At 34.8% G+C, this 72,089-nt stretch overlaps 4 protein-coding genes and 1 long non-coding RNA gene across 27 annotated transcripts in view; all 5 read right to left on the bottom strand.

Moving 5' to 3' along the window:
* LOC141669970 (uncharacterized) overlaps window positions 1-3,888 on the bottom strand; it is a 7,786-nt gene extending 3,898 nt beyond the window's left edge. Inside the window, exon 1 of the long non-coding RNA XR_012554227.1 lies at window positions 3,271-3,888. This is a non-coding gene — a long non-coding RNA (uncharacterized LOC141669970). The remainder of the gene's footprint in view (window positions 1-3,270) is intronic.
* A 14,408-nt stretch (window positions 3,889-18,296) lies between these two features.
* On the bottom strand, window positions 18,297-45,444 carry LOC141669824 (uncharacterized). Of its 20 annotated transcripts, XR_012554212.1 has the most exons (9): window positions 44,779-44,908; window positions 43,383-44,108; window positions 42,962-43,107; window positions 33,446-33,547; window positions 31,177-31,430; window positions 25,703-25,841; window positions 24,884-25,173; window positions 24,675-24,734; window positions 24,345-24,559 (listed from the first exon to the last, which is right to left on the bottom strand). XR_012554212.1 is itself a non-coding variant. In XM_074476126.1 (7 exons), the coding sequence occupies exons 3-7, from the start codon at window positions 25,751-25,753 to the stop codon at window positions 18,488-18,490; spliced, it is 333 nt and encodes a 110-aa protein (XP_074332227.1). In that variant the 5' UTR covers window positions 25,754-25,841; window positions 31,177-31,430; window positions 44,779-45,440; the 3' UTR covers window positions 18,332-18,487. The 20 variants fall into 20 exon arrangements, 8 of the variants coding, with proteins under 8 accessions (XP_074332227.1, XP_074332229.1, XP_074332230.1 ...); XR_012554189.1 differs by lacking the exons at window positions 42,962-43,107; window positions 43,383-44,108 and adding an exon at window positions 38,731-38,832 and having other exon boundaries at window positions 44,779-45,444; XR_012554145.1 differs by lacking the exon at window positions 43,383-44,108 and having other exon boundaries at window positions 44,779-44,917.
* A 1,283-nt stretch (window positions 45,445-46,727) lies between these two features.
* Window positions 46,728-52,228, bottom strand: LOC141669796 (uncharacterized). Of its 2 annotated transcripts, none has more exons than XM_074476124.1 (6): window positions 52,076-52,228; window positions 48,717-48,797; window positions 48,115-48,187; window positions 47,921-47,969; window positions 47,321-47,444; window positions 46,728-47,005 (listed from the first exon to the last, which is right to left on the bottom strand). In XM_074476124.1, the coding sequence occupies exons 2-6, from the start codon at window positions 48,717-48,719 to the stop codon at window positions 46,907-46,909; spliced, it is 348 nt and encodes a 115-aa protein (XP_074332225.1). In that variant the 5' UTR covers window positions 48,720-48,797; window positions 52,076-52,228; the 3' UTR covers window positions 46,728-46,906. The 2 variants fall into 2 exon arrangements, with proteins under 2 accessions (XP_074332225.1, XP_074332226.1); XM_074476125.1 differs by having other exon boundaries at window positions 48,717-48,807; window positions 52,076-52,210.
* Window positions 52,229-53,293: 1,065 nt separating this feature from the next.
* LOC141669770 (SWR1 complex subunit 2) lies at window positions 53,294-61,045 on the bottom strand. Of its 2 annotated transcripts, none has more exons than XM_074476123.1 (12): window positions 60,905-61,045; window positions 60,661-60,757; window positions 57,410-57,479; window positions 56,768-56,839; window positions 56,587-56,630; window positions 56,258-56,513; window positions 55,565-55,640; window positions 55,302-55,421; window positions 54,894-54,962; window positions 54,751-54,793; window positions 54,250-54,315; window positions 53,294-53,621 (listed from the first exon to the last, which is right to left on the bottom strand). In XM_074476123.1, the coding sequence occupies exons 2-12, from the start codon at window positions 60,726-60,728 to the stop codon at window positions 53,432-53,434; spliced, it is 1,074 nt and encodes a 357-aa protein (XP_074332224.1). In that variant the 5' UTR covers window positions 60,729-60,757; window positions 60,905-61,045; the 3' UTR covers window positions 53,294-53,431. The 2 variants fall into 2 exon arrangements, with proteins under 2 accessions (XP_074332224.1, XP_074332223.1); XM_074476122.1 differs by having other exon boundaries at window positions 60,661-60,754.
* Window positions 61,046-62,399: 1,354 nt separating this feature from the next.
* On the bottom strand, window positions 62,400-68,168 carry LOC141669744 (uncharacterized). Of its 2 annotated transcripts, XM_074476121.1 has the most exons (4): window positions 66,982-67,113; window positions 64,447-66,493; window positions 64,078-64,245; window positions 62,400-63,379 (listed from the first exon to the last, which is right to left on the bottom strand). In XM_074476121.1, exons 2-4 carry the CDS (start codon window positions 64,885-64,887, stop codon window positions 62,555-62,557), a joined length of 1,434 nt encoding a protein of 477 aa, XP_074332222.1. In that variant the 5' UTR covers window positions 64,888-66,493; window positions 66,982-67,113; the 3' UTR covers window positions 62,400-62,554. The 2 variants fall into 2 exon arrangements, with proteins under 2 accessions (XP_074332222.1, XP_074332221.1); XM_074476120.1 differs by lacking the exon at window positions 64,447-66,493 and having other exon boundaries at window positions 66,982-68,168.
* Window positions 68,169-72,089: the final 3,921 nt, after the last annotated feature.

The raw sequence follows: 72,089 nt of genomic DNA, 5'->3' as shown, positions 1-72,089 counted from the left end.
CTGACTCTAGTTCCCACGTTGACTCTTCAACCCTGGGATTCTTCCAAAGTACTCTTACCAACTTGACCAACTTATTTCTAAGACTCTTCTCTTTCCAGTCGAGTATTTTGACAGGTTGTTCCACAAATGACAGGTCTGCCTGAATCTCTATAGGTTCATATTCTATCACATGGTTGACATCAGGATTGTACTTCTTAAGCAATGACACATGAAACACATTATGCACATGCTGATACTGGGGTGGCAAAGCTAATTCATAGGCCACCTTTCCCACTTGACTCAAAATTTCAAAAGGACCAATATATCTAGGCGCTAACTTCTCATTCTTGCCAAATCTAGAAAATCCTTTCCTCGGTGATACCTTCAGCAATACGGCTTCACCTACTTGGAATCTAATATCTTTACGTGCTGGGTCCACATACTCTCTTTTCCTATCTTGAGCAGCAAATAATCTCTTCTGAATCAATTTGACTGTCTCATGTATTTGTTGTACCAATTTCGAGCCTAAAATCTTTCCTTCTCCCACTTCTGTTGCGCCCTCCAAACCTGGGTCAGAAGTTTGGGATCCACAACACATACTCAATATATAAGCCTGTATATAAAATATTATTGGCAATGACCCTGCTTTGCATAACCACGGATCGCAACAAGTTAAAGTATGAAAACAAGCCACAACCTTAACTCTTATTACAACGCACCAAATCCCAACTAATTTAATTTACAACTGATATGAAATTATTCTTACAACCTTACTACCTCACTACTGCAATAAGCTCCTGCTAGCTCGATCAATCATAATCTGGAATCCTAGCTCGAACATTGAACTAGGAAACCTCGCTATCAACCGTATCCTTCTTAACTGTAGAATACATAAAAAGATTTGCAAGAGTGAGCTAACTAGCTCAGCAAGTCATATTATCAATATCTGAGGTTAAACAATAATAAACGAGATGATTCAAAGGAATCAAGTTTCTTGTTAAACAACCAATAGAATTGGATATTCAATTTAAGTTTTTAAAACCAAGGTTAGGCTGCTGATCAGTCACGCACTAACCCCGAGCAGAGCACACAGCACTGCTCTAACTACTGGATCCAAGGCACACATTGGCCTAACTTGACCATCGATATGGTCTGACCACGAATCTGGTCCATACAAGAAAACTATCCAATTCTAAAGCATTTCAATATGATAAACAAGAGAGTTCAATAAACCGGATCATAATCAATAACAATGAAACATTTGTATAAGAGCATAATAAAAATTCATGGTTACCGAAAGGGTATGTCAAAGTACATAAAAGAATTGGCCTCCAGCCGGTAGGATAATCGGGTATTAGATGAATAGTGTTTTTACAAAGTTTTAGTGCTTTGATATCACCAGGTATGGTTAAGTATAAAAGTTTCTGTATATATAAACAATTTTGTTCTAGTGTTTGGTATATGATGGATATCTATTTGTGGAGTAGTATCGTATTTGTGTGGTTTAATATCTGGTAAATCCACAAGAAATGGTTCACAAAGAATAAGGCTTACGGCTCAAAGATCAAATGATGTGGCTTAGGTTCAAGGCTGGAGGATTTAAAGTATTTCCAATATAAAACAGAGCTATTTTGAATATTAACAATAGGTCACAAGAGAATTTAGAAATATTCGCAATAAGTCTTGAGAAAGGTTTAGAAGTACTTGCCTTATCATAATCGATTCCAACTTTACTTGTACTTGTCTAGGACTCTATTCAACCACCATTCATCTGTTTCTCCTATGCCTCGCTTCTAATCTCTGATCACTTGCTATATTTTCTACATGTCAATTCTATTTCTGATCACCTGCTTCCCTTTCTTATGCCTTGCTTACTCTGCTAGGCATTATAAATATCTATCAATATTTAACTCATGCGATTCTATTCGACATACACTTCTATCTACCCTTCGTTTTACCCAAATCCGATTAACGGATTGAAAGTTACGCTACAAACAAGTAATCACCGAACATATAGACCGACAGTCAACCAACAAGTCACATATAACACATAACACGTCAAATAATCAATAACATCTCATTTATAAAGAAGTCTCGGGTCATAAACAGGCTTTCGGGTATTTAAAATGATTTTTAAAACATTTTTTTCGGAATTAAAACGGGTCGTTGGATCAATTTCAGAGTAATGAACAAGGTTCGGTTGGCCAATTTTGGCTTCGAACCAATTTTATAATAATTATCGAGCCTTGGAAATAATTTAAAACAATATTTTAAAGCTCGAAACTATTTTTCGGAATTTTTAAATCATTTATAAATAATTAAATCTAATTAAATTATCAATTAAAATTAATTAATAAATAATTAAACTAATTAATCAATTAATATCTAAATTAATTGATCAATTAATCAATTAAATATTAATTAAAATTAATTAATTACGTAATTTAGATTTAGTTTTAAATTAAAAATAAATTTTAGAATTAAAATAAATGATTTTCGGAATTTTTTTAAAAATAAAAATCAATTTTATAAATGATTTTATAAAAGAAATCCAGTTTTTAAAAGATTTTAAAACAGAAATCTGGTTTCTGAAAGTTTCAGAAACTTCCAGGTACTAATCTGCAAATCTGCCAAAAACATTTTTGATTTAAGAACTTTTTAGATCAAAACCGGGTCAAAATATAAACAAAACGGGTCAACAATCGGGTTGCCAAGAACAACCCAGACCTGCCGGAAATTTTGCAGAATCCGGCGAGGTCGGGAAGCTCCGGAGACCCCGATTAATGTTCAAATCGATACGTTTTGGTCTGGTTTTTTGCTTGGAATTCATTTACAGCCTTCCCAGAAACACTAATCAAGTAACAATCATCACAAACCATGTCTGGAACACAACCTCCGACCAAAATCGATATAAACTCCGGAGAAATCTTTAAAAGACAACTCCGTACTTTTCAGGAATCGTTTGTAAGATATAAATACATGGTTCGATTGCAAATTTGATAAGGAACACAAAGAACCCATCCAGATCAACTGAGAACCCCTAACAAAGATTTCCCCAAATCGAATTGAAAACATTCAAAGTAATATAAACCCTAATTTCTAAATTCCGAGAATCAAACCCAAAATTAAACATGTTATTGAACTCCAAATTTGAAGTATAATATATCGAAATGATCAGGAAAACAAGTTCTACAACATACAATCATCAAATCATTCAAACAACCATCCGTACAAAAATTCATAATTTAAATACCAAGAAATTCGAATATAAATAATTAAATAGAAAATCACCTGATGTTTCTGGGTTGAAATTGATGGAAGATTTGGATTCTAGATTTCAGTAGCTTCGTTTTGAATATATGTACGCCAAAATCGGATATCAATAAGGCCTTCGAATTTGTGTTTGATTACGAAGAACAAAATATAATTATAGTATTTTCTCTGTAAAAACTCTGTAAATACTGTTTGCAATTGATTTCCGGTACAAAATAAAATACGGTAGAGGCTATTTATAATTACGGAAAATTAGTATCCCGTTGGATCATTCCAGATATAAAACAGTACGTTTATATATAAAAACTGATCCAAACGGTATCGGTTTTCGTGATAATTATCCAAATAAGTACAATTTGTACTGCGGTCTTGGTCTCAGCGCCTGGTTACACGTATTACGAAGTGATAATTGTAATAGTTTTAATAAAAAGCTCCCGTTTATCAAAAATACGAGTTTTATTGATTTACCGAAATGAATATTGTATCGAAAATGTTGCGCCGGGACCCGCGCAAGACAAACCGTACGCCGGATCGAAAAAGTCAAAACACGGAATATGCTCAGAATATTACAATTAGGTTAGGAAGGAGTTCTCGGAAGAGTTTCGGGTTCTAAAAACGTAACAACGGATGACGTCGGTTGGTTCCCGTTTTTATAAAATAGGTTTTAAATACCCGGAAAAAGATTTTATAAATTTCATATGATTCCTATAAATTCATAAATCAACATAAAAATAATTAGGAAGATATGACAATTATCTATATTTTATTTGGGACATAGAGAAATTGAAATACTCAATTAATTTTATTTTTAAACATCCAAACACCTTTAACACTTAACAAATAATTCACAGAATAGATACTGAACACATATAATAATTATTTATTAGCAAAATAATTACACGATATATCCCGGATATTACATCCTTCCCCCTTAAAAGGATTCTGTCCTCAGAATCTCCTAAGAAAACAAATGAGGGTACTTTTCTCTTATATCACTTTCTAACTCCCAGGTTGACTCTTCAACCTTTGGGTTTTCCACAATACTCTTACTAATTTTATTACTTTATTCCTCAATACTTTCTCTCTTTCCTCTAGAATCTCTATTGGACTCTTTACATATGACAAATCTGCTTGAAGCTCTATTGGCTCCTATTCTATTGCATGCTTGGAGTCTGGATTATATTTCCTAATCATCGATACATGAAAAATATTATGAATGTGCTCCATGTGCGGAGGTAACACTAACTCGAAAGCTATTTTGCCAATGTACTTTAAAATTTCAAAAGGTCCGACCTATCTTGGGCTCGGTTTTCCTTTCTTTCCAAACCTCGTTAATCCCTTCCATGGTGATACTTTTAACAATACCAAATTCCCTTCTTCGAATTCCATATCTTCCTTGATTGATCTGTTTATTTTCCCTTGGACGGTCTGGTACGGCTATCAATCTCTTCTGGATAACTTCAACAACTTACTTTGTCTGCGGTACTAATTCAGTGTTCAAGTATTTTGTGCTTTACTGCTCCGTCTTAATACACTGGAGATCTATATTTGTGTCCATAAAGGGCTTCTTAGGGTGACATCCCGTTACTAACGTGATAACTATTGTTGCAAGTAAATTCTACCAGAGGTAAATGCTCGCCACAACTTCCTTTGAAATCAATAGCACAAACATGTAACATGTCTTCTATTGTCTGGATTATTCTTTCACTTTGGCCATCCGTCTGTGGGTGATAATCTGTACTCATATTCAATCTTGTTCCTAAACATTCTTGAAAACTCTCCCAAAATCTCGAATTAAATCTTGGATCTCGATCAGATACGATAGACACAGGAATTCCACAACGAAATACAATTTCTTTTAAGTACATATAAACTGACTTGTCCAGTGAAAATCTTTCATGTATAGACAGAAAATGAGCTGCTTTAGTAAATCTATCCATTATAATCCAAATGGTATCATGATTAGCTTTTGTGCTTAGTAACCCAACTATGAAATCCATGGCAATATGCTCCCACTTCCACTCTGGAACCTCCAATGGCTGTAGCAATCCACTTGATCTCGGATGCTCTACTTTAACTCTTTGACGTATGTAACATCTGCTAATCCATTCCACAATTTCCCTCTCCATATCTGGCCACCAATAATTTTTCTTTAAATCTCTATACATCTTGGTACTCCCTGAATGGATTGAATACCTTGAATTATGAGCTTTCTGTAAAATTTCATCCTTCAGTTCCATCACTGGTGGAATCCAAATTCTAGAAGAAAACCTAAGAATACCTTGATCATCCTTTTTGTGTGCACAATTCTTCACTTACTAAATGATTTATATCCTGATTCATTACCTCTTCTTGACACTTCTTTATCTTTCTTAACAATTCCGATTGAAAAGTTATACTTATACATTCTTACTCCTTTTTGGATCATGAACTCTGACTTCCAATTCCAACTCCTAGAATTCCATAACTAATTCTTCTAGTACAATCTCTATGTTCATTCTCTCTTTTTCTTACTCATCTCTTGCCACTACATTTGCTTATCCTCGGGAGTTCATACTTCAAACTATTATGGTCCGTATATATCTCACATCCTTCTTATAATATTTCCCAATCTTTCAAAATAAATATTATTGTTGCTTTTGAATTCCCAGTTATGAGTAGGGTACTTCTGCTCATAAGGTTTCGGTTGTCTGGATGCATATGCAATAACTTTATTGCTTTGCGTTAACACACATCCTACTCCCTTTCGAGAAGTATCACTATAAACTACCAAATCTCTCTAATACTTTCAAAGTGATAAAATAGGTGTTGTAATCATTTTTTTTCTTTTTTTTCATTTAACTTCGCAAAACTTTCTTCACCATTTTTCATTTCATATAACCTTCTTGCTTTTCCTGGTTAGCTTCATCCAAAATATTGCAACTTTCAAGAAATCTTACACAAATTTCCGATAGTAACTGGCCCATGATAAAACTTCTTACTTTTGTTGGTGCATCTGGTCTTTCTTCATTCATACTATCTTTAAATTTTTCTGCTAAATCCCCTTTTTGTCTCTTCCTTACTGACTGTCTATACTAAGAATTATACTTCCTGCCATTAAAGTTTTTGCCTGGTAAACTTTTTATACCGCTTCTTTCTTCGTTGACTCCTCAGCTATCATTGTATAGGTTGCATGGTTCTTCTTAATTAACATAAGTATATCTTATCCAAATTCTTCCTTCAAGATTCTACTCACCAAATTTAAATATCACTGGTATCTCAGTTCGTCCAACTAACATTTCTAGGATTTTATAACAACAATATTGAGTTCTGAAAATTATTTTTGATATGTCCATAAGTTCAATCTTTACTTGGTAATATACCCAGTCTTAAATCAATCTTATAAAAATACCTTGCTTTGTTCATTTAATTAAACAAGTCATTGGTTCGAGGTAACAGATATCTGCTCTTGAGAGTAAACTTGTTGAGCTTTTGCTAACACATAATCTCACCCTTCCATCTTTCTTATTAACACATCATGCTGGTGCACTTTAGGGGTACGCTAGGTCCAGTTGCTTTTTCTTCTAATTATCTCCTGCGTTTGCTCTGGTAACTCCTTTATTTTATCTGGTGCCATTATATGCGGGGTTTTGAACATTGGCTTCATTTCAGGTGCTAACTCAATCATAAACGCATTTTCTTTATCGAAAGGAAATATTGGTAACTCATCTGAAAACATATCTTGAGACTGTAAAATATTCAAGTTCGGGTTGCTCCTGACTCTTATTTATAATCGCCATAGCACTTATATTTTGGTCACTATAATCTTAAATCATTCTTAACAAGTTCTTTACCTTCCTCTGTCCCTTCAAGTTCTTCATGTTCTCATTTGGCGTCTTCAGAACTATCTTCCATCATGACGGTCTACCTGGGTATCATACTTGAATAGTTAATCCACTCCTTAGAATAATGTCAAATCCTCTTATCTCAAATGATATCAATTCTTCACAACTTATTTCCAGAAGTATCGATTCCGCCATTGGTACTTACTTATTCAATAACTGCACATTCTTAGCTTGCAAGCCCTTTAGTCATAAACTTATTGATTCGACAGGATAATTCATTTGATCAATAAAACCTTGAGAGATATACGATCAAGTTGTTCCCATATCTTTCAATACTTTAACACATAAGGTATCCGCAATAATCTTTCACATTATCACATCCACATTCTAAATAACATATTACTCAGGAAAATCGCAAATTCTCATTCTCGGAGATGTATCCCTTATTGAAGTAGATTCCCTTGACTATTAATGCATCCCTGGCTAGGGCCAGTGATTTGCAATTCTTACCATATGGCCTTGTTTCCTTTCCATGCATGAGAGGTAGATGAGACTTTGCCCGCTGGGTGTATAATACGTTGACTTTTATTTAAATGCTCTCGTAAAGAGCAACAGTACAATGAAACTACTAGAAGGATTCACAATTTTAATAAACTTAGAGTTAAAAAGAAAAAAGAAGTAATGATTTGAATATGAATGAGACAATCACATTGGTACTTAAGATGGCCAGTCTTTCATACCGTATGGCATACAACACATGGTTATGTGGCGTCCCACCCGACTCTTTGTCATTCCGACAAAGTGTCTTATCGTAACACTGTTTGTCCCAATCAGAAAGCAAAACTTGAGGGGAATAATTAAATCTGAAAGGAATGCGAAATCTTCCATTTTGATATCATCAAAAAGAATTTATTAAGAAAAGGAGTTCATACGCCTTTAGGAATTAAAAGGAATATACGCTGTAATGTTGAGGACAAGAATGATACCATTGATCACCGTCCACATTTCACTTATATTCATTTTTTGAGTTTGATCGATCATATCCCAATTGAATCATATAATAACTTTAAAAGTATGCTAAAATGCCTTCGTAACTAAGCATTATGGTAAATTCTTACTTGTTAAATCTTGTGTCTGTAACGTCGCACCTACACGTATAATACTTTAACAATTCAATCATAATGGCGTTCTTATCAGATAACCTTGAGTTTCCTCTTTTTTTATTTGGAATAACCATGAATTATTCACCATAGTGATCTAATAACATTCTTCTTTTAGAAAAGTCTAAAAATCTTCCCAATCTTCTTCGGTCATACTAAGGCTTCCGTTAAATCAATGAATTCTTTGAACTCTGATAATCCCAGTAATTGGATGAATAGTTACTCCATACGCTGGTTCTGTTGTTAATCCTATCAGACAATACTTGCACCCACTTCTTCGTAATCGCAGGTTACGTCATTCTCCGAATTAACAAAGATGAGTCTGAAACAACCTCCTTCGAGGTAATCTGGGTCTTTTAACAAACAAGAAACTCAAGTAATAACTTGACAACCAAGGTTTAAAACTTATTTTATTTCAAAAAGGCTTTTAAAAATTTTGTAAGGAAAATCTTTTTCGAAAACTTGTTAAAAATTTTGAAAATTTTGAAAATCACACCTCTGGTTGTCCTCACTATATGAGTTGGTTGTTGTCCTTCTTATGACCAAATACCAAGTTAAAGAACGATCACTCAAAGGTCCATTCACTTCCATTTATCTCCTCTCCTTCATTAGGGTCTATTTCTTTCTGTAATCAATGAACACTTCCGCTGTCGTTGCACGTTATCTTATTCATAGCTTTACATTAAGGCTCCCATACTGGTAGTACTCCCGTTAACCACTTTGTAATCATTAAGTAGAACAGACTATCTAATAGTCAACAAGTCAGCTAATGTCGCATCATCTTGTTAGAATATATATCACATCATTACAACACCATTAATTCCAAGAAATCTTCAGATCCCTAATCTCCTCTAACTTTCTCTCTTCAACACTTATCCACTCTATTTCACAAGCTAGTCATGAGTGGCCTAATTACTAATAGCTTCTTGTAACCTGATAACAGCCATCCTCCAGAATACTTGAATCTTCTTTCTAAACTCCTTATCACCTTAATTTGTATCTCAATACTCACCATTTACTACAGCTATTGTGTCCCTTCTCGCAATTACTGTTGTTTCATTGATAGAATATGGTGTATAGTAAACAGAAAAGATACATTCATAGTTGAATGTTCAAAGGAACAAGAATAAGCAAATGAAGGTGTTTAAATAGGTAGTCTCATATCAAGAGATGATAGAATAGCGTTAAATAACTTTAAGAGGCGCAAATGTCGTGATAGAAGGTAATACCATTAATACTGATGGAAGAACAAGGCGCAAATCGAATCTGGAAGAGGATGACGATCCTTAAACGGAAAGCTCCAAACGATCAGTTGATGCAGATAAATCAGGATCTGCCATTGCCATTGCCTGGATATCACGTTGCAAGTTAAGAATCCCGAATCGCAATACGAACCGTGCCGGAGACCTACTATACAGTCGCACTCAACCTCACAATGACCTATCTTTCTATTTCCTATTCCTAATCCTAACCCTCTACCCGATCTCGATAATCTAGGCTTGTTTCAGTAATTTATAACCTGTAGCTCTGATACCAACCTGTTGCGCCCTCCAAACCCGGGTCAGAAGTCTGGGGTCCACAACACATACTCAATATATAAGCCTGTATATAAAATATTATTGGCAATGACCCTGCTTTGCATAACCACGGATCGCAACAGGTTAAAGTATTAAAACAAGCCACAACCTTAACTCTTATTACAACGCACCAAATCCCAACTAATTTAATTTACAACTGATATGAAGTTATTCTTACAACCTTACTACCTCACTACTGCAATAAGCTCCTGCTAGCTCGATTAATCATAATCTGGAATCCTAGCTCGAACATTGAACTGGGAAACCTCGCTATCAACCGTATCCTTCTTAACTGTAGAATACATAAAAAGATTTGCAAGAGTGAGCTAACTAGCTCAGCAAGTCATATTATCAATATCTGATGTTAAACAATAATAAACGAGATGATTCAAAGGAATCAAGTTTCTTGTTAAATAACCAATAGAATTGGATATTCAATTTAAGTTTTTAAAACCAAGGTTAGGCTGCTGATCAGTCACGCACTAACCCCGAGCAGAGCACACAGCACTTCTCTAACTACTGGATCCAAGGCACACACTGGCCTAACTTGACCATCGATATGGTCTGACCACGAATCTGGTCCATACAAGAAAACTATCCAATTCTAAAGCATTTCAATATGATAAACAAGAGAGTTCAATAAACCGGATCATAATCAATAACAATGAAACATTTGTATAAGAGTATAATAAAAATTCATGGTTACCGAAAGGGTATGTCAAAGTACATAAAAGAATTGGCCTCCAGCCGGTAGGATAATCGGGTATTAGATGAATAGTGTTTTTACAAAGTTTTAGTGCTTTCATATCACCAGGTATGGTTAAATATAAAAGTTTCTGTATATATAAACAATTTTGTTCCAGTGTTTGGTATATGATGGATATCTATTTGTGGAGTAGTATCGTATTTGTGTGGTTTAATATCTGGTAAATCCACAAGAAATGGTTCACAAAGAATAAGGCTTACGGCTCAAAGATCAAATGATGTGGCTTAGGTTCAAGGCTGGAGGATTTAAAGTATTTCCAATATAAAACAGAGGTATTTTGAATATTAATAATAGGTCACAAGAGAATTTAGAAATATTCGCAATAAGTCTTGAGAAAGGTTTAGAAGTACTTGCCTTATCATAATCGATTCCAACTTCACTTGTACTTGTCTACGACTCTATTCAACCACCATTCATCTCTTTCTCCTATGCCTCGCTTCTAATCTCTGATCACTTGCTATATTTTCTACATGTCAATTCTATTTCTGATCACCTGCTTCCCTTTCTTACGCCTTGCTTACTCTGCTCGGCATTATAAATATCTATCAATATTTAACTCATGCGATTCTATTCGACATACACTTCTATCTACCCTTCGTTTTACCCAAATCCGATTAACGGATTGAAAATTACGCTATAAACAAGTAATCACCGAACATATAGACCGACAGTCAACCAACAAGTCACATATAACACATAACACGTCAAATAATCAATAACATCTCATTTATAAAGAAGTCTCGGGTCATAAACAGGCTTTCGGGTATTTAAAATGATTTTTAAAACATTTTTTTCGGAATTAAAACGGGTCGTTGGATCAATTTCAGAGTAATAAACAAGGTTCGGTTGGCCAATTTTGGCTTCGAAACAATTTTTTAATAATTATCGAGCCTTGGAAATAATTTAAAATAATATTTTAAAGCTCGAAACTATTTTTCGGAATTTTTAAATCATTTATAAATAATTAAATCCAATTAAATTATCAATTAAAATTAATTAATAAATAATTAAACTAATTAATCAATTAATATCTAAATTAATTGATCAATTACTCAATTAAATATTAATTAAAATTAATTAATTAAGTAATTTAGATTTATTTTTAAATTAAAAATAAATTTTAGAATTAAAATAAATGATTTACGGAATTTTTTTGAAAATAAAAATCAATTTTATAAATGATTTTATAAAAGAAATCCAGTTTTTAAAAGATTTTAAAACAGAAATCTGGTTTCTGAAAGTTTCAGAAACTTCCAGGTACTAATCTGCAAATCTGCCAAAAACATTTTTGATTTAAGAACTTTTTAGATCAAAACCGGGTCAAAATATAAACAAAACGGGTCAACAATCGGGTTGCCAAGAACAACCCAGACCCGCCGGAAATTTTACAGAATCCGGCGAGGTCGGGAAGCTCCGGCGACCCCGATTAATGTTCAAATCGATACGTTTTGGTCTGGTTTTTTGCTTGGAATTCATTTACAGCCTTCCCAGAAACACTAATCAAGTAACAATCATCACAAACCATGTCTGGAACACAACCTCCGACCAAAATCGATATAAACTCCGGCGAAATCTTTAAAAGACACCTCCGTACTTTTCAGGAATCGTGTGTAAGATATAAATACATGGTTCGATTGCAAATTTGATAAGGAACACATAGAACCCATCCAGATCAACTGAGAACCCCTGACAAAGATTTCCCCAAATCGAATTGAAAACATTCAAAGTAATATAAACCCTAATTTCTAAATTCCGAGAATCAAACCCAAAATTAAACATGTTATTGAACTCTAAATTTGAAGTATAATATATCAAAATGATCAGGAAAACAAGTTCTACAACATACAATCATCAAATCATTCAAACAACCATCCGTACAAAAATTCATAATTTAAATACCAAGAAATTCGAATATAAATAATTAAATAGAAAATCACCTGATGTTTCTGGGTTGAAATTGATGGAAGATTTGGATTCTAGATTTCAGTAGCTTCGTTTTGAATATATGTACGCCAAAATCGGATATCAATAACGCCTTCGAATTTGTGTTTGATTACGAAGAACAAAATATAATTATAGTATTTTCTCTGTAAAAACTCTGTAAATACTGTTTACAATTGATTTCCGGTACAAAATAAAATACGATAGAGGCTATTTATAATTACGGAAAATTAGTATCCCGTTGGATCATTCCAGATATAAAACAATACATTTATATATAAAAATTGATCCAAACGGTATCGGTTTTCGTGATAATTATCCAAATCAGTACAATTTGTACTGCGGTCTTGGTCTCAGCGCCTGGTTACACGTATTACGAAGTTATAATTGTAATAGTTTTAATAAAAAGCTCTCGTTTATCAAAAATACGAGTTTTATTGATTTACCGAAACAAATATTGTATCAAAAATGTTGCGCCGGGACCCGCGCAGGACAAACTGTACGCCGGATCGAAAAAGTCAAAACACGGAATATGCTCAGAATATTACAATTAGGTTAGGAAGGAGTTCTCGGAAGAGTTTCGGGTTCTAAAAACATAACAACGGATGACGTCGGTTGGTTCCCGTTTTTATAAAATAGGTTTTAAATACCCGGAAAAAGATTTTATAAATTTCATATGATTCCTATAAATTCATAAATCAACATAAAAATAATTAGGAAGATATGACAATTATCTATATTTTATTTGGGACATATAGAAATTGAAATACTCAATTAATTTTATTTTTAAACATCCAAACACCTTTAACACTTAACAAATAATTCACAGAATAGATACTGAACACATATAATAATTATTTATTAGCAAAATAATTACACGATATATCCGGGATATTACAACTTCATCCCAACTAATTGGTGATCTGCAATTCCGTCCGTATATGGCTTCGTATGGTGGCATGCCAATACTGGAGTGATAGCTGTTGTTATGGGAGAATTCTACCAATGGCAGGTGGTCGTCCCAACTTCCCGTAAAATCAATCGCACAACTGCGCAGCATGTCTTTAATTGTTTGAATTGTCCTTTCGCTTTGACCATCAGTCTGCGGATGATACGCCGTAATCATGTTTAACTTTGTGCCAAGACTTTCTTGAAATTGCTTCCAGAATCTCGAGTTAAATCGGGGATCTCTTTTGGAAACTATCGATACATGCACGCCATGTCGTAATACGATTTCACGCACATACAAATGGACCAATCTGTCCAATAAAGACTTCTCATTAATTTAAAGAAAATCGCCGACTTAGTAAGGCGATCAACTATAACCCATATAGTGTGATGTCCGAATTTCGTTCGTGGTAATCCTACTATAAAGTCCATGGCAATGTTTTTCCACTTCCATTCTGGAATCTTTAAGGGCTGAATTAATACGCTTGGTCTTTGATGTTCTGCCTTCACTTTCTGACAAGTATAACACTTCGCAACCCATTCTACTACTTCTCGTTTCATATTCGGCCACCAAAAGTTCTGCTTCAAGTCCTGTTACATCTTGGTGCTTCCCGAATGGATTGAAAATCTTGAATTGTGAGCTTCTTACAATATCTCATTCTTCAATTCAGTCATATGAGGAATCCAAATTCTTGAGGAAAACCTTAGTATACCTTGTTCATCCCTTTGAGTACAAATCTCTTCCCCAGTTAGTTGATTATTCCCCTGTTTCATCACTTCTTCCTGACATTTCTTTATCTTTTCCAACAATATTGGTTGAAAGGTCATAGTATGAAAAATCTCTTCAACTTTTCCGTAATCATAAAGTTCTAATTCAAATCTCTTAATTTCTTTAGATAATTCCTTTGGTATTGCTATCATATTCAGCCCCTCCTTCCTACTCAAAGCATCATCTACCACGTTCACCTTTCCCGGATGATAATTTATTGAGCAGTCATAGTCCTTAATCAATTCCAACCATCTCCTTTGCCTCATGTTGAGCTCCTTCTGAGTGAAAATATACTTTAAACTCTTACGATCCGTGTAGATCTCGCATTTTTCTCCGTAAAGGTAATGTCTCCAAATCTTAAGTGCAAATACTATAGCTGCTAATTCCATGTCATGTGTAGGATACTTCAATTCATGTGGTTTTAGTTGTCTTGACGCATACGCAATCACCTTGTTGTGTTGCATTAGCACACAACCCAGACCTTTATGCGAAGCATCACTGAAAATCACAAAGTCTCCTTGATTATCTGGTAATACTAACACCGGAGTTGTAACCAACCTCTGTTTCAATTCTTGAAAACTATCTTCACATTCTGCATTCCATTCAAATTTTTGATTCTTCCTAGTCAACTTAGTCAATGGCATGGCGATTTTTTGAGAAATCTGTAACAAATCTTCTATAATATCCCGCCAATCCTAGAAAACTTCACACTTCCGTAGGTGTCTTTGGTCTCTCCCAACTCATAATTGCCTCAATCTTTGCCGGATCTACTTTAACTCCTTCACTTCCAATAACATGTCCCAATAATTGAACCTTCCTTTTTTACCATAACTCACATTTAGAAAACTTGGCATACAACTTCTCTTGTCGGAGTATCTCCATTGCTATCCATAGATACTGCATCTGTTCTTCTTCTGACTTTGAATAGATAAGAATATCATCAATGAATACCACTACAAACTGGTCCAAATACTTTTTAAATACCCGGTTCATCAGATCCATAAATGCGGCAGAAGCATTAGTCAACCCAACAGGCATCACTAAGAATTCAAAATATTCGTATCTTGTCCTGAATGTTGTCTTCGGGATGTCGTCTTCTTTGATCTTCAGTTGATGGTATCCTGATCTTAAATCAATCTTGGAAAAGCACTTAGCTCCTTTCAGCTGATCAAATAAATCATCTATCCTTGGTAGCGGGTAACGGTTCTTAATCGTCATCTTATTCAACTCCCGATAGTCTATACATAACCTCAGGCTTCCATCTTTCTTCTTTACAAACAGAACAGGTGCTCCCCATAGCGACGTACTTGGCCGTATCACTCCTTTGTCCAACAATTCTTGTAGCTGGCTCGCCAACTCTTTCATTTCTGCTGGTGCCATTCTATAAGGTGCCTTTGAAACTGGTTTCGTGACTGGAGCAAGGTTGATCTCAAACTCAATTTGTCGATCCGGCGGTAAACCTGATATTTCATCTGGAAACACATCTGGAAATTCGTTGACTACGGGAATATCTTCTATGTTGAGGTTGTCCCTTTTTGAATCTACTACATAGGCCGGGAACGATTCGCAACCTTTCTTAAGCATGTTCTTAGCTTGGACGATTGTAAAAAATAGTCGCTCTTGTCTCTGTCCCTTAAATACCACTTTCTCTCCACTCTCCGTCTTTAAATGCACCTCCTTAGATTTACAATTTATCTTAGCGTTATTCTCTCCTAACCAATCCATGCCTAAGATTATATCAATCTCCCTTAACTTGAAAAGTATCAAGTCGGCTGAAAATTTATGTCCCGAGATATCAATCTCATACTTTGGACATAATTGACTCACATGAATCTTCTCTTGATTCACAATTACCACATCTATTACCTCGTTCAAGGTCATTTTATCGCATTTAAGTTTATCAACAAAAGTTTCTGATATAAAAGATCTAGTAGCTCCAGAATCAATCAATACCTTAGCTTCAACATTATTCATTAAAAGTTTACATGCTATCACCTCAGAATTCTGAACAGCGTCCTTCATCTTTAAATCAAATGTCCTTGTTGTTGCTTGTGGAGTTGCTGTAGATGGTGGAGGTAATGCCAATACCTCAGCTGGCATGATTACACTAGTACTTTCAACATTCATCAAAGTCTTGACTGGTCCAGTTGACTTGCATTCCCTAGCTATATGTCCAGTCTTTCCACACTTATAACATATAACTCCCGTCTTCGGTACCTTACACTCATTAGCCAAATGTCCCTTTCTGGTTGCATCTATAGCATGTCATGTTCAGCTTATTACACACTCATGGGTGTCTTTTTCCAGAATGTTTGCACTATGATCTCTGAAATCTATTTTCTCCAACTTGTCCTTGGCTTGTCTGGTTGTTCCCCTTAGAATCCTGTCTCTTATTCAAATTTCCCTTCTTCTGAAAATTTCCACCTTTGTGGAATCCAATCCATTTCACACTCCTTTCTTATGAGCTTCCGACTTCAGACTTCTCTCCATAAAATGGAACCTTCCTCTTTTTGTTATCCTTTTCTTTCCTTGACTGTATCCCGTTACTCTCAATCATAGAAGCTTTCTGTACTACTCCATCATAAGTATCAAGTTCAAACATAGCCACTCTATCTCTGGTCCAAGGCTCTAATCCTTGTTGGAACCTCTTTGTTTTTTCCTCCTCAGTGTTTATATACTTCGTCACAAACCTTGACATCTCCGTAAACTTCTTTTCGTACTCCAATATAGACATACTTCCTTGCTTTAATTCAAGAAATTTAAGCTCCATCTGATTCTGCATATAATTAGGGTAATACTTTTCCAGAATTAACTTCTTAAACCTTTCCAAAGAAACTGACCGATTTGCCTCCATAGCTTTCACTGAATCCCACCAATAGATGACTTCACCTTTCAGAAAGTAAGTAGCATATGGCGTCTTCTGTTCTTCTCCTAGCTGAACCAATTCAAAAGCTCTTTCCATTTCCTTAATCCACATGTTAGCTATTACTGGATCAGTGGTATCATAAAAAGCAGGTGGATTCACATTCTGAAAATCTTTGAAAGTGACAACTTGTTGAGGTGGTACTGGTGGATCAGGTGGTTGGTGTGGTTCACAGTTATCTTGGTTTTCAAATTGTTGTTGAAGAGTTCTTTGTTGTTGAGCTATAGCATTTTTTTGCTATTGTAAGGTTTCCAGGAATCGAAGAATATTAGGATCTATGGTAGAAGTTGTTGTTGGGTTCTTCTTTTTAGGTGGCATGATCCTGAAATAAAAGTTATATCAAACCAGGTATGAACAATACAGATAATTCAAGGTTAGGGTGTCACATGTCATTATATTCACATATACGATCGGGTTTCAAATCAAACAATAAGGGTGATGCATATAAAGGCGTAGAAATAATTGAAAGCAAATAGAATGATAGTGCATAATTATCGAATTTAGGGTCAAGGTACATCAAGATCATAATAGAGTCTGAATCTAGGGATAACATGCTTAATTAAAGGAGAACAACAGGGAATTCTACAAAGTCCAACAACACAACAACATGAAAAGTAGATAATGGAAAGAACTAAGGCTCCACTCCATCCGAACGGGGTCCGGTAGTCTTCTCCTCACGAAGCGTCTTCACAATACACTGGATCTCGTCCGCAATCATCTGGATAGTATACTGGCTGGTACGGTCTCGGTGTGATGGCATCTCATTAAGCTTAGTGTTAACGTACTAAACCAAAGTCTCAAGTCTCGCAGTCATCTGCTCCCTAGGTTTTCATCCATAATTTCGGTTGTCCAGATACACATTCTTCAATCACTCTAACAGTTGATCGTACTTGCCCTGAAGCCTGTCGAACTCACGCCTCAACTCAGCATACACGGAGAAAGTAATTGTGTCAGTCGGTTCAGAGGATGATGAGGAATGCGCCCTTTGCTGCCAAATATTGCATATATATATATATATAACAGAATTATTAACGATAGATTCGCTTAACCTATACTCACACTCTCGCATAATATTCTAAAACCTATGCATATATCCTATAACCTATTTGGGCTGTCCAGGGACTCTAAACCGTAGCTCTGATACCAAAACCTGTCACACCCCAACTTTAACAAAAGAAACTATACGAATAATTACAATAATTATCAAAAGGAAATGAATACATCCGAAACCAAGACCTTACAGTTTAGGGTTTGGAATAACCTAACACTATTAACTATTACAACTGATTTCAATACTGAGTCCTCACACAAACGGTCGCTAGACTACCTAAGCTCGAACATACGAATCGGTATCACAAGTCATACACGCGGTCTGCTTGAATCTAACCATATCTGCTAGCTGAAATATCAGGGTGAAAGCAAGTAGTGAGCCAAATGCTCAACAAGTGCTATATAATACATAAACAAAAATGAAAGGATAACAGTGGAAATAAAAGATCCAATAATATAATAAGAGATAACCTTTCAGGGTGATAGCATCATTTATTTGTAACAAAACAATTAAAAACCATTTCTTTATCAAAAACCATTTTATGACGCTACGGATTTCAGCCGGTGATCAGCCGTGAAGTAATCCCGAACCTTGCTGGGTTCTAGAACATTGATGGGATGCCTAAGCAACCTTTAAGCATACAATTTAAGAGCTGAATGGACTTGCGTCTCAGTCCAGGTCCACTATTTAAAGAAAACATTCGTCCCTCTTTGGGACTGAAAATCTACTTTTAAGTTTTTATTATAAAAATTGATGTCAAGCGACGGTTAAATTCTTAAACAGTGAACATCTTATCAAGGGTTCTAGATCAACTTAGAAGCACATGGGGTAGGTTCAATCAACTTTAAGGCCATGATTAACTAGGCTGATACCATATTAAATGGAATTGCAAAGTTTCTAACCACAAGGGGTTTAGTAATGAGGTTCAACGGGGTTATTGAATAGCATAAAGGAACTAAGTCAAACTAGGTTCAATGTAGTGGTTCCAGATAAGTCATAGGAATTAAAATATAAAGAAAGTAAGCATCAGTTCAAAGTGTAACAGGGTATCATGTTTTAGGGGTAAAAAATAGATTTATCAAGCAATCATGAACAACTTTAAGGAATAACTGACTTTTAGGTGTTAAGATAAGGTTACTCAGTATAACTCATACAGGGTTCAACATCACAATTACTTTGGTATGCTAGCATGGTATGACTTTTGAATTACTCGCATATAATATGGAAGGTAGATTTGACACCACTTGGATCATGTATACATGTATATCAAGGTGAATTAGACTACACGCATCATATATAAAAGCTGGGTGAACACATACTTGCAGTGTAAACAAAAAGGTAGGTTGAAATACTTGCCTTGAGAAAGGCTTGACTTGACTGGCAGGTAGAAGCAACTGGGAGCTTTACTTTACTTTAATGGCAAGTTTACCCTCGTCTCGCGACCCTACACAAAATAATAATAACCTCATTATAATCTATTCTCACTAACTTAACCTAATTATAAACCGAAATTAAGCACATTGGCACTTAGGCCTATATACACATACATGCTTGCAATTACCTTATAAGCATATTTGTTCACATAGCCACATATGCTCACATAACACATTTATGTACATAATAATATATCAACACACTATATTGCATCACTAAGCTTGGATGATCTCACTCCACTTACATAAGTCACTTAGTTGTGCTAAACTAGTCAAAACTCCCAATATTGACCTCATAACTCGAAGTGCCTTTTCTAAACCATCAAGTTCCTATTGATCCTGACTTAGGCCTTACACTCTAATGACCTTATACTATCTTACAACTATGATGGTCAACCTAGGCCTTACTCATAAGTGCTTTAAAACTACATGATAAGTGAATGTGCTCAATATAGTGATTTCAGGATGAAATCAATGGTTTCTTGAGTGTAGTTGACACCCTTAAACCTCAAGTTTACCTCCTAAACTTCTACACTAGACTCTTCTGATCATAAGGGAACTCCCAAACTTAGTGTGACTCAAAGGCCTAGCTTGGGCCTCCCTAGGCCTAAGCTTAAAGTCCAAGGTTCCCCTGTTTTCTAGACTGAAAAGTGTCCTGATTTGCACTAACTTGTGACACCTGTTTCTAACTCAATTCCTATGAACTATGGATGGAAAAACACCTCTGACGCTCCCTCTAACTAAGGCCAACCAAGGCCTAGTGAGGGCCTACCCATGACATGGTCAAAACTCCTCATTTCTAGGTTGCGGTAAAACTGTCCCCTGCTGGACAGATTTAGTGTTTTCACTTATGCACCTAACCAAACAACCTACAAACCTCTAATAAACACCTAATTGGGTTGAAGTGCGCCTGGACAGAGCACTAGTAACTGATACTTTTCTCAGTCTTTTTAATGCAGCTAAGCTTATAAATATGGAGGTGACGACATCGGATCACTGTCCTATCTTGTTGGATACATGTATGCAAGTACGAGTTCAGAGAGTAAAGTGATTTCGTTTTGAAAATGCTTGAATGAGGGAACCTATGTGTAAGAAAATTATTGAAGAGTCTTGGAATACCAGTACATAACTTTCTCTTTTTGAAAAAATTGCTCATTGCTAAGAAGTATTTTCTGTGTGGGGTAAGGAAGTTACTGGTAGTTTTAGGAGAAGAATTAATCACAACAAGCATGTTATGAAGAGATTGAAAGGTCGCAGGGATGTGCATTCTTTCGAGCTGTGTAGGCTAAGTTGTCGGAGGTCTACGCTCAACAGGAAGTATTTTGGCGGCAACGCTCTAAGCTGTTGTGGTTACCTGAGGGGGACCAACATAGTAGATTTTTTCATAGTGCTACTAAAATCAGACGGAGGAATAATCACATATCTTTCCTGGTCAATAGTTCGGGTGATAAAGTGGGATGGGGTGATGGTTTGAAGACTTTGATGGTGGGTTACTTCAAAGAACTGTTCGAAGCATCGGATACGGAATGGACTGACGTTACAAATTGTATTGTGAGGACAGTAACCAACGAGCACATTGCAAGTTTGTTAGCACCGGTAAATGATATTGAAGTTAAGCAGGCTCTTTTATATATGCATCTGGACAAATCTCCTGGTTCGGATGGAATGAGTAGGACACGACATTGTACATGTGGCGAAACAGTTTTTTGCAGATGGTATTTTGTCGAAACAATTAACCAGTACTAATATAGTGCTAATCCCAAAGAAGAAATCCCCACAGACTATGGCTGACTTGCGTCCTATATCATTATGTAATGTTGTTTACAAAATCATCTTGAAGGTTATGGCTAATAGATTAAAGCACATTCTTCACTTTATTATCTCTGAAACACAGAGTGCTTTTATCCCGGGTCGGATGATTACATACAACATTCTTATTGCTCATGAAGTGATGCACTATATGAAGAGAAAAATGAAAGGCAAAGAGGGGTGGATGGCTCTAAAGCTTGACATGAGTAAGGCTTACGACCGTGTGGAATGGAGCTTTTTAAAAGCAGTTCTTACAAAAATGGTTTTTGATCGGCATTGGATCAAGTTGACTATGTCTTGCATTGTCTTAGTAAATTATCAGATTTCCCATTCAGGCAGAGTGTTTGGATCAATCGTTCCTCAAAGAGGGATCTGACAAGGTGACCCGTTATCCTCTTACCTATTTTTGATTTGTATTGAAGGTTTCACTGCTCTCATTCATGATTACGAGAGACGTCAGTTGATCAAAGGGATAAGAATAGCTCGTAATGCTCCTGTTATTTCACATATGTTCTTTACAGATGATAACCTTATTTTTTAAACCACATCTCAAAGTGCTAATAACGTTCTTAAAATGTTGAAATTTTTTGAACGTGCTTCTAGATAGAAGAAAAATGTGGATAAATCTTCTATCTTTTTTAGTAGAAACACTAATGAAGAAGTGAGGTCTATTTTACTGCAGCAACTTCGATTCAAAGAGGTAGGAGATCAGAGTTTATATTAGGCCTTTCCTGTGTTATGCAAAGGAAAAAGTCTGCAATTTTTGGGTATTTAAATCTAAGCTTCAAGAAAGCATTTAGGGATGGGACAAGAAAAGTATATCTAAGGGTGGTAAAGAAATTTTACTCAAAAAAGTAGCTCAATCGCTTCCTAACTATGCAATGAGTATTTTTCTTCTACCGGTGGAAGTCTGTCATGATATAGAATGATTGATGTGCAGATATTGGTGGCATGTAAATAAAAATAAGGATAGGTCCATTCATTGGATAAGTTGGAATTTTATATGTAGAGAAAAGAGTATAGGAGGCCTTGGTTTTCGAAGTATTTGGGATTTTAACGTGGCAATTTTGGGAAAAAAGGGATGGAGGATGATTACTCATCCAAATTTTCTTGTTTCTAGAGTTTTTAAAGCCAGATATTTTCAAGACGGGTCGATTTTAAGTGCTACAGTTGGTGAGAATCCCAGTTACGTTTGGCAAAGCATTATAGAAACACAATCGATGTTGTAAAGGGGCAGTGTTTGCGGAGTAGGTAAGGGAGATATTGTTCTGGTGCTTAACGAGCCATGGCTACCTGATACAGGTGACCCTTACGTTCATACATCTAGTGAAGCTTTGCATAATGTAAAGGTGTCTTATTTACGTGATCCTTATAAAAATCAGTGTGATATTGATCTCATCAGAGATTTATTTGAAATGAGGGATGTCAATTTGATTTCATTCATTCCAGTTAGTTTTGACGATAAGGACATATGGTATTGGAAGTATGAGAAATTAGGGAACTATTCAGTCAAAAATGCTTACAATTCCATTAGACTTGGCATGGTGCATCTTCATAATAATGATAACTTCAGCTTCTAGAGAGAACTTTGGAATTTAAAAATACCACCCAAAGTTAAACATTTTATGTGGAGAGCTATAAATGGATGTCTGCCAACAAAAGATAATCTCAGACGAAAAAGAGTAAAAATTTTATTTGATTGTCATGTCTGCCACAATGTACCAGAATCAACTCTTCATATTCTAGTTACTTGTCCTTTTCCTAATATGTGTTGGAGTATCTAAGGTTTGCCTTCTGTGAACGGTGTTTTCCAAAGTTTCACAGAGTGGTTACAGTTGGCTTTTCAGCAGTGTCAACAAAAGGAGATCACCGATATTATCATGCTTAGCTAGATGTTGTGGAAGAATAAAAAAGAAGTAGTATGGAAATAACATAGTTTGGAATCAAAGGAGGTAGTAGAGTCAGCCAAATTCGTCCTTAACCAATGGAGATATGTTCAGGATAAATCTTTTGATCATTACTTGGACTATGTGACCCAGGATGGTCATGAACATTGGCATTTACCACAGATTGATAGAGTTAAGGTAAACACTGACACTGCCATTTTTGAAGGTTCTATGTGTTATAGTCATGCCTTTGTTTCCAGAGATCACCACGGACAACTTATAGAGGCGAGGTCAAGATGCCTACAGGGGGCGATTTCTCCGAAAATAGCTGAGGCAGTAGGAGTTAGGGAGGCTCTAAACTGGATTAAGGAAATGTAGTACTCAAATACTAAGGTGGAAACCGATTGTTTGCAGGTGGTATAAGCTATTAGATCTTTGATTACCAGTCCATCGTATTGGGGTAGAGTGATTGATGAGTGTAGAGCATTGTTTGTAAGTTTAAAAGCAAAGAATGTGCTTTTGCATTTTATAAAATGTTCAGCGAATAGAGTATCTCACTATCTAGCGAGGTATAACTGTTCCATAGCTGATCGTAGGTGGAGAGTGGGTGATATACAACCGGACTTTCTATATGTACTGATGAATGATTTGAGAAATTAATGAATATCGCTTTCCTTTTGTGGCAAAAAAAAGTATAATTGAGACGAAACTACAATTTAACATACTAATTGTACATAATTCCCTTACGAGATTGAATTCTACACAATTCAGATACAAACCTCAATTATACGTTATTGTTGTTTAAAAACACGAGCAAACATATACGAATTATAACTATTTCGCGCAATTGAAAACCGTGAATCAGTGACAAAAACACACATTAACAAAATTAAAAAAAAAAACAGGCAATAAGAAAAGGGGGGCATGCAGTGTCCTAAATCTGAAGCTTAAAAGGGCGACCTAAATACTCTTCAAATGATATGAGAGAGACTTTTCAGAAAAGAATGAAGACAAGTACATAAATATAAATACAAAATATTTGTTTATTCAATGTTCCATTTACTGATGCAAACTGCTATTAAATTGAACAACAAAAATTAGTATAGAATCATGAAAGACAAATTCAAAACTGAAAAGAGAGCAATGGTAAATTTATAATTCATTAGGAACATACTTTCTCCAAATGCATCCTTTCGTTCATCAAGTAACTTTCTTCCTCCCTAAGCTCAAAAAAAGTTTGTCAAACATATGAAAATTACATCAGTAAAACATATAAATAAAACCATAACCATTTTATAATAAACACAAATGAATTTACCTCGTAAAAAAGATTACCTTCTTTTTCCTTGATTTCTTACAAGCACCGAATGTTCTAGCTTCATAAGCACAAGAACCCTGCAGAATCAGATCCATTATCTACTTAAAGACGCAATCTTTTTCATATTTCACAAAAAGAACCAACACATAAAATGATAACCGACACAACATTAGTCATCAGAGCAGTTAATTCAACAATGTAAAGGATCATGGGAAGAGATAAACACCAATTCTAAAGATCAGGATCAGATAACAAGATAAAATCAACACTATTATTAGCACAAGAATTGCTCCTACTAACCTGTATTATCACAAAGAACAAACTTTAAATTGAAGGAACAAACAATACATATTAGAATTATGCATTACATATTCAATTAGAAAATTGTTTAATGAACATATTCACTATTAACCAGAAGATCGTATGATGGGAGATGTTAGGTTGAGAGCCCCAATTCTTTGTCCAGCCTGCTTCTCTCAGCTTAACTAATGCTTCTTTCGCTGCATCACTATCTTTCTGCACGAGAAGGGAAAACTACATTAGCACTGATGCTTGCACAAGCTGGAGCTGAAATAGTGTGTACATTTCCAAATAATATATAATCATTCATTCATTTTCAGCACTAAATAACTGAGATTATGCTTATTTTTAATCTTTATCAAATTTATTACATTTTATTCACATTTTGATATATCAGCCACATAGGTGTTGCTGCTACACTGTGACAAGTCATCTTCGAAAATTTAATCAGTTTAACCAAATTAGGTGGTGTCGATATACGGTAATTAAATTGAAAACACATTAATAACACCACAAATACATAAATCTAATCATACCCATAACACAGCCACAATTGAGCAGTAACCGACAATTAAACAATATATATAAATACATATACTATTTTAAGCCACATATAAATATGTGTATGTCACATTGTAAAACTATGTTCTAAGGGGATTAAAAAGAAACACTTTTAATTAAGTTTGTATAGAAATACAAATACAACCAATGAAACCAAACATGTACAAAAAGCTAAACCATTTACCTTAGCAACCAACCTCCAGGCCCCAAACTCGAACCACGATCTCGAACTCATGGAAGAAAGTCCAAGCTCACAGAACAAACTCGAATACAATCTCCAAGAAATCAAAGCTCTAGACTCGCTAAAACTCTAATCTCTGGATCTGTTAAACAAAAAAATAAAATGAAACAAGTAAGCGATAATCAAACAAAGAAAAGAACAAATAATAATTTGTAAGCTATAATATAAAGGTTAATCAGAGGTTGGAGCTTAATTGTAAATTAGGGTTATATTCTGAAAATGGGGGAAGAAAGGGGAGAAAACGAACTGGACACTTGGGTGTGTTTTGTTTTTATGTTTTTTGTTTTTGAATTTCGTTCTTTTATTATCTTGAAATTGGGGAGAGGGGTGGGTGTTATAAGAGGGAGATGAAAAAATTCTAAGGGGGAAAGGGTTGGAACTTAAAATGAAATTTTTGATTAAGGGCGGGGAGAAGGGGGAGTTCGAGGATTTTATTTTTTTAAATAGAGTTTTAGACATCAATTTGCTACAAGACCGATGTCTAGGTAATATTTAGACATCACTTTCAAATTCGATAATGTAAAAATATCTTTTAACATCGGTGATTTTTCTGACTGATGTCTAAAGTGCCATGTTAATTAACAGATTTCTAGTATTGACATCAGTGTAATATCATTCAACTTCACTCCTACTCTACTAAAACTTGTTCCTCTTTACCTTTGTATGTTGCTAGTTCATCTCCTTCTACCACATCTGTCCCTTTTATGGCTTCTGGGGTTACTCTTCCTGAGCCAACTATTTACAAACAGGCTGTTAAGTATATTGTTTGGTGTGAAGCTATGAGTGTTGAGTTAGCTACTTTGGATGCTAACCACACTTGATGTATTGAACCCCTACTTGCTAAAAAAAAGATCGTGGGATGTAATTTGTTGTATAATATTAAATATTTTGCCAATGATAATGTGGATCATTATAAATCCCGTCTTGTTGCCAAGGGGTTTACTTAAACAGCTGAGCTTGATTATTTTAAGACTTTTGCCCTGGTTGCTAAGATGTCTGCTCTACGTATTTTGTTAACATTGGTTGCTAAGCATAACTAGTCTATAAAGCAACTTGATGTCATAAATTCGTTTCTCCATGGCACGTTGGATGAAGAGGTTTTTATGGCTTTACCTCTTGTTTATATGCTTTCTGCTGAGTTGCTTGCTATATTTCCCAATCAGCATTTGGTTTGCAGACTTCTCAAGTCCATTTATGGGCTAAAGCAAGCACCCTGTCAGTGGTTTCTTGCCTTGACTAATGCTCTGAAGGCCTTTGGTTTTGTTCAAATGGTCAGTGACTCAAGTTTGTTTCACTTTACTCGTAATTCCTCTGCTGAGGCTGAGTACCGGTCACTTGTCGATACATGTTGTGAATTGAATTGGATTATTTCCTTATTTTCTGAAATGCAGTTCTCTAATCTTACTCCTATTCAATTGTTTTGTGACAATCAGTCGGCTTTGCATATTGTTTCAAATCCGGTGTTTCATGAACGAACCAAGCATATTGAGATTGATTGCTACTTGGTTCGTCATAAACTGCAGCATGAGTTGATTACAACTCAACATGTGTCTTCTGTGCATCAGCCTGCAGATGTGTTTACTAAGCATTTGCTTCTTCTCAACTTCATTATCTCTTTTCCAAGTTAGGTGTCTGTGATTAATGTTCGACTCCTAACTTACAGGGGGATGTTATAGATAAAGTCAATATGGTGGCTATACACCTCCCCCCCATGATCAATTCAAGTGGTCCAGCTCACTACTATCCAGCTCAGTAAAGTTAGTTAGGCTATAGATGTGTTTGTACTAGCTTTCTATATAAGGAAAGAGGGTAAGGCTTGTTGGGTTGTAACAAACTATTATCAATTTTACATCTTATCATTTCTATTCTACAAGTAGATTGTTGTCTGTATATACATTTCATGAGTTTAGTTTTGTATCACCATGTCAATAGACAAGACAAATCAGAAAGCTAGAAGTTTTTAATCTAGCCTTATTAGCAAAACAAATCTAGATTTTTTATCCGACATCTGAACTCTCTTTGTGGTAGAATTCTTGAATAGTGTTATTTTCCTTAAAAAATTTAATACTTGAAGCTAAATCTGGTTCTAAGGTGTTATTTATTTGGAAAAGCCTTCTATTCTCCCGCGGTATGTATAAAAAGTCAGAAACAATTATTCAGTTAGAGTCTTTAAAGATCCCTGGGTTGCTGGACCTACAACTTTGGAGTTTTTTTTACAACTTTTCTTCCTCCAAACTTTTTGTAGATGATTTCAAATGACAAGACAGGTTGTGGGATGAAGATTGTATCAAAACTTTATTTTCTTTTGATGATGCTCAGATTATCACTAAGATTTCGTGTGGCAATAACTAGATTCAATATAAAATTATTTGGCCTAATTCTAGTAATGGGGAATATATTATTTGGCATTATTCTTATGTATAATATAATCAATGTTTTTCAAAGCAAAAGTCTTTTGAGAGTCCTCAAGCAAGGTTATGTTCAAGACATAAAAAGTATTTTTGTACCTAAAATAAAATGGACTTACGATAGTTACTATTAGGTATTGTGAAATGTACCTTATTTATGGTTATATTTCATATTTTACATGTATACACACGCAAGTCAGGGGTCTTTCTAAAAATATTTCTTCATTTTTTTGAATGTGGGTAAGGTTGCGTACGTCATACCCTCCCAGGACCCTACTTTATGAGGAATATATTGGGTAAGTTTGGTTTGATTTGTTTAGTGGTTATAAAGTTATGATGAATATGAAAATGACAGTTGAATCATCAAATATATATGTTTGACACTGATTCATGCTGGAAGTATGTGTGTGGGGCTTGTCACTCTTGACTTGCTGTTAACAGTGCTCTAGTCTTTAAGAATATTGCATCATAAAAATAGTCTTCAAGGTGTAAAGGTAGAGTTGTGGAAGATATAGCATACTATCTAAAGAATTGTGGAAGCTCTTAACATTAAACTATATGGGCGGAAAGACCAGTGTAACCAGTGAATTTCAAAGGCAAATGACGAACACAAGTAGGTATAGTAGTTGTAACAGAAATAGAATCACTCAAAGGAATGCAAGGAGGAGGTGGAGGTAAATTGGCATCAGAAGAAGACATGACAGAGGAGAAGGGGTCAATGTCAACAAAGGGACCATGAGATGGAAAAAGATCAGGTACAGAGGGCAAGCCAATATTCTTAAATGGAAAAAGTTGCTCAAAAAATGTCATATCTCGGGAAATAAAGGTCTAATTTGTTTGTAAATCAAGAACCTTAAAACCTTTGGTGGCAAAAGGGTAGCCAACAAAAACCTCTTCAATTGCTCGAGGAGAAAACTTATCTGTAGGTCAAGGAACCACAGTAGAAAAACACATGAAGCCAAAGACACGCAAGTCAACCAAATCTGGGGGAAATTTAAATAGTATCTCATATAAAGTGAGGCCACGAAGAAGAAGAGAAGGTGTTCGATTGAGCACATAAGTAGCAGTTAACAAGCAATCACCCCAAAAACTAATAGGGACATAGGAATGAAACTTCAAAGCATGAGCAACATTCAATAGCGTTCTGTGTTTACACTCAACAGTTCCATTCTATTGAGGTTTGTACACGCAAGTAGTCTGATGTTCTATACCTTTGCTTGCAAAATGAGATGCCATGGCTTTATTTAAAAATTCAGTGCCATTGTCTGAATGAACAACCTTAAGTTTGGTGGCAAATTGATTTTCAACATACTGAATAAAGTCAGTAAACAACTTGACAACCTGTGATTTATCTGTCAAAAAGTATACCCAAGTAGCTTTGGACTTGTCATCAATAATGGTGAGAAACATAGTACAAGTATGATGTGTTTTGTGATGATATGGACCCCAGAGGTCAATGTGCACGAGCTAAAAGATATCGGTCACTGTAGAAACACTGGTGGGAAATGACTTTCTGGTTTGCTTGGCCAACATACAACAGTCACAAGGAGTGATATCATGACCAAGGCCTACAAATGGGAGCATCTTTAAAATAGGAGCAGACACATGCCCAAGTCTGCAGTGCCATAACATTGACTTATTGACAGTATTAGCATATGAAATTAGATGAATTGCAGAATTCAAGGCATGTAAACTTAGCTGACTTTGTTTCAACAAGTACAACCCATTTGATTCCTTCCCAATTTTCATAGGTGAGGACCAAGTAGGAGCCTTAATGGCACAACACTTGGGAGTAAAAATAGCTTGACGGGAGGAATCACTTAGCAGTTTAAAGATAGACACAAGACTATATGAAAATTCTGGAACACACAGCACATTCTGAAGAACAATGTCTGAACTAAGTATAATAGTTCCCTTGGAAATAACTGATGCAGTAGCTCCATTAGGTAAATGAAAGAGTATAAGTAAAAGAAACAACATTATTCAGCATATGAGAAAATGGAGTGAGGTGATCAGTCGCACCAGTATCTAATATCCAAGTATCTGAATTGTATAACGGAGGAGGATAAACATTATTAGCTATATGCAAACTAGTACCTGGAAATTGAGTACTATGCATAGTGGAATGCCAATCATTGGATTGAATATTTGGAATTATAGGTGAAACTGAGGATCCGGAATTCATAGATTTTTGGAGTAACTGAATAAGATGTTTACAATGCACATCTGATAGCATAACAGACTCAGAAGGAGTAACTGGTGAAAAAACTTCAGATGGAGTCACAACTTGAGATGCTGCAGTGGAATTAACCTCTGTGCTAGAGACTTGTGCAACAGATGAAGGTCTTCCACCACTAGTATGTAGTCTAGGCTTAGGTTTAGGTTTACCATATAATTTGTGCCAAGATGGAAAGCCATGAATGAAATAGCACTTATCTATAGTATAACCTGACATATGATAGAAATCACACACCAGTTGATCTCGATTCTCATATACATCCTTTCTTCCTCCCTTACCAGACTGATACCGTGAGCCAACATGCCTAATTGACATATCCAATGAGTCAAATAAAACAGGTGAAGAACAAGCAAGATATCTTTGATTTTCTTCTTATAGTAACAAGGAGTAGCACTGACTAAGGGAAGGTAAAGGATTCATTAACAAAATTTGACCTCTTATGCCAGTAAACCGGTCATTTAGTCCCATAAAAAACGCAGCGAGTTGAATATCACGATCATACAGATCTAGTTTAGCGCACAAGTACAACGAGGCATAGTGCTCATATAGTTCAATTCGTCATGAACAACACGAAACTTAGCAAAGTAACTAGCTATGGACATATTGCCTTAAGTTAAATGAGCTATCACAGATCGTAATTGAAATAATTTTGGAACATTACTCTGGGAGTAACGAATCTGAAGATCACTTCATATATCACAAGCAGATCGCAGATACACAATACTATTACGAATATCAATGGAAACAGAGTTGAGAAGCCAAGACGTTACCATATTGTTACATCGCATCCAATGATCAAGTAGAGGTGAATTTTTAGCTGGTTTAGGGAACGTTCCATTAACAAGACCTAGCTTCAGTTTAGAAGACAATGCAATATCCATAAATCTGCTCCATTGATTGTAATTACTCTCAGTTAAAAGCATCCATATAAGTTGCATTCCTGGATTATCCGAAGGATGCAAATAGTACGGATGACTAACATCAATACTTGAAGATGAACTTGATGACGTTGATCCAGATGTAACTGAAGAATAAGATGCAGATGTCATGATGAACATGGTGTTGATGATCAAAGATGTAATATTGTATTTGTAACGGTCTAAAAAATCGATAATCTCATATTAGTAATTGCTGAAGAGAAAGACAAAATTATCAACAAACGAAGCTTCAGATCGCCATTAATGGACAATAAATTGAGCACAAAGCTCTTATACCATGATACAAAACTAAAGCTCATGAAATGTATATACAAAGAATAATCTACTTGTAGAATAAAAATGATAAGATGTAAAAATAATAATAATTTGTTACAACCCAACAAGCCTAACCCTCTCTCCTTATATAGACAACTAGTACAAACACATCTATAGCCTAACTAATTTTGCTGAGCTAGGTAGTACTGAGCTGGACCACTTAACTTGATCAAAGCAGGAGAGGTGCATATTGACACTACTTGTAACATATGGTTTGAGTGTTGATTATGTCCGTTTCGTCTCAAGTTTCATATACCAGTCTTTATCATTTTGTTATCTTCTCAGTTGCAAGCATATAATGGAATCCATAAGTAACCTAATTCGGGCTATGAATATTATTACGTTGGAGGAAGAGGAAGAAGGAGGGTTTAAAATTACTGATATTGAAGATACAGAGAAGGATGATGCATTCAATGGCTTGGATACTAAATTGTGTCTAATGGGGCTATTCATAACAGAGGGCGTAGTTGATTTCACAGCAATGAAACACACCTTGGTTGTATTATGGAAACCAGGTAGGGGTGTATATATCATGGAGGTGGAAACTAATCTGTATTTGTTTCAGTTTTATAATGAGATCGATATCAAAAGGGTTGTGAAGGCAGTTCATGGTCTTTCAATCGTAAAGCCTTGATTATTGCACGTATGAAGGAGCGAGACATACCAAGAGGAGTTGCTCTAATTATATTGGATTTGTGGGTTCAAATTCATGACTTAAGTCCTGGACTCATGACAATATTCCGCTATGAAGTTGTTATACATTCAGTTAATTCAATTTTTAACATCTAAGACAACATTTTACATGGCAACATCATTTTTGGGTGTTGTTAAAGACCACTTACTAAGTTGCAATGGGAGACTACTAATGAATCAAGATTGTCTTGCTAGTAAAATGTTCAACTCTCCGCAATATCATAATAATACGTTTCTCATGGCAAAGATTGGCAGCAACCCAAATTATATTTGAAGACGTATTTTAGAGGCCCGTGTTCTTTTAAAGAAGGGGTTGTGAGGAGGGTGGGAGGTAGTAATGTCAACATTAAGGATGACCCTTTGTAAGACATATGTCATAGCCTATTTGTATATTCGAGGATTTAACTCAACTCAAATAAGAATGTAATAAGTAAATAGTGGATCTACCGTCAAAGAGATCTCGCAAAGTAACATCTGTCAAAGGATTCAGAAACAAGGTTCATCTACAGACTTGATGAGTTAATTCACTGGAAGAAGTTCAAGAAATTGATCAAGCCTCAGTGATATAAATCAAGGTTGTGGATTTAATCAAGTGACAGAGATCTCGTCAGGGTATCAAAGAATTACAAGGATTTAATTTGAAGAAAATCAATTATCAAAGTCAAGACATGAAGAAACGTCACGGAAGTTAGTCACTCATGAACCAGACAGTACATCGAGTGTCAACAGTGAAGTGGTGGAATTGATTCATAATTGACTGTGATTATCAGAAGAATGGTTACTGCTCAAGATTAATATTAATTCTCTATTAATTAATTAAGTCATATAATTTAATTAAGAAAATAAATTATATCTGCAAAGATTAATTTATTAATTAATTGAATTAATTGATTAATTAATTCAGAATTAATATTAAGAATTTTCAGAAGTTTAATTGGATTAAAAACAGTCTTAAATCAGCAAGACAATTGAAAATGAACTAGCGTGACAATCTGGATTATCATACCGATTGTCATGCCAAGTCATTTCAATAGTCATACCGAAAGTTCTACTGGGAAGGAGATTGTCTTGCTAGTTCAAATGATTGTCATACCGAAAGTCATTGTAGTTCAATCAGATTGTCTTGCTAGTACAATCAATAGTCCTACCGATTGTCTTGCTGAGCTCAGGATTGTCTTGCCAGTTCAATGAGAGTCTGTTGATTGATTTAAAAAGAAAAGAAGAAGCAGAAGACTATTATACACACAGAACACAAGTCAAAAACAAGAACACAGCAGAAAAGAAAAAGAAGACAATATTTCATCCTTCATCTACAAACTTCAAGATCATAATTTCTAGTTTGTAAAGTTAAATCCAAACCACTAGAAATCTTTATCTTGTTCTTGTGTAACTATCTAGCGGATCAAAATCCCTAGAACTTAATCTCAAATTGCGTTTAGCATTTGAATCTTTTTATTTCAAAAATAGAAAAAGTTTATGTCGAATTTATTTTAGATTTGTGATAATTAATTTGAGATTAATCTCTTGTAATCGGTACAGTTGTTGTAACACCTTTCAAGTTTAATAATATTTTTATTTAACTTGAATTTTGTTTCAATTTTTTATTCCGCACTAAATTCGATTATTCGGTATAGTTTGTATTCAACCCCCCTTCTACAAACACATTGGGACCTAACACCCTTGGTTTCCGACATGTGATGAACTGTAAAAATTCCAAACACATCTGGGAAACTATTGATGTGATTAATGAAGGTACGGAGGAAGTTAGGGAGAACAAGTTGGAGATCCTAACCTCTGAGTATGAACATTTTAAATCAAATTCAGGAGAAGGAATTACTGTAGTGTTTGAGAGGTACAATGTGTTGATCAACAACCTGAACATAAATGTAAAATATTATTCAATCAGGGAGGTCAACAAAAAGTTCCTTTTAACACTGTCAACTCATCTTGAACATAGAATCACTGCCATTAGAGAAGCTAAAGATCTGAGTGAGATTTCTTTGGATAGACTCTATGGTGTATTGAAAACCTATGAGTTGGAGTAGATTCAGCAAAAGGAAGTCTACGGGAAAGATAGAATGGTCAGCACATCTACTGCTCTTGTAGCTGAAGGTCAACAACAACAACAATCTCAACAGTCGGAGAGAATGGTACAGTTTTCCAAGGCTGAGGAAAATGTGTTAGTAGCAGAATATGATCCTCCTACTACAAATCAATCCAGTGATGATTTTTATTCCTTGGAAGAGCTGGAGCAATTGGAAGATGAGTCAATGGCCCAAATTGTTAAGAGATTCTCCAATGTCAGATTCAAGAGAAATCCCAAGTTCAAGTACAAGTCCAACTACAACAAATTCCAGAAAGGTGGATCTTCATCCTCTAACACCAGCAGTGGTGGATACAAAACAGGGATGGTTGATCGGAGCACCATCAGATGCTATAACTGCAATGAGTTGGGACACTTTGCCACGGAATGTAGGAAGCCAAAGCAAGTAAGGAAGAACTCTTATGATTCAAATCAGAAGAGTAACTCTGAAAGGGCTTATCTGGCAAAGGGAAGAAGCTGGGATGATACTGACAGTGAAGATGAAGAAGAAGGGAATCTTGCTCTTATGGCTATTGTTGGAAAAGCTTCATCGTCAAGAAAAGAGGTAAAATATACTGATGCTGAATTAGTTTATCATCTAGGAGGTAACTTAGATTGTGCTCGTCGTGATAATGAACTGTTAAGTTTACAGATCAAAGACCTTGAGAAAGAGGTCAATGAATTAAGACTTGTGCACATTAATCAAGACAAGTTAAAAGAACAAGTATCTTTTCTAGAGAATAGAGTTAACTGTTATAGAAAACTCAAAACTATTCTCAAAGACAAGATCACCGGTCTTGAGACTAAGGTTAGAGCCTACTTCAATTCTTGTTCGAAGGCTAAAGAGTTCTACAGTAAGCAAGCTGTTAATCAAACATCTGGAATAGGTTATGATTACAATGCTGCTATTGGAGAATTAGGCAAAAACTCCCCTCCTCATGTATGTGCTAAAGGTAGGGAAGTACCACATGTGCTTAAGGGTGTTGATGAACCCCTCTATAAAGCATCAATTGCTGAACCATTTGATGCGACCTCTTCTGTTATTCAAGAAGAAATACGTGCTGAAGATCATGCTAATGAGAAGGTTGTTTCCGAGTCAAGTATGTCGAAAGTTCCAGTCAAAGTTGTGAAAGCAACTGAGACTAACTCAGACATACATTAGTTGGATAACAAAAATGCCATGTCTACCATGCATAAATTTCCTGCTGTTAATCACTCTCATAAAGCATGTGGTGTTGCTAATTGTATGTCTTGTGCTTTTAATTTGATGTATGCTTATTTTAATGGTAAGCATGTTTCTAGTGATAAGACTACTCCTCGTCAGCATATGAATAATAAGAAGCATGATAGGTCTAAGACTGCTAGTCCTTCCAAGGCTAGAAAGGAGACATTTGTGCCAAAGCCTAAACAAAAATTTGTTAAGGCTGTTTACAAGGTCAAATGTTCAGTCATTGAGAAAGTTGAGACCATTAAAATTAAAAATGTTGCTTTGCCTGACAAAGGACAATTCTACAAGTATGACGGGCCCAACCAAGTTTGGGTTCCGAAGAAAGTCTAATCCATTTGTAGTGCAGGGCATTAAACAGGTGTAACCGGTAGTGTGGATTTTTGACAGTGGATCATCAAGACATATGACCGGAGATAGAGCCCTGCTATCAAATGTGGTTGAGAAAGCTGGCCCCCTGGTTACCTTTGGAGATAACAGCAAAGGTTTATCTGAGGGATATGGTTGTTTATAAGCTGGTAATGTTATCATTGAACTCAAACTTCTTTCTACATTAGTGATTTCTTATTTCATGTAAAATCCTTTGAAATCACTATTTTACATCATTTCTCTCAAAAAATTAAATGTATAATTTTCATTCATTATAAGATCTTAAGTACATTTTATCTCTCTATTGCCATATATTCTGTGATACAGGTTCAGTCTCCAATGACTTTCTTTCATTAACAGTCATGAGGTTGAAAACCCACAACATCTATCCCAAACTGTAAAGACAAACACAAAAACAGAACCAACCAACACTCTCTTACCACTAAATGTAGTATGAATGAGCGTGAGGGAGATAGTGCCTTAGTGCACCACATAAGGAAGGTTCTGTAGTCAACCCAGTAGCTCTGTCTCCTACATAGATGAGTAGTATTTAAACCGAGACAACTGCTAGCCCCCATACATCTTCTCAAAAAGATGTAATGGCTGAAAAGGCACATAAACAGTTACTAGATTCATTCTCTCAACAGGGTGCGTCTATTGAAATTTGCCTGTCGGCCAGGGTATCCGATGTAGTGTCACCACTTCAAACATAAACAATTCTTGATGTACAAGGAGAGGTTACACACACAAAGGATGAGTTGACGGAAACAAGAGTTTCGACCATTTTAAGGTCAGATTCGATTGTTCAAGGTTCGTTAATGGACCAATTGCCTTTACAGGTGTTAGGAGAGGATACTGATCCAAAAGCCATATGTCAGTGGTCAGTGTCTACCTCCCCAGGCTTAAATCCCCTGGATGTATCTGCGGATAGTGGATCTGACATAGGTGCAGATCGGCAACTTGTTGACAATGATTCAGATATTACCTGATGAGTCACAAGGAAATGTCTTCAAAGACATTAGAAGGGAACTTTGATCTTTATGCTAAATTCGTTGGATCATTGTTTACCTTCCCAGAATTCATATCTAGAACCCTAAAAGGGAAACTAGCAACTTGTAGATTATGACTCAGATTCATCTGATGAGTTTAACAAGAATGGAGATTTGCGAACTCCCATTGCACCACATGTGACCTCCTTAAGGATGACTAAGGTGATTTTTCTTGCAGGTACAGCTGAATGTTGGAGCTATAAGATGAGTGATACACTTGTGAGAATGAGTGTAAACACGAGTGGAGAGAAGAGTGAAACACATGTGAGAAACACTAAACAGAATCACACACTCACAGTGAGGAAGAAAGAGAAACTACTTGTTATTTCTTTTCCAACCAAGTGAAATATGAGAACTCCTTCAGACGACGGCACACATTCCTTCTTTAAGGGGGAGATAAAAGTTTAAGTAATAGTTTCGAGGATTCCTCAACTAAGGGGGAGAAATAGCAGGGAGGAAGAAAAAGATCAAACATGTACACTACACCACACCATTGTTGTTTGTAACTACGGATCCTATTGTACGGGAGAGGTGGTAAACACAAGGTGATTTTCTAGTAAGGGAAGAAGCTGTTTTCTAAAAGGGGAGTACCATTGGGTTTTTATTTGCGGATCCTATTGTACGGGAGAGGTGGTAAACGAAGGTGATCTTCTTTAATCAGTTGATTCTCATAGGGGGAGAAGCAAGACAGATATGTGCTTCTCAACAGTAAATGTGGTTGTACAAAAAGAAGGTGAAACTACTTGAAGATATGTTCAGTCTAGAGGAACATCTATTTGGAATCTGGAAAAGGTTAAATGTTATCCAGAACTTTTCTGCTATTTACTTTGCATTTCTGTTTATATCTTTTTCTTATTTGTTAGTTGAGTTATCCTCTAGGTATTTGTGTGTTATTGTCTAACAAACAAATAGGGGGAGATTGTAAGGCATTTGTCATAGCCTATTTGTATATTCGAGGATTTAACTCAACTCAAATAAGAATGTAATAAGTAAATAGTGGATCTACCGTCAAAGAGATCTCGCAAAGTAACATCTGTCAAAGGATTCAGAAACAAGGTTCATCTACAGACTTGAGGAGTTAATTCACTGAAAGAAGTTCAAGAAATTGATCAAGCCTCAGTGATATAAATCAAGGTTGTGGATTTAATCAAGTGACAGAGATCTCGTCAGGGTATCAAAGAATTACAAGGATTTAATTTGAAGAAAATCAATTATCAAAGTCAAAACATGAAGAAACGTCACGGAAGTTAGTCACTCATGAACCAGACAGTACATCGAGTGTCAACAGTGAAGTGGTGGAATTGATTCATAATTGACTGTGATTATCAGAAGAATGGTTACTGCTCAAGATTAATATTAATTCTCTATTAATTAATTAAGTCATATAATTTAATTAAGAAAATAAATTATATCTGCAAAGATTAATTTATTGATTAATTGAATTAATTGATTAATTAATTCAGAATTAATATTAAGAATTTTCAGAAGTTTAAATGGATTAAAAACAGTCTTAAATCAGCAAGACAATTGAAAATGAACTAGCATGACAATCTGGATTGTCATACCGATTGTCATGCCAAGTCATTTCAATAGTCATACCGAAAGTTCTACTGGGAAGGAGATTGTCTTGCTAGTTCAACTGATTGTCATACCGAAAGTCATTGTAGTTCAATCAGATTGTCTTGCTAGTACAATCAATAGTCCTACCGATTGTCTTGCTGAGCTCAGGATTGTCTTTCCAGTTCAATGAGAGTCTGTTGATTGATTTAAAAAGAAAAGAAAAAGCAGAAGACTATTATACACACAGAACACAAGTCAAAAACAAGAACATAGCTGAAAAGAAAAAGAAGACAATATTTCATCCTTCATCTGCAAATTTCAAGATCATAATTTCTAGTTTGTAAAGTTAAATCCAAACCACTAGAAATCTTTATCTTGTTCTTGTGTAACTATCTAGCGGATCAAAATCCCTAGAACTTAATCTCAAATTGCGTTTAGCATTTGAATCTTTTTATTGCAAAAATAGAAAAAGTTCATGTCGAATTTATTCTAGATTTGTGATAATTAATTTGAGATTAATCCCTTGTAATCGATACAGTTGTTGTAACACCTTTCAAGTTTAATAATATTTTTATTTAACTTGAATTTTGTTTCAATTTTTTATTCCGCACTAAATTCGATTATTCAGTATAATTTGTATTCAACCCCCCTTCTACAAACACATTGGGACCTACCACCCTTGGTTTCCAAGCGTGAAAAATCCGTATGTTCAAACTTTTCATCCAACATTAGAAAATGCTATGGTCTCAAGTCTGATGAAAATAGACCATAATGAATGGGATATAGATTTGTTGCAAGAAATCTTTGAGGAAAGGGATGTCAATTTAATATTGTCGATTCCCATTCGACAAAATGAACCAGACTCATGCACTGGAACAAAGATAAACTGGGCTGTTATTCCGTCAAGAGTGCTTATATTCACTTACAGGGGGGAGGATATCATTCTAGCATGAAGAATCATTCAGAGATTTGGAAGTGAATGTGGAATTTGGGAATCCCTCATAAAGTAAAAGTGTTCTTATGGATGGCTCTATGGGGATGTCTACCTACTAAAGATTAATTGCATATCAGAATGGTGAATGTAAACCCTTTGTGTTCATTTTGCAATTCTAAACAAGAGACAGTTATGCACAGCCTGGTGTCCTGTCATTTTGCTACCTGTGATGGGAGTCATCATGGCTAGTTAATGATGTTCCTACTATCAATGAGTTTATAATGTGGCTGGAAGAAATAATGAGCTCATAGATGAAGGAAAATAATGAAAGAATTGGGATGCTGACATGGTCTTTAAGGAAGAATATAAATGAAATAGTATATGATAAAACTTGTGTGAATAAGTTTGTAGTAAGAAGCTTGTGTGATTATGAAACAAGTGTGTTGGTGTGTATTTATGCAGATGAAAGCAAGAAACAATGTAAGAGAAATAAACTCTTGTATTGCTTGTATAAAGCTTATATAATTACATAAGAGAGGACTGATTATATACACATACCTACTTGCTTACTACATTTTCTACAGTAACGCTACAGTGATGCTACAGTGTCGCTACAATTACAAGCTTGGGGACCAAGTTGTGGTGACGTCATAGCCATGACGTCATTGTTGTGATATCATTACTTTAACACCCGCTCAAACTGAAGATGGTTTATACACCAAGTTTAGTTTGGAAACATAATGACGAAAACTTCCAGGAGAATGAGATTTCGTAAAAATTTGTAGTATTGTCTATGCTAAAGACACTATGAAGATGAACCGTGCCTTTTGTAACTTGTTGACGTGTGAAATGACAATCAATCTCTATATGTTGGTTCGCTCGTGAAAGACATCATTGTGAGCAATATCCATAGCACTTTTACTATCATAGTAAAGAGGAGTGGATAGAGAGTGTGTCACACTCATATCTTCAAGTAACCATCGTAGCCAAATTAACTCTTCTATGGTGTCTGCAAGAGCTTGATATTCTGACTCTGCACTTGATATGGAGGCAAGTGATTGTTTCTTACTTCGTCAAGAAATGAGGGAGTCACCAAGAAAGAAACGGAATCCTGTAGTAGAACATCTGTTAGTAGGATCACCACCCCAATCAGCATCAGAGTATCCATGCAACTCAAGAGAAGAGTTATATGAATAATGTAGTCCATGAAATATGGTTCCCTTCACATAATGAAGTATGTGAAGAATAGCTGTATAGTGAGGAGTGCGAGGAGCTGCCATGAATTGACTTACAATATGAACATCATGAGAATATTTGGACGAGTGACAGTGAGATAAATTAAACTCCCAATCAACTGGCAATATAATGTACGATTTTGAAGTAGTTCCTCATCCTCAATATTAAGTTTTGCCTCATATTCTAAAGGAGTAGATGCAATTTTAGTGTCACTAAGTCCAGATTTCAACAAAAAGTCTGATGCATACTTGACTTGAGAAAGAGTGTAACCACTAGGGACCGAAGAGACCTCAAGACCCAAGAAGTAGCTTAATGAACTAAGATCTTTAATTTTGAATTTTTGACTCCAAAATTGTTTTAGTTCAGAAATACCAATGATATCATCTCTAGTAATTATCATATCATTCACATATAGAATAAGTAACACAATTCCCCGTTCAGATCGTCGAATGAATAAAGCATGGTCATATGGACTAGAAGAGAATCCCAGTTGTTGAACCACTTTGCTAAATTTTTCAAACCATGCTCGTGGTGCTTGTTTAAGACCATAAAGAGCCTTGTTAAGTTTGAGCACTTGATTTGGAGAATGAGAGAACCCTGGAGGAGGTTTGAGGTAAACTTCCTCATGAAGGTCTCCATTAAGAAAAGCATTATTGACATCCATTTACCATATATCCCAATGTTTTGATGCTCCAACCGCAAGTAAACTTCTGACAGATGTGAGGCGAGCAACTGGTGCAAAAGTTTCCTCATAATCAATACTATACTCTTGTGTAAAACCTCTAGCTACTAGACGAGCTTTATATCGATCAATAGAGCCATAAGATTTAGTCTTGAGTTTATAGATCCATCGACAACTTACTATTATTTTTCCAGGAGGCAAAGTCACCAAATCCCAAGTATGAGTTTTCTCCAATGATTTAAGTTCATCTGCCATTGCTTCCTGCCAAAGAGGGTTAACACTAACCTCTCTATATGTTGGAGGCTCATGTAATGATTGTATAGCAGAATAAACATGATAATCAGTAAGTCGAACATGAGGATGTCTTACCCGTGTAGAACGAAGAGTAGGCTCAGGTTAAGGTGATGGTAGAATAAGAGGCTCAATATTAGAATCCTCAGACTGAACTTCTGTGGGAGGAACATTAGGAGATGAGGATGGTTGTATGAGCTCGTTTAAGATATTTGTTGAAATTGTGTTTGAGGATGTTGATGAGTCTAGATATTCATCACTGGGATGTAGATCAACAAAAGGATCTGTAAAGTGAGAAATGCTAGAAGAAGTGTTGATTTTAAAATCTGACATTGATGCAAACAATTTGTGTTCCCAAAATGTCACATTTCGGGAGATTCGTAGTCGTTGAGAGATAGGATCCCAATAACGGTATCCTTTCTGACCACTACCATAACCAATAAAACAAGAAAGACGGGCACGAGTTTCTAGTTTTGTTCTTTCATATGGAGGGAGAAGAACAAAATATGCAAAACCAAAAATCTTAAGAGTATCTTATAAAGGTGGTTCTTCATATAATTTTTCATAAGGAGACACATTATCTATGAATGAAGAAGGAATCATGTTTATTGTATGAACATCAGTCAATGCAGCTTGGCCCCAAAAGTATTCTGGGCAGGAAGAAGAAATGAGGAGCTCGAATTGTTTCAAGAATGTGTCTATGTTTGCGTCCGACACAGCCATTTTGTTGTGATGTGTAAGGACACGAGCTTTGTGCAAGAGTACCATATGATGCAAAAAATTTATAAGTTCTAACTCTTTGTATTCTTTTGCATTGTCGACACGAAAAAGTTTGATTTTCATTTTGAATTAAGTCTCAATCATAGTGGAAAAAGTTTTATATGTTTCTCCTAATTCAGATCAATTTTTCAAACTGTATATCCAAGTGTATCGAGAGAAATCATCAACAAATATCACATAGTATCTAGACCCCCCCATAGTGGGAGTTGGAGAGGGACCCCAAATATCAGAATGTATAAGATCAAAAGTAGCTGATGATTTTTCACAATGGATAGGAAATGGAAGAAAATGTTGTGTTCCTAGCTTACATGACACACAATCAATAGTGTATGCATTTAATCTACCTAGATGACAACTAGAAACAAGACTACGTAAACGAGAAGGTGAAGGATGTCCTAACCGAGAATGCCAGATGTTGGTTGTAGATGAAACAGAACCAACTACATTAGTGGAGGGAGATATTAATGTAGGAAGATGAAGTGAAGTGAGCTCAAACAACCTTCCGCATCTACGTCATGTCCCAAGAGTTTCTCCAGTCTGAGGATCCTGTACATGACAACTAGAAGAGGTAAATATAATGTCAAAACTGAGATCACATAATTGGTCAATGGAAACAAGATTAAGTGAAAGATTAGGAACAAAGTAAGTGTTAGAAAGAGAAAGATCTTTTGTGTATACGGTTCCAATATGTGCCACTTTCATTGTAGAGCCATCGGTAGTTTGAATATTTGGAAGGTATAAACTCTGTGTTTTCGTGGTAAATATGGATGGATCATTTGTCATGTGATTGCAATATACGGAATCAAAATACCAAGAAGTACCCGAAGTGACATCGAATGCAGTGGAGGGAGAGTTGACTTTCAATAAAACCTGTCGGAGCAAGGACTCGAGCTCACTTGCAGATGTGGTTGGTTCGGTTTCTGATGTAGATTTAGAGGTTGCAGCAATGGAAGAATGAAAGAACTTGTTTGGGCAGAATGATGATTTTTTCTTGAAAAATTGAATGGAGTAATTTCCTTTTTGATGACAATGTTGGCATGTGTTATTGCGAAGTGCAACGCAATCCTTAGTTACATGTCCATTTTGAGGACAAAACCTACAAAATATTTGGTCAGAAGTAGATGTTGGAGGTACTTCTAGGACAGTATCAGTCGTGGGACTGATTTTACCGATGCCAAGTCGCGTTTCCTCAGAAATAAGTTTAGTTAAGGCACTCTCCAGAGTAGGCAGCGGAACACGATGAAGGAGAGCAGCTCTAATTGGTTCAAAATCTTGAGTAAGAGCCATCAAGAATTGGATGAGCCGTTGTTGATCACGGTAAGAGTGATAAAGTGTTGCATCCTCTGTATGTAACCATTTTGGTTCAGATAGTGTCAACTGATCCCAAAGTGCTTAAATTTGAGATAGAAAATCAGCTTCCGATTGACCAGATGCTTGATCTGTTTACTCATAGAACCTATGATTTGATACTGGTGTGCAAGATCCGATGTAATATATCGAGATGCCAGCAAATCCCAAATTTTTTTTGCAGTCTCAAAATTTCCAAACTGCAAATTGATTTTAAAAACAGAAGAGTTTCTAAAGAATGTAATAGCTTGATGATTTTTGACATCTCACTCTTCAATGCAATCTTTGAACTTTGATTCAAGTTCATCCTTTTCTTTAGTTGGAATAGTATAATCCCCATTCACATATCGCCAAATTCTTTTTCCTTGGAGAAAACTTTTCATAACTTGAGACCAAGCTAAATAGTTGGAGCCATTCAAAATGGTTTGAATTGGCGAACTATTATCATTATTCATGATAGTTTTTGGACAGTTTTATAAATTCCAAGAAGTTTAGTGAATAGTACGTATTTCTAAGAAGTGAGGAGACTATTGTGGAAATTAGCTACAAACTGAGGTATTGTTTTAATTTAAACAGTAAGACTATATCAAATATAAAGCACATACATGTATTAGTAGAGATATACAATATAATCCCTCCGTGTCATAATAAGTTTCCTATATTGACTTTTGGCACTATTCATCGTAAATGATTGACTATTAATTTATGTCTAATCTATAAGATCAAATATAGTCATGAGTGATCTTGTTCAATTCGTTATTTATGAGTACTTTAATACAATAAAATTTTTATATTTAATATATAAATAGGAAACATTTTTAGGGACGGATGAAATATGAGATAAATTGATATATTTGGGATTAGCGTTACCACAGGGTTGATGGCGGCGACTCAGCAGAGAAGAATCAGGGAGGACTCCTCAGCCTGGTAACCCGGGATGATGGCCCGAAATTTTTGTGTAGTAGTAGATGGATCGACTTCTTGATGGAGAGAATTGAATCCAATGAGTTTGATGAATCAGTTGGTGGACTCGTAGTAAACTCGGAGATGAGATGAGAGTTTCAGTGAGTGAGGCTGAATTGGGCGAGTCAAGTTGGGCGAGTTAGTAAATCGATTCGGAGAGTAGAGTCTTTGAGTTGACTCATCCAGGTGAGTCGACTCAGACAGAAGATTAAGAATTCTTAGCTTGATTTGGTGTTACCGTTATGTCTCCAAACTGAGAATAGATTCGTCGGAGTTGGGTTTGATATGTGTATGTGGCTGATGTAATTGCAATCCTCCAGGTGTTTGTTCAAATGTCCCAAAGAAAAGTGGGTTGCAATAGGAAGAGATGAAGACACCGAAAACAATAGTTTCTACCAGAATGAGAATAAGACAGGTGAGGAGCTTAAAACTCTAATACCATGATAAAACTTGTGTGAATAAGTTTGTAGTAATAAGCTTGTGTGATTATGAAACAAGTATGTTGGTGTGTGTTTATGCAGATGGAAGCAAGAAACAATGTAAGAGAAATAAACTCTAGTATTGCTTGTGTAAAGTTTATATAATTACATAAGAGAGGACCGATTATATACACCTAACTACTTGCTCACTACTTTTTGTACAGTAACGCTACAGTGATCTTACAGTGTCGCTACAATTACAAGCTTGGGGACCAAGTTGTGGTGACGTCATAGCCATGACGTCATTGTTGTGATATCATTACTTTAACAATATAGAAGCAAAAAAGTATGAGAGTTTCAAAAGTAGTAGAATCGGCATTACTCTGTCTTAAGCAGGGGAAGAGTGCACAAGATCGATCATTTGACAATTTTCTTGGTTTTATGACTCAGGTAGATGACAACGAGCATCTGGAGCGACCACAGTAAGGAACGGTAAAGATCAATATAGATGGTGCTATTTTCGAGAACTCGGGGTTTCTTAAAAAATGTAATTTATGACTTAAAGTTTAAAAATTTTATATAAGTTATATGAATATCAAAACTTATAAGTTATTTATGTGTTTGAATAATTTTTAAATATAAATTATTTATAAGTTGATGATGTATTTGGTAAATCATAACTTACAGTTTGAAAAATAAAATTGAAAGAAAAATTAAAATATAAATTACAACCTACCCCTCTATCCCGATCATTTTTATACAATATCCTTTTTGCATACTGGTCTCAAAAGTTATACACATTTGTGTGATAAGTATCACGTGTTGAGTGGGGTGATCCACATTTTTGTGATTGATATCTTTCTTCTGATTTTATTTTTAAACTTACAGTTGATACACATTTTTGTGATGAGTATCTTTCTTCTCATTTTGTTTTACAACTTATTTATTTATATTTTTAATGTGATACATATTTACAAATACGTATTAGGAATACCTAGATTAAAAATTCGTATTAGGCTCGTATTTTGGCCAACAATTTTTAAAGTGTTATTGTATCACCAAATCTAAACAAAATGTTTTTTTAAGGTCAGAATATTTAGAAGACAAAGACACTCGTCATCCTTACTATCAAGGAATACGAGGATATCAGAAAAAAAGTAATTGTAAAATTTTGATTTTTCCTACCAAAAGGCCACATTAATCCTACCTACCCTTTTAGCCTTGTGAATAAGATAAAGCAAATGGACAGCGTCACAGCAGGTATAAATGGATGAGACAACATAGAACAAGAAACAAGACATGAAGGGGAGGAAAACACTAGGCCACAGAACAACTAGATCGATTCCGGTGTTTAATCAAAGCAAAGCTTCCCAACTGAGAGAGTCAACAATACTTAAATATGACTGCAACAAAAGCAACCTACATTGTGCATTTGCGGTAGGATAACCTGTTTAAGGGACCGAATAGAATATATATGTATATCATATCTATATGAAACATGTTTGCAGAGGTACTGAGTAATTTAATACAAGGGTATAGCACATCAGAAATATGGATAACTACTAAAGTCGAGCCAACAAGTACGTTAAACCAAAAATATAATCCAATTCAATCAATTATTTGTGCAATCCGTTCAAATCGTTATGCTCCAGAACCTCCATATCATTTGTCTCCTTGTTTGATGACATGGTTATAGAGCCTTTGATTGCCTCAAGCTGAAAACCAAATAGGAAGCAGGTCAAATGAATTAGTTCAATCGTCATGAGCCTTGCTAAATAAACAGCTTAAGCACACCATCAAATTCAAATCAGTTATTGTTGATACAAGGGCACAAGACAACCTTGTGGCTCACATGCTGTTAACATTAAAAAACCAATAGAAACTTGGATATTAACCACCTCATTACACTTTGCAACAAAGCTAACTTTTCTAAAACAATAAGCTGAATTAGAAACAAAGTAATGGAGAATAAGCGTGGAACAATGAATCCGAATTTTATCCCCGAAACAATCGACTAATTTGAGTTTTACCTCCCTGCACTTTTCTTGGTGTGCTGCCAAAAGCTCTGTATACTTAATTTGCAAATCGGACATTTCAGCTTGTAGCTTTTCATACTCAGATACGCTTGGACCGCCTATTTTTTGCTGGATGAACCTGGCAAGCCAGAGATTAATATCACTATAACACAGGACATCTTTTTACAGAATAGTACAACACCAAAAATGTGAATTTAATGAACAATTTATGTTTTTTTTCAAAAAACTAGCAACTCCAGAAGTTTATGAATCCCAAATTCATAAATATATCGGTTTTTCTGCTGTGTGCCCATGGGCACACACTAAACACAAACTTCTATCGTTTTAGCTTATTTTGATTGGCCAATAATTTTTAATAATGATGGACCCCTTGCATTTACAACAACTCCATCAATCAAAACACTCCAAATTTTATAAATTTTAGTGCTTAGCATGTGCCCATGGGAACACACTAGACAAACCCTAAATATATAGGCCCAACTAATGAAGATGGCCAATTTTGATGAGCTATAGAAGATGGCCTCAATTTCCAAGTTGATGTGAAAAATGAAAATGACATGAAGTTAGACTGACGGGAAAAAAATGCAAGCTTACTCAATGGCCGATGAAGGTTTTTCATTCTGCTCATATAGTGCCACAAGAACTACATGAAAAAAAATAAAATAAATTATAGCAAGTCTAGTGAAAATGCCATTAGATTCAAGAACAAAAAGATTACATAAATGGAAGGCACTTAATTCCGTTATTACTGAGTTGCAAGCACGGAGGGACAGTTAAGAAGAAAAAACCTTTTGTCAAAGAATCAACAACTCCACTAGACTCCAAATACTTCCTAAAAGCTTCCTTCTTTGTTTCTTTTTCCTACGAAGAATGTATAGCAGAGAAGGATTCAAACTAAATAGCAAACTAAACACAGGACTAGGGACCAATGTAACGGTTTCAGAAAAGCCTCTAAGAACAGAGGGGCAAAGTTTAGATACAAATTTGGAGAGCTTTTAGTAACTTCCTGATACACTGGAATGTTAGTCAGAAGTAAAATCATATAAATAGTCAAAAAAAATATCAAATAAACTATACTAGTGATGTTGGTGTTCCCATTTTGAATTAGGAGAGCCATCAAAGTTTTTAGGCAGTGATTCAATATAGCAACAACTGAACAGTTGAAAAGTGTATGACTATAGGCCAAGCACTTATTTTGACAAGAAGTCTGAATAAATAGTTATTTCAAATAATAAGACCAAAAATAAACAACACTCAATAAGAAGTTTTGAGATTATATTGTGAAAACACACAACATAAAAAAGCAAAGGTCTAAGAGATTCTATTAGGTTTAATAATTAAAGCAAAGTATGCCTGGTAGATGGTAAAAAGACTTTCGTGTGTAACTAACCATCTTTTTATTGCATCTGCAAGCTCAATTCACCTCAGCTCCAGGGAGTCAGGGACTGTATTTGAAAAAATATTCTGTAGTCTGATAGAAACTGAATTACTGTTAGTAGCAGTTTGACATTTTGATTTTTGCTCAAGTCTGCGAAGGTAAATGATATCTGGCATGTTTATACTCTTCTATTGGTCAAGAATAGGTAGAATTATACCCTAACCTGTCACGCAAAGTGATTCCTTTGACCATATAAAAGAATGACTTTTTCAGAAACAAGATGAGACTTTAAAAGAAACGAGAACATATAATGAAGGAACAAGAAGACATGCCCAAACTACAAATCATTTTTAAAGTGCTCTTAGTTGAAGTAATTCTTAAATCAATTACAAAAATATATGCATAAAGAACCTTTTGAAATAAACATGGAACTACAGTTGCCAAACAATGTACAGACAAAACTTCGAACTTTTATTCAACACCTGACCATGTGCACAGTTTTTACCATTCTAATCTAATGCAGTGTTGTTAAACGCGAGATGCGCACTGAAGCGCAAAGGCCTCCTGGAGCATAAGCGAGAAGCGCAACGCAAGAAGCGCAACGCGAGAAGCGCGCTTTTTGAAAAAAAAATTGCAACAGCTTGAAAAAATGTATAACAATAAATTTAACATGTAATTAGCAAATTCGATTGCCATACAATATGTTAATAATATCCAAATTTAAGTTTAGGGCAAAAACATTAAGTCTTTGTAATAAAATAAATATAGAGGATCAACTAAAAGTTCCATAAAGTAGTCCATAAAGTTCCATTCAAGTTTACGGCAAAATCATGAAGTCTTTGTAATAAAAACATTAAGTCTTTGTAATAAAATAAATATGCGCTTCTTGCATCTCGTTTAAGCGCAAGAAGCGCACCAAAAAGTGCGCTTCAGGAAACTTGCATGCATAATTGAATCGAAGCGCTTCAGCCTCGCAGCGCATCGCTTCTCGCTAAAGCGAGCGCTTAAGCGCGCTTTTAACAACACTGATCTAATGTATCTCACTAATAGGCAGATTTTAAAAACACAAACAGCAACAAAATACCAAAAATATATGGAAAAGCAAGGACGCATGAACTCGGCTCTACTATTGAACTACTTCCCCACTCATTCAGAACAATATCTGCAAACTGGGTGCTGCATGTGAATAATCATTAATTAGAGGGATGTACTTGGGGACGAGTGGGGGATATTTCCCCTTCAACTTTGAGTCAGTTTATTTCATTAGCATTTTTTTGTTAAAAATTGAAATTAGTTTTGGTAGTATTTTGATTTAAAAAAAAACAAGCTTTTATTATTTTCACTAATTTATTTGTTTCTCTATTAACCTTTTACAAGAGTCACGCAGCCCATACAAACTGTATATGTTTAACTTTGTACTTTTTATATTAAAAAATAGATTAAACAATACAAAAACTTCTTATATTTAAAAAACTATTGAAATATAGGAGTAGTTACATAAGATTCAACATACTATATGATTAAAGCTCCAATTTATTTTTAGAAAACCATCTTTACTTTTAACTAGAGTATATGTATTAAGCAAATCAATGTTACATAGTAATCTATTTAAAAAAACCCATGTTTTTACTATTTAAGTTGGTACTTATGAGTTATGTGTGAGCATAATTTTTTACCATATTAAATGTTTAAATCCAATTAGGTTTTTATAGAGTATTAAGAATCCAGTTTCTAAGATCCATTTTTTTAAGCCCATTTTTGTGTTTAAACCTAATTATTTTGACCCCGATCCAAAACTACTATTATGTACTATCTAGGATCCTACTTTTGATGAATCTATCTTTTTTTTCAACACATCACTTACTACCTAATTATTTTAGCGGGACTCGATAAACAAATACTACCAAATATTTCTGGTTCACCTTTACCAAAATAATTTAGATTTGTCATTTGTCCACATATATCAACTTACTTTTTTTTAATCTCCTTTTAAATATTGTTTTGATTTTAAATCATAAGCTAACATGGGTAAATTTTATGCTCACAAATTTATCTTTCCAGTTTTTCAGTTTTGCATTGAAAATTTTCTTAAACCTTAAAAGAATTTCCCGAGGACAGAACAGTTACATTCTATATATTTAGATCAAATAAATTCGCTCCCACCACCAATTTCAGAGGAAAGACCTTTAAACCTTAAAACTAGGATGACTGGACTAAATTGCAACGTATAGCTATAAGTGACCCAATTTAACAAACGGACACGATTGTCGATTGCATTTACTTTATGCATATGCCTTTTTCACTCATTTCACGTACCATTGATATGAGCACTTTCTCAAGTATTTAGGTCTACTCCATGACTTCTCCTCTCTCTCTCAAGTATTTAGGTTATTAGGTGTACTCCTTTCTCCATAACAATGGAGTCCGGTCCTCCTTTTGACCGGGGATACTCCTATTTCTTGCATTTTTCTCTTCAGTTATATACAATATCTTATTTAGCAAAAAATAAGTATGCCTCTTTTTCCCAAACCCCCTTTTCATTTTTTGGGATACTTTTGATTTAATAACTGTTCTGTCGTGTGCTGCCGCAAAAGATGTTAGTATCGCCAAACTTTGTCATCTATCTCTACTCTTATTCACTCTCTATAATTACGATAAAGTTTAAATTTCTCTATATATATTTATACGAGTACATAGTAGTTCACAGCTTTTCACATTGGCCACAACTGAAAAAGTTGTAGATATTTCATAAATTGCCTATAACTGTAAAGACATCAAACGGGGTTAGAAGATTAACTGGACAGGGCAGGAAAACACAAGATCTTTATGCATATCAGATAGGCAAAAGTTGCCTCAGTAAACCAAAACTAGCAATCACATTGTGGTATTCAGGTCAGTAATTCCTAAATTTCCGGGTCTGCCACTGGTTCCCTCCCTTACAGCACAGATTCATAATTTTTTTTAATATCATATCAATATATTCATTAGTTTTAGATCATCTTACTTCCACATCCTCCATACATGTACTCTTCGCCACATTACACATTAGGGAAACAAAGGACAATGACGAGTTCTCGAAACAGATAGGAAAACGAAATACTTGTAGTCCTATAAACCCATACACAAAGCGAACACAAAATCAGATCAACACACTCTTTTAAGGGTAATTAACAACATTAGTTAATCGAAATCATTTTCGAACAATAAACATTAAACATACAGAACATATCTAGCAATGCAAGAACCAGCTTAGAAAAAGTATATACTTAAAACTTAAATAAGGTAGTGAAAATTGTATATCTAACAAATTTAACAAACAAAAACGAATCAGATCTCAATTATGAGAAAAAGGGGTAATTCAAGGAACTCACAACAAGTGGGGTAGATCAAGTTGAGCTCAAAGGCTCGTAAAGAAAACTTCTGGAGTTCTTTTTTAATGGGTGTGAAAAATGGGAAATTGTCCGATTAATTACAATCGATGTGGATGATTATATTAGTAACAGGTTTGTCCAGTTGGCACGCTCTGTACATTAGAGTATTAGAGTGGCCAAGACACAAATTAGTCACTAACTCCAAACTTTTTTTATTGATGAAATTCATATTAATGCAGGGACATTAACATTTATTATATAACCACAAATAAGAATAGCTAGTTAGCGACTAATGGTGTGACACACCATAGAAAATCCCTTATAATTTATGGGAATTCTGTATATGCAGGAGTTCATCATTATCAATAAAAATGAGCCAATCAAATTTTGCAATCTAACTTATTAATGTATGCCCTGACATATACTAGAAAATTCGTTAGTAATATATTTAACTTATAATCTGCAAACATGAAAAATAAGAAATGAATACTTAAATTTAACTTCAAAGTGCTAAATTCAATTTTATAAAAAAAATTGCAAAGTGAAAATTAGTAATCTAGTTTGTACTTTTTAGAATTTAATTTATAACTAACTTACATTATAAAATCGATTTTATTTGCTTTGTTTTCAAAATCTGTGTATTGATGAATTTACACAGCACTCATTTTGAATATCAAAATTAACTTAATCCGGGCTGCCTGTCTATTAATGATCGACCTCTGATTTTTAAGTAATCGTCTCAGAGTTGACCAATTTTTACAATTATGCTGAAAACCATCAAATGGTAAAATTAGGATTGTTTCAAGTAAATAATTACTCGATTTATTATGAGGAGTTTAAGGACTTAGAACATAGTTAAACTTTGATAAATTAATATTTTTGCAATTGAAATATTTTATTCATTTATCAAGGTCAAGAAGATATTATTTCTTGGCTATAATACTGGGACCGAAAAAATATTTATTCGATAAAATTATTCCAGTTATTAATTTATCCAGATTTATCGAGGTTCGACTGTAATTCCTAAGCTTGATTAGGATTTAGAACGACCGTAATTCAAAAATTAAAATGATTAAACATGGAGCTCCAGCAACACTTTGTACTTGTCCTCTTTCGAGTTTAGTTTAGATCAGAGTTTTTTTTCTCTACACAACACCATTTCCATTGCCTATTTATAATCTACTCCGGTTTATTTACTAAATGGTTAACTGACAACAATTGTTTCCTACAAATTTACTCATGGAATTCATTTCATAATTAAAAGTCAAACGGCATTTTACTATCTCAAACTTTTTTACTTCCATAAGGTTGGACAGCAAATTTTCTATTTTTCAATAAGTTCTATCAATTAAACTGCTACTCTGAATCTTGGCTATCTGGAGTAGAAAATCTACGGAAACGAGCCACCAACCGAAAGCTTGATGTGTCCTTGCTATTTGGAATCACTGATCTCTTTCGTTGTCTTGAGAATCCTTGGTTAGACAGTAAGTCACAAAGGTCCCCTTCGCCATTTCTCTGCCCAAGGTTGTTACTGTCACGTGAAGCCCTGCAAAATAACAAAGAGTTGTTAAGACAACAAAGGCACCATGAATGTAATGTCAAATATAAATCGTTCCAGATTGCAATATATAGACGGACTTAGGTAGCTCTTCCTTACAGTCACATCTTCAAAATTTAGAAACTCGGTACAATCTCAACAGCAGATATCAATTTCAAGTGATGTATCATATTCATCATTTTGTCACGCCATTCAGATGTACATCTTTGGCTATAAGCAACTCAAGATGCAAGTAAACTGATATGAAGCTTGTTTTCACATGTAAAATCATACATCACTAATTCATTACTGGATTCATGTGATTGATAGCGACAAAATATTTGATAACTAAGGGTGACATACCAAGTAAAATGTAGTACTAAGTCCAGAAAATTATTTGAAAGCAGAAATGTACAAGCTAATTTGGAAAAAAAAGTACAAACTGGTACAGGTTTATGGATTGATTAGTAAGCAGGTGTTTTTACTTACATCTCTCCCCCACCCCATCCCTTGTCACACACATGTACAAATGATGAAACAAGTAAAACAGGAGATTAAGTGAAATAACCTGGATATTAGACACTAAAGTGAAACATATGCCTCTTCTTAGGATTAAGATGGGACTACAAGAATCTACCTTTCACGAATTATCTTAAAGGCTTCTTTTGTTGCATAAGGTAACCCTGTTTTTGGATCACGGTACCTGCACAAGATCATTATCCAAAACAAAGTCAGTCAAGGAGAATCAGTGGCAAAGGTGCTCTAGAGCAAGAAGAGGTCAAGAGTTGGATCCTGAACCCCCCCCCCAAAACCTCCCCTCCTATCCTTAAAGATTTATCGACTATCAACAAGAAAATAGACAGTCGACAAGGCTTGGTAAAATGACGGATTAACTGAGCTAGGTAAAAGATGTAATGAAATTTAGCAAACAAAGAACTAATTAAGGAATGTTAAAAGGAGAAAGGAGGGATGAATTGTGTCAGCCGACCAAAAAAACACCAATAGTAACTTATATAGTACTAACTTCAGACAATTTATTAAACTAAAATCAAGAAAAGTAAAGTCCAGTTATATATACAAGGGATTAAAACTGATGAGAATGATTAGTTCACTTTGCCATATAAAAAACAGCACTTACTTTGCAGTTAGTCCAGTAACTACACAGACAGCCTTCTGTGAATCTGAAAACCGAAATATAATGAACTCAAAGTCAGTAATTATTGCAGAAAATAGGCAGCTATTGATAGTAATTCATGTATTAAGCTAAAACCCAAGGCTCACAAGGGACGGATGTTGCAGGAACTTCTGATCGAAAGGACGCTCCATTTCTGAATTCTAGATATGAGCAACCTGTAATGTATTTCACAAACTTCAGATCAGCAAGGAAAAACAAAACTGTGACTAGCGTAATTAATAGCTTAATATTCTCAAAATCCAAAAACAGAGTGTCTATGATTATAATTAGTCACATATATGGCATACTAATTATTCATCAGAAACAAAAGGCTCTCGGCTGAGTAGCAGGAGCAACTTTTAGTTTATTATGAGCCCAAACAATGGATTCAGTAAGTCCTTGCCATAACCACGTCCACTGAATATAAACATTAACTAAAGGCCAAACAAAGGCAGACAACAAGATTATGAAGTCAATACAGCACTAAAAATTGACAAGTCATGAAAGAATCTTGCCCTCTTTGGAAAGATATCGTATCTGAGGACCACTGTAAACTGCTTTATGCACAACTGCTCTTTTTTTTACTTCTTCTTCCCTTGCTAATACGCGTTCCAAATTCCTCAAGTTCATGATTTCTGCAATACAAAATTTGATTCCGAGCATTCAGGTATTCCCCATTATAAATTATTCAAGCAACCAGCCGACGACACAATGGTATCATCTAATAAAGGATCCTATCCTATTCCTATTTTATTATATATCTTACTACAGCTTATACCTGTCTGAGCAGCTTCCAGAAGCATCTCTTCTTGGGTCATCCTCTTTTCCTCGCCTTCCTTTTTCCTCTTTATTGGCTGACCAAAAGATAACGTGTCAATTTAACCTATGCGGTGACATCTGATATAATTAACAACAGTATATAGACACATATACAGTCATACAGATCAGAAGACGTAAATCAAAGATCAATACATATTTAAAGTCGATGAAGAATACAAAAAATTTGAATAAATAGATCTTCACTGAAACTCAATTTTAAGCGACAGCTATCAGCACACTGTAGCATTCAATTTGCAAGCGACAGAAGTGCATTCACCCATTTACGAAAGAAGTAACTAAATGACTACCACCACACATACATAAATATGGAAGTAGAGTTGAGACTCGAGCCAAACTTTGCCAGAAGATATTCCACGAGAATAGAATCCTCAGAATATCACATGCCAAAAATATCTTATATGCTCAAGAAAAACTAAGACAATCCATGTTATCGGAGAAAAAGGGTGCTACCCAATGCTTTAGCCTGTTAAAAAACACATGCTCATTTGGGGTCACACCACTGAGGCGCTCAAGAGATTTGACAAAGAAATCCGATATTAGGTTCAGATAACAATGCACCAAATGATTGTCAGATTAGAAAATGGAAATTACAATACTGTAGACTAAAACATATAAGATGACTCAAATAGACCTTCATAGTTGCTTGTACTGCTGCGCGAATTGCATCCCTTTCAGCTTGCCTGACAATGACTGAAGTTCTTGTAGATTTTCTAACACTTCTCTCGACTTCTAAGTCGTCATTTATTTCTTCAGGTTTAAAATCAGTAGATCGGCCATGCGTTTGTTCATTGCTGGGATCTCTTTGTAGAGCAGAAATAACTTTCTTTTTCTGTTTCTTCTTGGACGGTGGATGTCCGGGATATACCAATCGCTTTCTTGTCCGCACCCTGTTAAAAAACTATCAGAATGACATCTATAGATACTATGAACTCAAAACAAATACAGAGCGGGGAAGTTGACCTATCATCTGGTTCATTTTCTGCTGCTTCATCTTGCTCAGATTCCTGTTGAGAAGGCCATAGAGAAGAATTGAGTCCTAATTTAAAGATCCAGTTATATTTGATGAAGAGGCACCAGTGAAATGTATTACAGATAATTAAAAAAGTAAAACAAAACAGAACCATAATTGCGAGGAACTTACATCTTCATTAAAGTCACTGTCAAAGACATCTGCAGCTTCTCCTTCTTCTTGATAGTTTGTGTCTTCTGCTTCCTGAGGAGAATAAATTTTTAAAAAAGAACAGTCTCAGTTTATAAAGTATCTAGCTCTTTAAATAATCTCAACTGAAGAAACAGATAGCACCCTGATTTCAGAATTTTGCTGGTCGTACAGTCTTTATCATTACAGGAACTTGCAAAAGCTTAAGTTGTAGAAAACAAATAATTAAAAAAACCCCTAACAAACTTAGACAGAACACAAGAAATTGACATATACTAAATGGTAATCCAATCCAAACATGTACTCAAAATGTCAACTGACAAAGAAAAAACAATATAAATTCAAAAGACCGGGATCATAATTTAAAGAATGGGTGTTTGAAGTATAGAAAGTAAAGTGATACATTCTTTTTAGACTTTTTAGACCTTAACATCTCTGTGTCCCTTTCACTTTTGTATAATTCTATATCTCTGTCCCTCCTGTTTCAGTTACATTTTTCTTAACTGCATCTCTCTTTGTCCTTCCGATAAGTATTAGACCATAATTTTACAAAACCTAAGAAGCTCCATGCCATATTAAATACAAAATACATCAAAGACTCGTAAAGCAGCTTCAATCACATACCTCTTTGAGAGCATCCTGATTCCAGAACTGTTCATCTTCTTCTATCTCATCATCAACCAACTTAGTTAATCTGTTAAATGGAAACATTCATGGCAAACAATTACTATTTCTCTAGTACAATTATAACTAGACTGTTCAATTATATTCCACAGAGATATGCCCTTGCTTGACGATCCATCAACCTTAGAAAAGCATTCAAGCACTCATTGATTGTTTTTTTCCATTCCTTTGCTCAAATCTTTTAACTTCTAATTTCCTATACTTATACTTAAGTATAATTAACTGATAGTTGAGTGTCAAGTTTTAATGACTTGAGAGTTGCCGATGTCCTTTTTCAGACTGGTGATGGTCAATGATACAAGAGGCTGCTTGTGACATATATTTCTTTAACTTAGTGACTATTTCATGTTAATGGTGAGCGTTTACATGGAAAAAACAACTTATATAGCTTGAGTAGAATTCTTAAGGAATGCCAACAGTGTGCACCTTGCACATAGTTACACAAATATTACATTTAACCAGGTTATTGGCTTTGTGCCGGATAGTAGATAGTCATCAATAGCTACAAACCAGTGTCCCACGGATCGCGGGTCAATCCGGCACGTGGTACGAGTGCGGGTACATGAAACTTTAGTTTGTTTGAATCAGGTACGATGAGTCGTGAATCGGGTTCGTGGGTCGATATAAGGATCCTTTTTTATTTATTTAATATGGTTTATTTTTTATACTAGTTACAAGGAAAGACAATATTTTTCTTTTAAGAATATAATATAATAAAGTATAATAATCAATTTAAATTATAAAAATAGACACCTTAGTGAGATAGTCCACAGATAGTCTATCTCATTCCGATATCGAGAATAGACCAGGAGGGGTTCGTCGAAGATAACGAACTGGTGCGTGAACCATGGCGATCTGGATCGAAGTCGACCTGTGTTCAGGTACGAACGGACCAGTTCACGGATCCATAGGCCGACTCACGAACCATGCAACACTGCTACAAACAGTGTTATTAAAAGCGCGTATATGCGAGATGCGATGCAAGCATAAAGCGCTTCATTTTGGTTATGCGATGCAACTTCACTGAAGCGCGCGCTTCTGAGCGCTTAAGCGATGTGCAAGAAGCACAGAAAAGCGTGCATTTTTGTTTTTTTGACTGTCTGTGCCGTTGGCTGGACTGTTGGGTAATTTTTAAGTAAACAAGTCATAACAAAGCCCTAAAAACCAACTCAGCCAACCGATACACATTACACGAATGATATGATTGAGACATACAAACAGATATATAAACACATGAATGATACAATGCATGCAATTAACAGTATGGAAATTTTGAAAATCTTCAAAAAGAGCCTGGAGATGATTTTTAGTTATGTTAAGTTGTCAACTGTTGAGAAGACCAGAACCAATCTATAGGGCTTGTAGTTGATTCTCTATCTTTATTTTGTTACCATGACTTTGTATTTGTGCCCGGAGTTTAAATCTTGTAATCATTAACATGTTTTATGACAATATAATTTGCTTATAACATGTTAAATTTATTGTTTATTCATTTTTTTCAACTCTTGCGCTAAAGAGCGCGCTTATCGCATTGCGCTTTGCGCTTATGCTCCAGGAGGCCTTTGCGGTTCAGTGCGCATAACGCGTTTAATAACACTGGCTACAAATACTAATAATTGAGAATCCTACTTGACCCATGATGATAAATGCTCAGGAAAACAAAAATGCTATACTCTCATCCATGAACACTTTGACGTTACAATAAATGGAAAACTTAAAGACTAAGAGTTAAAATTCTACGCATTCACGAGCACATATATGTTAGCAAGTGTGACTGTGAGGAACTATAGAGTTAAGTGACAGTAATGAAACTATAGTATTAGTAGTAGAGTATAGTAAATATATTAGTTAGCCACGAATGAAGTATAAGAAATATCTGTTTACTTCGTACTAATCATATGCATACCAGTGCCATTACTCTCTTACAAAGAGTCCAGGAGAGAACCATTAATTCTACTAAATCTCAGTAAATAATTCTAAATTTATATTTCACAAGACATAAAGTTTAATTCTAATGTAGAATACTAACACTAAATAATATAAAAATTTAACACTTTAAACTTGAACACAGAATTTGATTCTACAGTAAAATCATTTGTATAAATTTGATTCTATTGTAGAATCAATTTAGACCAAAGTTTGATTTACTAACTGAAATTTGTAATTATAAATAATAAAGAATCAGATGATTTTATGTGTTATGTGTATTTATTTAATGGTTCTCTCCCACACTCTAGATAAGGAATTCTCCCTAGTCCCTACAATGCTACTCTACACACACACATATAAAGATGATCTGAACTTTGTATAATATTGATCTTATGGTCCCAGCCCCTCCTCTTGCTTTATCCCCCCCCCAAATGAACTCTGCTAGTCAACCAATGCCAATTACACAGCAGCCTAACCCATATGAGAATACAAGAAACTGAACATGTTCACATTCGTCAATAATTTAATATCCTGTAATCTAAAGACTGCCGTCTCTCGGCTGGATGTTGGCATCAGACTTGTTTTAAATCCCAAGTCAAATTACTTAATTTTTGGGTTCCCGATATCGGTAATTTGTCTAAATAATAAATAAATGGTTCAAATGATGGGTTCTAAACTTGTGAACCAGCTTCAAGTAGAGAATCCCAAGGAAAGATGTTAAAGCCTGGGATTCAGAAGATGACTTTCCATGCACAATAGCATCTAGAATGGAGGGGATGGACGCAAGGCAATGACCAGTAAACGGGCGTGTCTGTGTTTTCCGAGTGAGTAGCCAGTAGGTATGCTTTTGAAGAACAAAACTAAACGACGGGCAAATGATTTTGAGAAAATAACCTACTGGGAAAAGTAGAGTTCAGTATATTCTTAAAACTTCATTTTGTTTAAAACAAAACCACACCTCTTCTATACTGTGGCACCAATCACGCACCCCTATGACAAATGTCACATCTACAACACCTAACATATGAAATCAAAATTTACCCCTACGACAAATGTCACATCTTCCAAAATGTCATTCTTTTGATTCATTAACTAAATGCACAAAAATGTAATACCCGAATTCACATGTTTATCCTATGACATATCTCGGTATCTTCCAAAACACCACAATTCAATACTCCGCAAACTATAACAATTACAATTTACATAAAAGTACACAAGCAGCATTCCAAACAAAAACATTCAACAACTTCCATTCATACCTTTTCCCTCTAGTTTTTCGAGACGCACGGTCGAGAAAAATCGGCTGCTCAGCTTTATCCATCTCCATATATCCCAAAAAACAACAACCACGACCTACTTCAATTCAACAATTACAACGTCACAAAAATCAATTAAATCAAATAATTGAGCCAATATCAGTTCTAATTCAACAATTAAGTAACAGAATAGATATAAATACTTATAAATGATAAGAAAAAAGTAGAGTAATAAAGAATCTCATACCTTTGTATATCGAATTCTTGTTCCGGTGTGTTTTGTCGCCGGCGTTGAGTTGGATTTTTTAAAACGGGTTCGGGTCGGGGTCTAATTGAATTTAGGCTTCGGCTAATGGACCTGGATTGGATATCGGGATTTGATTTGATGTATGAGCTGTACTAGTTTTGTTAATTATTTTTTAAAATTTTAAGGAAAATTTTATTTTTTTTCACAAAACAAAATTTTAAATATAATTAGCGAAACTATACAGTCAATATATCTTAAAATATGGGTAAAAGTTAAATTGGACAAGTAATTATGAAGGAGAAATTAAAATGATTTTGGTTTGTTTTACTAGTATTCTTACTTACTTTTGTTAGAACCTGATTTGAAATAAAATATATTATTTTTCTGTTCATGTAAAGTGATTGTTATTAATATTTTAATAAAAATGAAATTTTAAGAAAAAAAACTGTGCAAACAAAAAGCGAAAAGCTTTTCATTGTTGTCTCATTCCATTTGTAACTGTAGTTGCGCAGAGTATCTTGCTTCTAAGTCCTTGTTTGCATTGGGGGTTGAAAAGGGAGGGATTGGGTTGGGTTGACGTAGGTTGGGGTTAGGTTAGATTGAATCCTTAAAATGTAGCTGGGAGTTAATAAGGGTTGAACCCTTTGAAATATTTGGTTTGGAGTTGGAGTAAGTTTAGTTTTTATAATTTATAAATTATATATTGATTCAAAAAAAATTATATATGAAAAAATTAGTGAATGTTTTTAAATTTATCTAAAAAATTAAATAAATTTAAAAATATTTTTTTAAAAAATTTAAAAAAATGAAAAAAAATTAATACAGACAGAGAATGAAAGAGAGAAGATGAATAAAAAAAACTAAGTTGTCAACACCCCAAATTGAGGTGTTGGAAAAGTTCAATTTTTGTATTACAAATTAACCCCTTTCAATCCTTAATGAACCCTCACAAAATTAAACCCTTGTTTTAATAAACTTTGGGGTGTTAGAAAAGTTCAATTTTTTCTATTACAAATTAACCCCTTTCGATTCTTGATGAACTCACACAAAATTCAACCATTGTTTTAATAAACTGCCCAACCTACCCGGCTCAACCTGCATCCAAATACAGCCTAATGGAAAGCTCTGAGGATTTCGATAATCTCTATGAAATGAGATGACATAAATGATATTATTTTCCTGCCACTCATTTCTTTACAGTTTTTTTACATACTTGACACGTATTTTAAGGCAATTATAAAATATATATGTGTAATTTATTTTTAATTTATTTTTATAAAAATTTGAACATCATACTTTTATTTAGAAGATTTTTTTTTAAATAACTATATTTAATAAGAGCATTAAAGTGCGTGTCGAATCCCTATCCCCATGTAAAAAAATTGAGGGGCGGAGAGAGTAGATCACATGCAAATAAGCAAATAAGCATCGGCGGAGAGAGTAGATCACATGCAAATAAGCAAATAAGCATCATACACGACACAAAACAAGCAAATAAGCAGTTCAATGATGAATGGTTTATAAGGAAACACGAAAACAGTATGATAATAAGCATAATGCTTTGGAAGTACTACGGAGTTCAGGGATCGACAATTGACAATATTCCAAGGCATCCAAACAACTTTTAAAACTTAAAACTAAACCATGAAGTTAAGAATTAGGCAGTATATCATCTCCGATGAAACCAACAGCAATGTTAGTACCCAAAGTTCCAAAAGCTTTCTCGATTTCCGTCAACTTCTCCGTGCGAAGAGTCTGCAAATCTTGCAGTTTAGATTTGGCATCATCAACACGAGTTTCCAGATCTTGTAGTTTAATTTTGACATTATTGACTTGATCCTGCAGCTCTTGCAGTTTAGTTTTAGCATCCTCAATATGACAATCAATTGAGTGAAGCTCATTAACCAGAGGCTTTGAAAACCGGAGATGTTCTATATAGTTCAGGCGGTTCACCACCCAGCTCACGTTGAGTCCCTGATTCTGCAAGTAGGAAAATACATCCCTGTACCCAGCAATCATCTCGCAATCGACATCAGTGATAGATACTTTGATAAAGTCATTCAGTGAGGTGCATAAAACATTCAGATTCATTGAACATAACTTCTTGTTTTTTGTGGTAAAGTGCTCAAAGGTTTCCGGGTAGTTTTGCATAATGCGATCGAGCAGGCATACAAACTCGGAATTAACCTCGTGGCTCCGCCATAACCCAGAATCTCTTCCCCCCCTCAAAGAGCTCACTTGATCTTTGTCTGTCCTTTCCACTAAAGAATCAATATCATGTCCGACTCTGTCAGCATCTACCATAGTATCTTCCACACTGTGCTCTTCTTGCACATACCTGTTTACAGTGTCAACACTCAGAGATTGATAAACATATTGAGTATCAACCAGCTCGTTTATTGGAGCAGCCAAGGGCTCTTGTAGTGCAACATGTTGATCTCTGATGGAAACTGCTACACTTAGAGGAATTGTGTGCTGAAAAAAAAACAAAAAACGATGATATATCTCACGGTAATTAACTGACATGAGAAAAGATTATCAATTTGATATATTCGGTACTAACTAAATTATCAGACAAATGATCAGGACAGTAGTCACAGTACACAGTATAGAGGTGGTGTGCATAACATAGTGAAAGCATCTGACTGAATAGTACTCCCACCGACCCAATTGTTTATGAGAAAAGATTTTGGTGTAAATTAATAAAAAAAGGTAAAGTAGGTTGTGAACTAAAATTGTTGGTCACCTCGATCTGATTCTTCCAGGTGTGTATCAATCGGTTCACACTAAACAAGATTAATTCAAGGAATTTGAACTGTAATGCATTCTAGATACTGATAAATTAAATTTGACTCCACTGGAGTCTAGCATTAAAATTGCAGAATACAATCCAGCACATTGACATGGCTTCAACAGTTGATTTACAAGAAGAGATGATATTGGTGCAAACCATAAGGCTTAAAAGGTCATTAAGCCTTTAAAATATAAAAAACGTTGAACTACCTCCGTCTAACCTAGCATATAGAAGAGATGACATTGGTTTTTTGTCACAATAACATAAGTTGAAAAAGATGTACGTATTTCATAATGAAAATATGATATATTTATCTTTTACAAGAGATTAGACAGAAAATACATTGTATTATCAAGATTAATATGGATTCATTAAATACCTGAGGCAATTCTTTGACGATGGTAGCTTTAGGAGAGCCACCAAGTAAATAGCTTCTCAGAGCACTGGATATACTTGATTCTTTGAATCCCCTCGGTAACTTCACATACTGTAACTTACAAAATGGAGAAGGCAAACTTACAAGAAGGTTGGAAATGTCATTGAGTGCCTACAACCACAAAAAAAAAAAGAGAAGATTGAATATAAAACAGCACAAAAGAAAAAAAATAGAGATCCATGAAAGATTACCTGCAAGTTGAACCTAATTTAACCAAGGCCGCAAGTTACACAATTTAATAGCAGTACTATTTTCAGTCAGATGACTTAAAGGTATTGCTTATATTTCAATCGACAAGATAAATCAAGTTACCTCAATAATCTCCGAGTCAAAAGTGAGGTTTTTGGCATTACCAAGACCTGAAAGCATATATGTTAGCCGCTGATGATATTGTTCCCTATCTGCTAATTTCAGGCCCTGAAACCAACCATTTAACCTTATATTTACGTTTTCCAACTCAGGAACTCCAATTGCGGCTGCAAAGATACCAAAAGAAGTGAAGTTGCAGAGCTTTGGTGCTGAAACCATAATGCTTTGACAAATAAAAGCACAGTGGCAGAAGCTGGTTCTAATAGTCAGGTTCAACACTTGAGGAGGACAAGATATGATATGATATTGTTGATCTGGTGATAGAAATAATGCGAGATTTTGTAGATTGACAAGTGCAGAGAATATGTCACCCAAGTTATCGGGAATATATACATAATCTAGCTGCATACTTGTTACAGCTGGGAAGTTCCAAACCCTTGTCATGGGAGATACACACTTAGACAGATGGAGGGTTTTTATAGCTGGCAAACTGAAAGAAAAAAATGAATCTGATAAAATCCAATCACGAAGACACAGAGTTCTCAGGGCAGGCAAGCATGTAAACCATAAATCCTTAATCCATGAACCCGAAAAAATTATCTTTTATAGAGTAACCAGGACTCCACAGGTGGAGAGTTGTTAAGGCAGGCAAATCACAGCAATCCGATTCGAGTGCACATTCTTCAAGATTGACTCGCAATGTGAGTTTCTCTAACGACTGAGAGCTAAAGGTGGACAACTTATAAGGCTTATGATCATCTAACAAATCAAGAGTTAAAGATTGCACATTGTGTGAGATTGCATACTCAATAAACTTATCAACTAAATCCTTAATTAACACATTATTGTGAACACAAAATTTCACTTCGGAAAGATAGGATTCATAGTCTCGATTAGACAAAACATGGCGGATAAATTCAGAAACATTTTTATATGTAGAGTTTCCATACCAACAGAAATTGAGAAAGGGCAGAGTGGTCCAAATAAATCTCCATCGTCTCGAAAGAGCGCCGGTTTGAACCGCTACTTTTGCATCTACGAATGATAGGACCTTGTGAATTAGTTCATCTGATAATCTGCTCAAAAGGTCTTCATCTCCAATTTCCTGTGCTAATATTTTCCCCTTTTTCTTTGCTCGAGACACCATTTCACCAATTGTACTCGGATCTAATTCCAACTAATATTTATCGGGGGTTGTTCGGAAAGAAAATGACTTAAATTTCACCAAATAAGGTAGAAATTGCCCAAATTGACAATTGTCGGGATTAGTGCCCTTTTCTCGCTTTGTAGTCGCATATAGTATATGTGTATACTGACCTAATATACAGCACCTAATATCTATATCTAGCTTAGGTGCATTGCATGTTTGCACCGTCCCCTTATCTATTTCCTAGCCTCCCTTCTCTCCGTCACATAACTTAATAAAATCCTTATCCACAATCTGCTATGTATTATCCTTTGCATCTCCCAATATTAAGTTCAATTAATACTTGCCTCCTGATTTCTCACTCCCTTCATCTGTATCACTTTGTCCTTTAATATAATAAGTTGGTTGTTCTCTAAAGCTGCTATAAATTTTGGGTATCACTTGTGTGCCTTACTTTAGGAGAACTTGAATTAGACAATGCGGGTAGAGTAGAGCATTTACAGCCAGATGATATTCATTTAGTATACCAAATTAAGAAATAACAGAAATCAACCTACGCATTATGATGATGCGTATTCAGCAGCATATGCGCATGGTATGCCTGCATATTTACCGACTACGCATTTACTAGATGCGAGTTCTTTAAAAAAAATAAAAAAAATAATTAAACAATCAAGCCTATACGCGTTGTTGAAAGGCACAGGAACTTTCGCATTCTCCGGATGCACACAACTGGTTATTTTGGTCACGTCTTACGGAAACTGATATTTTGTGCACGTTCAGCTGAAAATAAGAGGTATTCACCCTTGTTCGGCGGGAGGTTAACGGGCCTGGTAAGCAGGAATGGGCTTCCCATTTGACATGTCCTTTGAATTGTGTTTTAAACCGGTAAGGAATGGGATCCTGCTAATTATTGAACTCAGTTAATAATAATCACACCTATATCCGTGGTTTTGAGATTTCATTCCCAACCTATATTCATAAAGATCTGATTCTTCAACCGGTCTGTTAAGTAGGCAAAAATATTTTCCTAATTCACCCTTAAAAATAATAAATTTATTATTAACTTCTACATAAATACACTAATTTATGTATAAATTTCAATAAGATATTTTACAATTATTTTAAATTTATGTTTTATTAATATTCCAATTTCATAATTATAATGATGATTGAGAAATATATAAAAAGCAAAACAAGAAGAAGAAAGATTCTGGAGATCTAATGACAAATTACCAGTAAGTTCCATTTTTAAACATATAATATCCATCGTCAGAAACTAACTTAACCAAGGCCTCAAGTTACACAATTTAATAGCAGTACTATCTTCAGTCAGAGAAGGATGTAAAGGTATTGCTAATATTTTCAAGAGAAAAGATAAATCACGTTACCTCAATAATCTCCGAGTCAAAAGTGAGGTTCTTAGCATTACAAAGTCCTGAAAGCATATATGCTAGCCGCTGATGATATTGCTTCCTATCTGCTAATTTTGCTGATTCCACGCCCTGAAACCAGCCATTCAACCTTAAATTTACATTTTCCAACTCAGGAACTCCTATTATGGCTGCAAAGATACCAAAAGAAGTGAAGTTGCAGAGTTTTGGTGCTGAAACCGCAATGTTTTTCCAACCAAAATCATAGTATCTGAATATGGTTCTGATAGTGAGGTTCAACAATTGAGGAGGACAAGATATGGAATAATATTTCTGATTTGATGTTAGATATAATGTGAGATTTTGTAGATTGACAAGGGCAGAGAAGATGTCACTCATATTCATATTCTCGGGAAGATATACATCATCCAGTTGTATAGTTGTTAGAGCGGGGAAGTTCCAAACTGTTTTCATGGGAATATTACACTTGAACAGATGGAGGGTTCTAATAGCTGGAAAAGGCAAACGGAAAGAAAAAGATGGATAATCCCAATCATAGAGACAGAGAGTTTTTAGTTCAGGCAAGCACGTAAACCAAGAATCTTTAAGCCACGAATCCAAAAATCTGTGTTTTTCAGAATAACGTGGATGCCACAGATGTAGAGTTGCTAAAACAGGCAAATCCCAGTAATCGGATTCGAGTGTACATTCTTCAAGATTTACTCGCAATGTGAGTTTTTCTAAAGACTGAGAGCTGAAAGTGGACAACTTAAAAGGCTCATGATCATCTAATAATTCAAGACTCAAGGATTGCAGATTGTGATGGAATGCATACTTAATAAACTTATCAACTAAACCCTTAGAGAAGCCTTTATTGCGAACACAAAACTTCAATTCCAAAACATTGGATTGATGGTTTCGATGAGACAAAACATGGCGGATAAACTTTGAAACATTTTTAGGTGAAGAGTTTTCATACCGACCGAAATTGAGAAAAGGGAGATTAGTCCATACATGCTCCCATCGTTTCGAGAGAGCACTGGATTGAACAGCTTCTTTTGCATCCAGAAATGAGTAGATTTTATGAATCAGTTCATCAGGCAATCGGCTGATTCTGTCTTCTTCTCCGATTTCTGCCGGTGATATTCTTCGTTTCTTTTTTCCTCGAGACCCCATTTTGCAGAATTTACTTTGTTTCTCTTCGGTGAACCTTCGCAATTAAAATTGCACAATATGTACTAAAAATGCAAAAAAAATATTACTTGAGGCTTTTAGTTTTAGTAAAAAAAATATAAAAGTTCGCTTGGGTCCGGGATCGCAAAAACGGACCCGACCCACCCGGTCCGAACCTATTCGAAATTGAACATTAAATATATAGTTTTCTTTAAAATTGAACTTTAAGGGGTTTTATAGGATTTTTTTTTATTCATGAAATCCAGGTGTATTCAATTGGGATTTTAAAAAATATATCAGAATTTTATGGTATTCAACTAATATTTTAAATTATACTATAAAATCTGGTGGTATTCAATCGGGATTTTAAATTATTCTTAAAAATCTGAAGGTATTCAATTGGGATTATTTAAAATCCATTAAAATCTGATGGTATTCACATGTTGACGGATTTTTTTGGCTTAAAAAATTGATAGATTTTACGGCATTTTTCAATGTATTTTATGGTTTTTGAAATCCCACCATAATTCATGAGATTGTGAAGAATTGTGTTTAAATTCTAAACACTCTTCATCAACTATACGACATTTTATCTAGAATCTGCGTAAAATGAAAATCTGATATAATCATGAATTATATATAATACATTAAAATCCCAGTTCCTGCACATGTTCATGTTGGACTGAGTCAGGATATCTTAAATATTCAACCTGTTTACAATAGTTTTAATTTAATAATAATATACTTCAGTCGAGCGGATTAACATATAACGACTTAAGACTTATAAGTTATGTACAATTTGATCATCAAGAAAAGAGAATACAATTATGTGGTATGTTGCCAAAGTTTGTAGTATATTTCCTGGAAAAGACTCTTGGAGAAGTATACTATGTTTATACGCGTCGTAAATAAGCACCTCATATTTATCCTTGATTCTTGTTGTTTAGATAGGAATTGTAAGTTTATTCATTTCATATGCCCGATATAAACACGAGAATGGCCCAATTTGTGTCTCTAATATACATGTCATTCGTAAATCTTAGCCCGTATTTCTGTTTTAATTTTGACATAATTTAAAGATAGAGAACTAGTTGATTCAGGTACTCAGCATTTTAGCCCGTACTCCTGGTTTAATTCCAATCCAGATTCCTAACTACATGACCATTGTAAACAAAATGCATGTCATGATCGGATACAAGAAAAGGTGCAAGTTGCCGCAAGAAGTTTGGGATTTTCCAGATTTATTAAATTTAGAACTGGATATGATGTACGTTTACCTCGGAATATCGATGATGTCTTCTGTGCACTTGTTAATGTGCGGGATGTCATGTTATATTCAACAAGAAGGTTCATCATACACAATTTCACTATATCTTATCCTCAATTAGCGCGCCTAAAGATTGGTACCAGATTACTTGCACCTTCTAGTTATCATCGTAGAATTATGGTCATGGCACCAAAGCTCTGCAAACTTTGTATCTTTCCGGTCAAATTAAATATTGATGTGTTATTCTCAATGTATCTATAAAAGTATGGGATAGAAACCAGTTTAATAAGGCGACACTGGAAGAGAAGATAGTAGCTTATCGTCTTTTAGTAATCATGTTATCAAAATTGATGAGTAGTGCCAAGATCATTACTCTCGACTCTGCTACGACTGAGGTAATTGTATATCTTACTTTTGTGATTCTCTAATCAAACTTACTTTGTTTCCTAATAAAAGGTAAATTTAAACCATTATCTGGAGGACGGTGGTGTAAGTTTATAAATTTCTAGGCCAAAAGTAGACGGATCTCTTCTTCAGCTTCTTAATGAAGTGATTTGGCTTCCTGAAAAATCAACTATTTCTGCAAGAACTAATACACATGTTGCCTGTTATCTTTATTTATTTTACGCTGAGATTTAATTTTAAATTGGATTTAGTTTTCAGATATTCCTTATTCTAAATATTCTTTTAGAAAATATACTTTTTAGGGACTTTATGAGTTCCCGCGTATTTTAAACGGATGCCTTCTCTGTTAAAAAACTTAAAGTACTTGAAATTACCACAACAATATAAAGAATTTAGTAGTATATATCTACTGCATAGAATCTGTTCAGAATTGATGCATTATGTGTCTTGTAGGCAGATATATAAAACATCATACATTGAAACATGATTAGGTATATTTGAAATTTGTTTTTATACAACTAAGGGAATACAAGAATGAAATAGTCGATCGGGAACCTGGTTAAAAATAGTCTTTGTCATGTTGTGTTTAGTATGTCAGACTCAAAACAGTGAAACTTAATTAAATAACTGAAATAGCTAGGAACTAAAAGCATTGGTGATTTCTGGACAGTTTGGTGCATCACCAAATTCGCCTACAATTGTTACATTTAAAAACTGATGCTCAACTAGCAAGCTTTGTTACTCGGGCATGGAGTGTCGTCAGACATGCCAGACGTCCAAGTGTCTGGATTCCAAAAGTCTGAAATTGTGACAAAATAAGTATTAGAGATGTCAACCGTACGGATGATGATACCTACTAAATTTAGAGATGTCTAAATGTTTTTTAAAAAAATTAGATTTTATAGTGTGTGTTTTAATAATAGTCAAATTACGGTGAACACAGGTTCCTATAACCAAGTCTTGTCTCGAGTGATGATTCTATTTTCTTAAAATTTTTGTTCAACGATCCAACCGTAGGGATGATGATACCTACTAATTTTAGAGATGTCTAAAGTTTTTTAAAAAAATTAGATTTTACATCGTGTATCTTTATAATTGTCAAATTACGGTCATCACGAGTTCCTATAACCAAGTCTTGTCCCGAGTGGTGATTCTATTTTTTTAAAATTCTTGTTCAACGATCCAATCCTACGGACGATGTTACATACTAATTTTAGAGATGTATAATTTTTTTAAAAAAAATTTAGATTTTATATCGTGTGTTTTTATAATAGTCAAATTACGATCAACATGGGTTCCTATAACCAATTCTTGTCCCGAGTGGTGATTCTATTTTTTTTTAAATTCTTGTTCAATGATCCAACCATACGGATGATGTTATCTACTAATTTTAGAGATGTATATTTTTTTAAAAAAAATTTAGATTTTATATCGTGTGTTTTTATAATAGTCAAATTACGGTCAACACGGGTTCCTATAACCAAGTCTTGTCCCGAGTGGTGATTCTATTTTTTTTAAAATTCTTGTTCAACGATCTAACCATACGGATGATGTTACCTACAAAGTTTAGAGATTTTTATATTTTTTAAAAAAAAAATTAGATTTTACATCGTGTGTTTTTATAATAGTCAAATTATTGTCAACACGGGTTCTTGTTACCTAGTCTTATCCCGAGTGGTGATTCTATATTTTTAAAATTCTTATTCGACGATCCAACCATACAAATGATGTTACCTACTAATTTTAGAGATGTATAATTTTTTTAAAAAAAATTAGATTTTATATCAAATTAGGAAAACTAGAATAACCCCTAAACTGTACTATTGTCCCGAATAAATGTTCGATTTTTTTTAAAAAAATAAATTTTGATGATTCAACCATACAGATGTTAAAAGCAATTGATTTTACTGATATTCAATTGTTTTTTAAATTTTACAGACGTATTTTGTGAAATTGTATAACAATCAAACTAATTATATATTATACTTCTTTTATAATATATTTTAAATGAACAATTACTTTTTTAAATAATAAAGTATTACGAAAAAATTGTGAAATATAATATATTAAACTAAATATCTTTACAAAAAAACAAACAAGCTGTTATAAAATTAATTAATACATTTTTACAAAATTAATAAATACATTATTAATTTTTATCATGTTTATAGAAATCGTACTAAATCGGTTGACCTACCGATTTACGATTTACCAGAATGGGGATTTTTCGGAAGGTTAAATCAGAATTAAATCGGTAATATTTTAATATTATTTTTAAAAT

This window comes from Apium graveolens, chromosome 1 (assembly GCF_009905375.1).
Source record: "Apium graveolens cultivar Ventura chromosome 1, ASM990537v1, whole genome shotgun sequence".
In the NCBI taxonomy this organism is placed as follows: Eukaryota; Viridiplantae; Streptophyta; class Magnoliopsida; order Apiales; family Apiaceae; genus Apium; species Apium graveolens.
The sequence above is the reverse complement of the archived record's forward strand: the minus strand, read 5'-3'. Positions and strand labels throughout refer to the sequence as shown.

Excerpts from the sequence above, each read along its gene's own strand:
- LOC141669744 (XM_074476120.1), bottom strand. The coding sequence starts at position 68,139 with ATGGGGTCTCGAGGAAAAAAGAAACGAAGAATATCACCGGCAGAAATC. Across the intron at positions 64,246-66,981 it reads TTGACTCGGAGATTATTGAG|GCACTCAATGACATTTCCAA; the intron begins GTAACGTGATTT and ends TTGTGGTTGTAG. Across the intron at positions 63,380-64,077 it reads TCGTCAAAGAATTGCCTCAG|CACACAATTCCTCTAAGTGT; the intron begins GTATTTAATGAA and ends TTTTTTTTTCAG.
- LOC141669770 (XM_074476123.1), bottom strand. The coding sequence starts at position 60,728 with ATGGAGATGGATAAAGCTGAGCAGCCGATTTTTCTCGACCGTGCGTCT. Across the intron at positions 56,631-56,767 it reads ACAGTGACTTTAATGAAGAT|GAATCTGAGCAAGATGAAGC; the intron begins GTAAGTTCCTCG and ends CCTTCTCAACAG. Across the intron at positions 56,514-56,586 it reads GAAAATGAACCAGATGATAG|GGTGCGGACAAGAAAGCGAT; the intron begins GTCAACTTCCCC and ends GTTTTTTAACAG.
- LOC141669824 (XM_074476126.1), bottom strand. The coding sequence starts at position 25,753 with ATGAGTTCGAGATCGTGGTTCGAGTTTGGGGCCTGGAGGTTGGTTGCT. Across the intron at positions 24,735-25,069 it reads TCCCATCATACGATCTTCTG|GGTTCTTGTGCTTATGAAGC; the intron begins GTTAATAGTGAA and ends CTGATTCTGCAG. Across the intron at positions 24,560-24,674 it reads AGAAATCAAGGAAAAAGAAG|GGAGGAAGAAAGTTACTTGA; the intron begins GTAATCTTTTTT and ends TTTTGAGCTTAG.
- LOC141669796 (XM_074476124.1), bottom strand. Across the intron at positions 47,970-48,114 it reads TGTTGATTCTTTGACAAAAG|TTCTTGTGGCACTATATGAG; the intron begins GTTTTTTCTTCT and ends TTTTTCATGTAG. Across the intron at positions 47,445-47,920 it reads AAACCTTCATCGGCCATTGA|GTTCATCCAGCAAAAAATAG; the intron begins GTAAGCTTGCAT and ends CTGGCTTGCCAG.